Source organism: Talpa occidentalis, unplaced genomic scaffold (genome assembly GCF_014898055.3).
Source record: "Talpa occidentalis isolate TD23 unplaced genomic scaffold, MPIMG_talOcc4v2.1 talOcc4.17, whole genome shotgun sequence".
Taxonomy (NCBI): Eukaryota; Metazoa; Chordata; class Mammalia; order Eulipotyphla; family Talpidae; genus Talpa; species Talpa occidentalis.
Window position 1 is genome coordinate 32,317,225 of NW_023601754.1, and position 72,089 is coordinate 32,389,313.

Genomic DNA, 72,089 nt, shown 5'->3' on the forward strand with positions numbered 1-72,089 from the left:
TATTATATGTATGTATTTTGCTTATCTCTTCACCTATTGTTAGAGCCTGAATTGCTTCTTCTTTATTTTGGTATTGTGAATATTAGTCACATAAGCATGTATACAAATATCCCTTCTGGATCCCACTTTCAATTATTTTGGGTATACCCATTCTATAATGTGAATGTGTGCCCCCCCCCAAGTTGAATCTTAAGGCTGAAAAGTGGGCTCTTTGGAAAATATTAGATCGATGTCTTTATAAAAGAGTCCCAATAGAAATTATATACCTTTTCCACCTGTCCGTGTGTCTTTTTGTCCCTATTGGGCTTGTAATCTGAAGGGAACCACATTAATTTTCATTGCATTTTTCTGGCCTTTGACATATACTTATGACAAGTTATGACTGCCAACAAGAAATTATTTCTAGCAGCATTAGGAATGGTTGACATAAAACTGATTGTTTTTGGTAGATTTTCTGTATGTGTGTGTCTTATAATTTAACACCTTGTGCTCTGATTTCTTCTTTACTATTTCAACTAAATTGTGTTTACATTATTGCTTAATCACCTCCATCAGTAGAAAAAGACAGTGCAGAATGCTTGCAACTAATAGGAGAAGTTGACATATGATGACATATGAAGCAGAGCCACATATTTACAAACTTTGTTTTATGCCCTGTCCTAAAGGCATTTCAGAAAGATCATTGATATTAGCCTACAGAGAAATTCTGCGAGAGGTGTGATGTTAGTTTTACCTCATATATTGGGAAACAGTTAAAGAGCCATCACCCCATCCCCAAATTACCAAATCTGTTTCACTCAAAAGCCTGCACATCCTCCACAGCAACTTCCTAGAAAAAGTGAATTCATAGAAGACACTCTACCTTTCCACTGTCCAACACCTTCAGGCCAGAAATGAGCCTGAAGGCTTTATTTTTTTTTAAAGATTTATTTATTTATGCATACAAGAGCTGGGGTACAAGCCAGAGGTGCAGAGGGTGATTCACCAGAGACAGAGTGGGGAACAGAACAGGCAGACCGACTGAAGTACACTGCTGAGGGGAGCAAGCGGGCGAGTCAGTAGAGGTCTGTTGCGCCATATGGGTTGCTCCCTGGCTGGCCAGGGATTGAACTCGTGCTGCAGAGGCTGCAAACAGCCTCATAAGCTATGTCCTAACCCCCTGTGTCACCAGGGAGGCCTCAGAGATGAACTTTAAAGAAATAAAGCTTGCCCTCTTGTCCCATATAAAAAAAAAAAAAAGTAGGAATGCTGGGACATCATTTGGTATGCACATAGTCTCATGATTTATGTTTTTTGTAAAGCATCTCGATGCCTCTTTGCTCATTTTGCCCTTGAATACAATAGTTATATAATTTCACTTTATAAACAAGGCCAGAATTAAAATAATTTAACTACCACAATCTAGGTAAAAAACATTTTTAACTCATTGAGTCTTCTAATTTTATCAAAAAAAAAAACCCTATAAATAATGGTAATATTTATTGTCACCCTTTTTATTCCAGTTCTCCCTTAATTTTATGGGGTACACATATTAACAAATCCTTTTTATTTATTTATTTTTTAAAAGATTATTTATATAAGCACTGGGTACAGTCTGAAGCGCGGGAGGGTGAGAGAATTCACCAGAGCCAGAGCAGGGAACAGAACAGGCAGACTGACGAAATACACTACTGCGGGGAGCAGCGGGCACAGCAGGAGAGGTCTATGTGCCTTGTGGGACCCTCGCCAGTGACCAGGGAATGAACCAGTGCTGCTGAGGCTGTGGGCAGCTTCGCAGCCCAGTGTTCAACCACTGTGCCACCAGAGGAGGCCCAACAAATTCTTTTTAAACCTCGATTTAATGGTTATATAATATTCTCCACCATGCAAATATATTACTTTAATCCTTAGTTATACATTTAATGATTTATATTTTGTGTAAGTCTAAAGAGTGTTTAAATAATTATTATTTCATATAACTATATCTCCTGTTTTCCCAGTATTTTTATATTATGGATAGAATTTCCGGGCCAAAGGGAAGCATTATGTTTGTTATATTTGTTCAGGAAAATTGTATATCCTATAAAATTATGCACTTAATTGTTAATTTGGTAGGTAAAAAGTAAACTTTACCTGGTGGACATTAGGAGACAATAATCAATTATCATTAAAAAAAAGTTTTTTGAGGCAAGGTTAAATGAAGAGTGACAGTGACTTTCATCACCTTGAAATCCCTAAACATTCCATCAAGGCATCTCCCTGTCTTGTGAAAGTCCTGAGGCTGTCTAAGACTGGGCTAGGGGCAGACTAACAGTATAATCCATAAGCTATGATTTCCTTTCCTTCCTATCCCAAGAACTTGTATGAGAAGGCGCCACTGTCCTTGCCTTCTATTCTAAGAGCAGACCTCCTTTTCTCATTCCGAAGGTGCGTGCTGAACCTCATCATATCTGGGACATTCAACAACTGCCTTCTCTCCTCCAGGGGAATTGCTTTCCTTTGCTTTGAAGTTTCAGGAAAACCTTCATTTAATGTTTGCATTTAGTTGAAAAGCCTGAGAATTCTCAGCAAGGACAAGCAAATGAATATAAAATAGAGGAGGAGAAAAGGGACAGCATAAGAAGTAAGATTCACTGGTCTATATTTTTTCTTTTTTTTTTAATCAAAGAAACAGACACAAAACCCACATGTGCAGGTCGCAAATTCAGAAATTCAAAGATGATGATTCTGAATATCAAAGTAAAAACTATTCAGACAAACTCAGACAGAATGCAGATGTTTCTCATTTATATGGGCGACTTTTCTGACTTAGATAAATGTATGAAATGCTGTCTCCATGGCAGTTCTGTGTCTTCAGTTCTCTCTCCGTAAACACAATTTAGTAAAAGAAAGGAAGATAGGAGAACTATTTGTTGTCACAATTTATCATGACTTTTACAAGCGATAACCTACTTATCCTTTTTTGAATACTCTAAGAATGATCTTTTTTGGCAAGGAAATTGAACTGGATTAGATTATGTAAATGGCCCCAAATACTCACTATTATTCCAAATGCCTTTAAAGATATTATCCATGTATTAATATCTTGTAAAGATATTACTTCTAGGAATATACTTAGAAAAACATACCAGAGGATCAAATTGCAGCATTGTTTTTAATAACAAAATTAGAAATGTAAACTGACATTTGTAAGATAGGGATTTTTAAAAAGTGTGAGATATTCATATCCTAGAAGTGTAAAGAGAAAAAAGCTAATACTGTGTTTTAAATATTAACCTTGTCTCTAATCAAGTGTCCTGAATAGGTGTTTAGTCTCTATTCCTTCTTTTTCCTCTGCATAAACAGAGCAATGGGGTAACTCATTTCTATGGCATTTTCTTTTAATGGTATTTCCAACAAATCTGAATCATACAGATCTTCTAATATTGAGGAGTTCACTTGTTTTATCAAATATACATCAAATGCCTCATGATCACTAAAGTTCAATCTAATTCTTGCCCTAGACCTGACCTGGTACCACAGATGGGATTGCCTGGCGGTCAAATTCTTCAGTGGGTCTTTATCTCAGCCTTAAAGAATGATAGAGAATGTAAAAGACCTATATGTTATATGGGACACAATCTCAAAATATTATTGCCATAGTCCTGAAGAATAAATATATGTCTCTTATTTTTTTACATATGAAGGAACTGGGGAGGCAGTCATATTAGGTAGTTGTTCACAGCTATCAAGTCTTAATATGATAAAGCCAATATTTAAGTTACATCCTACGCGTTTGAAACCCAGGCCCTTTTCTTTGTCATTAGTGGCGATAGGATCCATAATAATGGCTCCTGATCTGGTATTGACATGTTCAATTGTAATTGTCTGTTCTCTGGCATTTCTTTTTTTTAAGATTATTTATTTATACATACAAGAACTGGGGTACAAACCTGAGGTGCAGGGAGGTGAGAAGATTCACCACAGACAGAGTGGGGAGCAGAACAGGCAGAGTGACTGAAATACACTGCTGAAAGGAGTAGCAGGCGAGACAGGAGAGGTCTGCCGTACCATGTGGGTATCTCCCTGGCCCCAGGGATTGAACTTGTGCTGCAGAGGCTGTGGATAGCTTCACAGTGCTGTGCTTAACCCCTTGAGCCACCAGGGAGGCCCCCTCTAGCACTTCTTGGGCCACTAGTTTATCACAACTGAATTGATTTAGCTCCTTGAGGATATTTCTGGTGCTTCCATTGTCCAATATTCTGAATTTCTGTAGATCATGCCTTCTACTATTCTTGATAGTAACATATTAGCCCCTGCCTTTGCTGTAGCATTGGCTAAGTAATTCCCTATCTTTATTCGATGAAAATATTGCCCCAGAACTTACCACTTTCACCAGGGTTTTCACTCATGTCCAGATACCAAAAAATCCTCATTATGACTCCAAGTTGTCTAAAACTCTGACCTTTGGAGAACTCAGTCTAAGTAGGAGAGAATAGCATATTGTTCCCAGCATAGATATGCATAGCCATGGGTCGAAGGCACAGGGTAGGAGTTTTCCTTCCTTTTGGTTATTCAGAAAGTTCATCAATGTAGATAACTTGATCCATCATTCTACAGAGCATGCCAAGACTGCCCTTTGTCCTCACTATACAACACTGTTTAAAAACTGTTGAAATAAAATTCACCAGAAGTCAAGGACTCTTGATGGATTTGGATAACCAAAATGATCATGATTTTAAGAAATGTAGGGGAAATGGCTCAATTTTCCACTTTTCCACCCTGGGTTATTTCTCAATTCTTGGTCAGTAACCAGCTCTCCTATATTTCATTTCAGCTGCCTGCAGATCTTAGATTGTCCTGATAGCTGCCTCCTCCCATTTTAAGTTTTGGTATCTGCCTAATTCCAAACCCTGATTTAGAGTCTCCATTATCTCCCAAAGCTCAAAAGTAAGTGAGAGAACACTTGCTTGTCCCATGTAGAATATCTGAAATATCCAACCCTTCTGGCAGACTGTATAGCTGCCCCAATCTTAGCCATGCTTTAATCCTTTTTCATGTCTTAATTGACTCTGAAGGCTTCATGATCACTCTGAATCATATATTGTACCTCTCTATAATAATGTTTTATTAAACAACAATCTGTTTCAATGCCTGCCTTTGCTTTGTACTACGAACAATTTGAAAACTTAATATAGGCCTTTATATATGTCTATAATCACAGACTAAGCTTTATGCAAAAAGAAGATGGTGACTTTATGTTTCTTGAGGATTTCAGAGCAACCACCAATTTTTTACCACTTATAAAATCCCCTTAATGGCAAATCCACATTAGCTCTGTAGATAATGTTCATAACCTCAAAGAGACAAATTTCAAGCAATAAAATGATCACATATTGGTGAATTATAATGGTTTTATAATCTAACAAAGGTTTTGCAAATGTTTTCCCTGACATTAAATACCTAATAAAACAAAAATGTTCTACTTCTGTCTTCTGCTTTTAGTTCTTGGCATGAGTCTTTTCATTCTCCAAGTTTCATTTTTGAGATGGATCCCATTATTTTTCCCTACTGATTCTAGGGCTTCTGTCATTTTTGCAAGTTTATTCTTTCGAATATCTTGGTTAGCTGTGGTAGTGAGGAATAATTGGTAACCACTTACTGTAAGTGGACAACAGTTTGGGGATATTTTTTAAATACCATTGATTTCACTGGATTTCTGTACCTCTAAGAAAAAAATTACTTTGTCTAATAATAGTGACTGTATGGATGTTTTAAATTTTTTCTAAAATATGAGAATCACAGGACACTTATTACTATCTTCATATAATCCTTTCATTGTGCCAAACACTATGCTAAATAGCACACAAATCCTTTCTGAATGACTGCCTGCAATGTGGGCAGATGAAAAATCTAAGACTCAGAGTCAGCTAAAGTGATATCCTAATGTGAATGGCAAGAAGTGGCAGAACCATGGAATGATTTTCGTGTAGGGAAAGGTTCGGTACTTGGTTATTTGTGGTTTTGGGTTTTGTTTTTGGTTTTTTTTTATCTTTTTATTTATTTGTTTGTTTGTTTGTTTGTTTATGGTCAAAGCTGAAAGAAGTTACTTTCCTGACTTCTGAACAATGGCCCTGGTGATGACCGCAGTCCAAGAATAGTTGTTGGTGAAACGTTAGATGCCCTGAGACAAAGAAGGAAGGAGTAATTGGGTTTATGATGGGAAGTTACTCTGGTATTTGCTTCAAACAGGTGCTGGTGCTTTCTAAATGACCTTTGTTAGCTGTGCCAAGGGGTTTCCTTTTTTAATGCTGCTGCTAAGTGCCATTAGTGAAAGTGGCTGTGAATTTCTTCTTGTCATTCTCAGTAACCTCAGGAGGGAAGTTTCCAAGGAACCTCTTCCAGGGAAGGTCACTGGCTCTTTCTGTCATCAAGCTACTGGCCTGTGATTACAAAATGCAGGTGGGAAGTCAATAAAATGGTAAACTGCAGGTTTGGGGGTGAACAGAAGAGAATTAGATTAGAATTACACTTAATGACCACTATATCAAAAACACTATTGCTCAGGAAGGACATAAAGGTGGGGCACTATGTGTATATTAAAATTTTTTGTGTGTTTTTGGTCTTATGTGGATTATCTCAAATGTTTTGGCAAATCTCTGTGAATGTTACAAGGTATCAGTCCCTCCTTGAGCCTGTGGGATGCCAGTTCATGAAAAGGGAACAATTTACGCCCCTGGGATTGCTGTCAGGGCTCCCTCTACTGCCCCTCCTTAATTCTAAAACCACAGAGGCCTGTTTTGGGAAAAGCTGGCAGATTTAAAGGCGAGGTTATTATGGGATTTTCCTGATGGAATGAGAGTAAAAAAATAAGTGGAAAGACATGCACTTTCACGGACCACATTTTATATTGATTGGGATAAAGGGTGGTAGAGGAAGTGCTGAGGTCTTATAAGGCTTAAAGAGCTTCATTGTTAAAATCATACTTCATTTTTAAAAAGAGGTCACTGTTAAATATATTTGCCTTTAAAAATCTTACCAATTCAATCTACTCTGTACCTGCCATTATAATCTCTTTGGGGGACTTCTAAACTTGATAGGTTTTCATGTATTTGTAGTATTTCAGAAAAGCATAAGCAAAAGTTCTAACCCAATTAAAAGAGAAACTTAAGTCATCGCTTTACATTAATTTAGGTATTATTTTAATGTGAGCCCTACTATGTGGCTAAGCCTCTTAAAATTGGATTTGAACATATTCCTGAAAGCATGATTCCCACCTTGCCTTTCTTCCTATCAAGACATGCTTTTCAATAATCTGTATTGTCCACTCTTTATAACCTTAAATAATAGGCAACTAAATCTCTCTCACTGACTGCAGCCTCTTAAAGATCATTCCGAAGGGAGACCAGTGTTCATAGAATCTGAACCAAGAAAACTTACTTTGGGAAGGTCTTCTATACGATCAAGAACTGCTCATTTTACCTGAAGCACCAAAGGCCTGGCAATGAGAAATAAGATACTTCTGGAAAAGTAGACAAAAGATGATTTGTGCTAATCCAAAAGATCTGTGTTCATCTTTCAGTAAAATACAGTGCAAGAGCCACAAATGGTTTTAAGTCTAAATGTACCCTAATACAAAATAGTGAAATTTGTGTTTTAAAAACTCTTTGCTTGTTGTCAAAAACACAGAAAAAATAGGGATCTCCCTGTGGTGTAGGTGTTAAAGATAGTGCTGTCAAGCTATTGCCAGTCACTGCAGCCAGAGTTCAATATAAAATATATTTTATATTTGGCCAGGGGGCAACCCACAAGGCACAGCAGACCTCTTCTGTCTTTCCCGCTGCTCCCCTCAGCAGTATATTTCAGTCAATCTGCCTGTTCTGTTCTCACTCTGTCTCTGGTGAATCATCTTAACCCCTGCACCTCAAGCCTGTACCCCAGCTCTTGTATGCCTGTACCCCAGCTCTTGTATGCATAAATAAATAAATAAATCTTTAAAAATAAACACAGAAAAAAGTAGTGTGAGCTCTAGATAATGCTTCCCGCTTTAATCAGCTTTCCATCTTATAACTCAGAGGTGATCTTTAATACTAAGTAAATAATTAGATAGTAGAAATTTAATTAAACATTCAATTTTGAAATAGTTGTAGATTGACATGCAATTGTAAGAAATAACATGGGAAGACAACATGAAATATCCCCAGTAGAGGTCTCTTACTAAACAACAGTATAATATCACAGCCAATGTTACTAATTATACCGACAAGATAGTGAATATTTCCATCACACATGATCACTCTTATATTGTACTTTTAAATCCACACTCACTTACCTTTTGCTCCTGTTACTTCTTTGAGTCCTGGTGACTACTTCTCCATCCCTATAATTTTATAATTTCAAGAATGTTGTAAAACTCAAACAATACATTATGAAATGCATTAGAATTAGCTTTCCTGATAGAGCATAAATCTCTGTGAAATCATTTAGATTATTGTATTTATTTATAATTTGATAACTTTTTTGTTGTTGCCTATTATTCCATAGTAATGCCATAGTATATCCATACTATACAACTGTACAACAATTAATTTCACCATCCCTCCATTGAAAGATACATATATATTTAAGTATATATATATGTATATATTGTTTATAGTTATAAAATGGGTATAAACATTCATACACAGGTTTTGGTGTGAATATAAGTTTCCCAAGAGTACAATTGTCATGTGTTAGTTACATTTTTAATTTTTTAAGAAACTGCTTTCCACAGTGGCTATGCCATTTTAAGTTCCCACAAGCAAACTATGAATCAATTTCTCTGTACCCTCACCAGCATTTGCTGTCATCATTATATTTTTTTTAATTTAGCCTTTTTAATAGATGTTTAAACATAACCCATGTGGTTTTAATCTGCATTTCCCTAGTGACGTATGATATTGGACTTCTTTCCATGTGATTATTCTTGTTGGGTAAAATGTTCTTTAAGCCTTTTGACCATTTTCTAATTGAATTTTTTTTTTAATGTTGCATGTGGGGAGTTCTTTACAGAATTTATGAACTAGTCTTTTGGTGAATGTGTGGTTTGTAAATATTTTCACACATCTGTAGCACATTTTTTCATCCACTTAATAGAATATTCCATAGAGTAAAATTTGTTAATTTTGATGAAATACAGGTTGTCAAATTTTCATTTTATGGTTTGTAACTTTGGTATCAGGTCTATAAACTCTAGCTTTAACCCTTGTCTAGACCTAAATCCCAGACTTTCACCTTTCATTTTCTTAAATATTTCTTGTTTTACTTTTTCATCAAGTCTGTGATCCATTTTGAATTACTTTCTCTATTGGATATAAAACTTAGCTCAAGCTTCATTTTTGCCTTTGGAGGTCCAGTTATACCAGTACCACTCATTGAAAGATTATCTTTGCTCCATTAAATTGCTTTTACATATTTGTCAAAATTCAGTTAACTATATTTATGTGAGTACAGATTCTCTGTCCTGTACCCTTGATCTCTGTGTCTACCACCCATCACTACTGCACAGTCTCGATTACTATAGCTGTATAATAAGTGTTAAAATAAGATACACTTATTCCCTTCTACTTTATCCTCATATTTCAATTTTTTGGTAATTATTTTGCGTCTACATATGTTTTAGAATTGTTTCTGTATATGTTTTAGAATTGTTTCCATATTTTCCAAAATTTTTGCTGAGCTTTTGATAGCAACTGAATAAAAGTTTTATATCAACTAGTAGGTAATTGATAAATTTTATATTGAGTCTTCTAATTCCTGAATACACATATCTCTTCATTTTTCTAGATCTTCCTTAATTTCTTTTATCAACATATTTTTGTTTTTAACATACGCCTGCACATATTTTTTTTCATCTAAGTATTTTGTTTTTCAGTAATCGTTTTTTATAATATTGTTTCATTCAATTTTAGTGCCCATGTGTTCATTGCTAAGTACATGGGAATTCATGAAATTTATGTCAGTTTATCTGTATTCCACTTTACTGGGTTCACTAAAATTTCTAAGATCACTTATTTGTGGATAGATTTTTGGGGGTTGATTATCATATCATATAAATGATGTCATTTGCATATCATGTCATATACATATAATCTTCATTTAGGACCATTTTATTTATGATGTCCATGCCTTTAATTTCCATTTCTTACTTTATTGTACTGGCTACAACTTGCACACTATATGTGGAATGAGAGTAATGAGAACTGATATCTCTGCCTTTTTCCTGATCTTAGTTGGAATGCATTCAATCTTTCACCATTAATTATAATGTTAACTATATTTTTTAGAGGTTTGTTTATTTATGCATATAAGAGCTGAAGTACAGGTCGGAGGTGAGGGGGGTAAGATGATTCATCAGAGACAGTGGGGAACAGAACAGGCAGGCTGACTGAAATATACTGCTGAGGGGAGCAGCGGGTGAGACAGGAGAGGTCTGCTGTGCCATGTGGGTAGCTCCCTGGAAGGTCAGGGATCAAACTTGTGCTGTAGAAGCTGCGGATAGCTTCATAGTACTATGCTTAATCTTTTGTGCCACCAGGGAGGCCCATATCTTATAAAGACTTTTTTTCAAGTTCAAATGAAGTAATTATTCTTTGTTAAATCATATTTATAATGTATCTAAAATTTTTCTCAGTTAACTCTAATATCTGTCATCTCAACATTGACATTTGATTGTACTTGTCATTCAATGTGTGGTATCACTAGCTCTTGGTGTTAAGAGTGACAGCATGAGGAGAGCATGTTGGCCTGTTGCGCTTGATGTCAGTGAAAGTCCTGCTGAACCTCCACTAGTCCTCCAACACCACTGCAGCCTGAGGGGGAGAGAATAGCCTTGTTACTGATGGAGAATGGGGGCTAAACATTTAGATTGTCCACATTGTCCCTGACACCATGATGGGAAGTGGGGTGAATGCCACTACCTGTTGATGAAGTCCAAGCTCCCTACTCATCCATCTTTGACGTACCCTGGTGAGGGAGTTAGAAGACTTTACTACAACCTGTGAGGGTCAACAGAAGACTGACCACTCAGGCTTTGCTAGTAAAGATGGTCATTGTGGGCCACTATTGTTGCTGTGATGTTTGAGTAAAGCAGTCTGGTTATTGTCTAAAGTTATCTCTCTTGGTAGACTGCCCCTATCCTGGTGTTTTGGCAGATCAAAAAGGTTTTCACTGGTGTTTTTCGACTGTGCCTATTGATGGAATGGCTTTTTCTGTTTATGTCTGTGATCATAAGGCAAAAAAGAAGCCCACAAAACATGGCATCTGAGTTTCCTAACTAGCTTTTCACCTCTCATAATCCCACCTCTTAGAATCTCTCCATCTTTCAAAATCTCTATATGCTAGATTTTTAATTGTACTTAACAGAAGAAGTAGGGAAATGTACCTCTACTTCATCTTTCCATAAGTAGAAGTCTTACAAATAAACATTTTCTTGAGGTATAAAATTTACAAGAGCTCCTTGAGCTGAATCTAGATTGTCAGTATGAGAATGCTGAAGAATGAAGAGAAAGAAGGTATTTTAAGGAATCTCAAGCACAGAAAACATTTTGAGGATCAAATAATAGCAGCTTATAAATATGTTATATTAATTCCAAATAATTCATAGATTTCGGTGACAAAATTTACCATAACTTCATAAACTTCATAATGTGAGCCTTGGCTTTGTTAGCTTGTTTGTTTATTATTGATCATTTCAGCCCCTATAATGCATATCCTCCTAATTATTACACACTATTTTGAAAACACCTACAATCAAAACAAAAAGGATTATCAGACAATGGTCTTTTCATAACTGATGTTAAAATAAAATAAGGAAAAAGTGCATAATCAATAATGAAATATCACTTTTTTTAGAAGTACCCCTTTAGAGAGAAATGTGTTGGTTGATATTTGTATGGTAATGCATTCTATAGGTGCATCACAATGCACAATTACAGGAATTTAATTGTAGTTGTAATTAAATATCAAATGTTTTACAACAATGAAAGCAAACTATATGGTAGAGCAATAAATGGCATGTGCTGGTTTTTCTTGGACATTGGGTGCAAATCCACTTATCTTGAAATATGAGTTGGAAAATCAGTGTGGTACTGTGCTGTGTTGACCCAAGGTCAGTGAGAATTTTTTTTTATATATTTTTATTTATTTATTTATTTACTTATTTATTTGTTTATTTGTTATACAAGCACTGGGTACAGTCAGAAGCATGGGAGGGTGAGCAAACTCATCAGAGCCAGAGTGGGGAACAGAACAGGCAGAGTGATGAAATACACTGCTGAGGGGATCAGTGAGCAAGACAGGAGAGGTCTGTCGTGCCATGTGGGACCCTTGCCAGCAGCTGGGGATCGAACTGGCGCTGCAGAGGCTGCAGGCAGCTTCGCAGCCAGCGCTCAACTGCTGTGCCACTAGGGGAGGCCCGGTTAGTGAGAATTATTAAGCAACTCCCAAAGACCTAATAATTGTCTTTAATGAAACTTAACTTACATAAGACTTTTATACTGTTTACTCTCCATGTCCATATCCACAAGTGAACAAGGAAACATTAAACACTTCAGAATAGTCAAGGAAAGTTTGCTTTTGCAGCACAATATCTTTACTAGGGGCCTCCCTGGTGGCGCAGGGGTTAAAGACAGTGCTATCAAGCTATCACCAGCCACTGCAGCACTAGTTTGATCCCTGGCAGGCCAGGGGGCAACCCACATGTTGCAGCAGACCTCTCCTGCCTCGCCCCTGCTCCCCTCAGCAGTGTATTTCAGTAGATCTGCCTGTTCTGCTCCCCACTCTCTCTGGTGAACCCTCTCACCCCCCATCCCTCTGCCTTACACCCAAGTTCTTGTATGCATAAAAATTAGGTTTTCTAAAATGTCCATAACAATATTTCAATGCCACATGCTCTTCTATTATCTACCAACCCAGAGGTTTATTTCTTGTCTCTTTTGTTATTCATTAATCAACATATTATTACAGAAATGTATACTGTATGATATTCATGGTAAGATCATGGAAGTCACTATTCATTCTCTCTCTCTTTCTCTGTCTCTTTCTCTCCCCCCATCATCCTTGGAACCAACCTACAATGTTGTAAGGAATCCCAACACACATCAGAAAACATGTTAGTGTTCCAGTTTATAGACCCATCTAAATTCCAAGAAGAGACTTAAGGGAATGGCCAGAAAAAAAAAAAAAATCAGACCCAGACATATGAGACAGTGAGCCTGCAGGTGATTTCGGTGTCTGGTCTATAAGTCACCAGAAATGATGCCAGGTGGTAAACTTGCGGAAAGATAGTATTATGGGAGTTAAAGAAGACCTTGATTTAGGCCAGTTATTTGATTTTTCTAATTACCTTCTACTAAAATAAGTATATCAAAACTCTTCTTCATGATTACTATACAAATTAAAAACTATAATTCATTTTAAATGCCTGCTAGAGGACTGGAATATCCTAACACTAAGTAAAGCTGATATTCAGTCTTCTTTAAATACTTAAATAGATGTATGATGTTATAAAAAATTTAAACATGTTGATGATCGAGAAAGTGAACTTTATTAGAAGTATGTAGAAAGTTTAGTAAAGAAGCTTTCGATCCAGGCTTCTTGGAAGGAAACAGTATGTGTCACAAGTTTTAATGTTACTTTCCAAGAAAATGAAATAAGAAAGAAAAGCCCAGAATACAAATGTTACAGCAAATCTGGAAAGAGACAAGAGAAAATTTGAAATTCTTAATGAAAGAAGGAGATAAGGAGTTGGAATAGATTCACCTATATCTGAATCTGCAGAACATGTGACTCCCCCCCACCGCCCCGCAGTACTGGTGCCTGGAGAGAAAAAAAAAAAATGCTTTCAAAAATTAAGAGTGAAAGATAAGTCAGTTCTAGGGTGTCAGTGCTGAAACCCTACCATTTGATTTATTTAAACAGCATCCTCAACCAGTTAGACATCTTTTCCACTCTGGTTGTTAGAAGCATTTGTTTTCTGTTGAATCATTACCTTCTTCTGTAGTGACAGAGCATCTCCCCCTTTGTGTGGAGTCACTAACAAAATGTATTATTTTTTTCCCATGAAAATCCTTGTGCTGGTCTAAGAGAGTTTCTTTAAAACCCATATGATTACTTAGCATTAAAACCAAGTTAAAAACCTAATTGCTCACTGATAGTCAATTATTATTTGAGAGATGATCATTTTATAAGCATCACTGCTACATCTTAGGATTGCACAAACCCTGAGAAGCTAATTGACATAAATGACAATTGCAGTTGACTAAAAAATAACTATAAGATCTGTAAGAAGATATTGTATATTTTATTAACCCATTTACCTGTCAATGTAGAGTTTGTTCACAAATAAATTTTCCCCATACAATTATGAAAAAAAGAAAGATAAACTAAGACTAAATTAATGCAAACTATACTGAAGGTATTTTCATGGTGTTGGGAAAAAAGGTAATTATTCAAGGTCTTTCTTTGCCTAAAAGAGTAAGAACACCGAGCTTTGTGAGATACATCTGGTATCAAGCCCATTTTATACTACACGCTATTTTTAAACATATTTGTTTCATTATTATAGCAGAACAAATAATAAAAATGCATTTGAACATTTTTGTTAAATTTCTAAAGGAAGAATATCATCTTTTTTTTTTGCCTTCCAAATGCCAGATTTCAGATAAATTAAAAATGTAAAATATATAACAAAACAAAAAGGATATGCAAAAAGCTGAGTGTTTTGCTTAATATGGTGTTTAAAACCCCAGGGCCTAAAATAAGGTTTAAAATTTCAGGGTAATTTAGTTTCATGGTTGAAAGAGCCCATAAATTGAAACAAGAAACAGAAGATAGGGACTGAAATATATATATAGAGAGAAAGATTCTATAGATTCATTTTATTGCTACCACTGATAGGATATTATAACTAAAGGAAAAAGAAAATACTTTAACCATTGATACACCTGACTTAACATTCAGACTTCTTAATTTATTAGCTGAATAGTTTATTAGCAGGGACCTCAGTTCTCAAGCTTTTCAAATATTAGACATGCTATATCACATACCTAACAGGAGAATAAGCCTTTTCTATTAAGGGAATACAAGATGACAGTGATCTTATATATGGGAAACTCTAATGACTCCACAAAACAAAAACAACAGCAAAGAACTATTAGAACAAATAATGGAATTCAGTAAAGTTTTAGGATGCTAAATTAATAGTTAAAAATCACTTGTGATTGTATATGCTACTAGCAGACTATATGAGAAATAATTTAAAAAACATTATTTACAATAGCATCCAAAACCACACTGTATACATATATGTATATATGTATACATACACACTATACATACACACATGAACATACAACACTCATTAAAAGCCATAAAACCTGGATGAAAAAAAAGGAAAAGATACAAAGAAATGGAAAGACACCTCATGCTCACTGATTAGAAGAATTAATACTGTTAAATTGTCTGCACTGCCCAAAGTTATCTACAGATTCTATGCTCCCTATCAAAATTCCAGTGTCATTTTTCGCAGAAACCTATTTTAAAAAATCCCGAAGCTAGTACAGCAATCTTCAAAGTTGCAGGTATCACACTACTTGATTTCAAAATATACTATAAATCGATAGTAAGACAACATGGTACTGGAATAAAAAACAGACATATATACTAGTGGAAAAGAATGGAAAACCCCAAAACAGTCCAGCAAAAGAGACAAAAAATACACAAACAGGATTACTTCAAACTAAAAAGCATCTGGAGAGCAAAGGAAACAATCAACAGAGTGAAGAGGGAATCTGCAGAACTAGAAACTTTATTTGCAAATCTTGTATTGAAGAAGCAATACCTCTTTAATCATGAGGGAATTGCAATTTAAATCCACAATAACATATCACTTCACCCCTGTTAGAATGGTTATTTAACAGAAAAGATGAGATAAGTGTTGGCAAGGATGTGAAGAAAGTGAAACTTTAAACACTCTTGGTGGGACAAGACATTATGGAAAACAGTAGGAAACTTCCTCATGAAATTAAAATATGACCCAAACACCCACTTCTGGGTGTATATCTGAAGGAAATGATGTTAATATTTTTAATGATTGATTTTTTTATGCATACAAGAACTGGGGTACAGGCCAGAGGTGCAGGGGGTGAAAGGATTCACCAGAGAGTAGGGAGCAGAACAGGCAGATCCACCTAAATACACTGCTGAGAGGAGCAGTGGGCGAGTCAGGAGAGGTCTGTTGAGCCATGTGGGTGTCTTCCCTGACCAGGGATTGAACTTGTGCTTCAATGGCAGCAGATAGCTTCATAGGCTGCATCTTAACCCCTTGCGCCACCAGGGAGGCACAACGATGTTAATATTTTGAAGAGAGATCTGCATTCCAAGTTCAGGGTAGTATTGTTCACAATACACAAGCTATAGAAAGAATCTAAGTGTTGGCAGGCAATGATGTATTGCTCAGTCATGAGAAAGAAGACAATCCTGCCATTTTCTGCAACGTGGTTGATACTGACGGACATTACACTAAGTGAAATAGGTCAGATACAGAAATGATTTGAAATACTGTATGATTTCACTCATATGTGATAGGCTTAAAAAAAGTTCAGCTCCCAGAAGCAGAGACTAGGAGTGGGGAGACATTGGTCAAAGTGTGCAAAATGGCACTTATGTAGAACTATCTAGCTACCTAATGTATAATCATCACTTAGGCATATATATATATATATATATATATATATATATATATATATATGTAGAGAGAAAATGAGAGAGAAAGAGTTAACAATACTGTATTAAATGTGGAAATATGAGACCGGGTGCGCAGGGAGTGCGTCCTACATCGTCATTTTAGAACAGGGACAATTCTTCAGTAAAGACTGCTTGAAACCGGCAGAAGGATCCCGGAGGAGCCAGAGGTGAGCTGGGAAGTTTGCCCATGTCAGGCCCCTTCTGGCCTGCAGTCTGAGCCCAGAGGGGGAGCGGGCACCCAAGACCAGGGCAGACCGGGCACACAGAGGAGTGCGAACCCGCATAACCTTTTTAGAACAGGGACCTTTCTTCAGTAAAGCCTGCTTGAAACCAGCAGATGGCTCCTGGAGGAGCCAGAGGTGAGCTGGGAAGTTCGCCCAAGATGCCGGCCAGTACCAGCAACACAGTGTCCCAATGCATAAGGCAAATTAGAAAACAGGCAGTAGGGAGTAGAAAAACCACACGCAACCCAGCAACTCCTCAGGAAAAAAAGCACACCACAAAAAGAAAACCACCTCCCAGATTGCAACAACAGTAACTTGAAAGAACTTCTGAGCCTTCCAGAAAGAGAATTTAAAATTGCTGTGATTAAAAAACTGACAGAAGTCATAAAGGAAAACAATGATAAGGGAAAAATAATCAACGATCAGAAGAATGAAATTGAGTCCCTAAAGAGGGAAGTAAAAGAAATGCAGGAGATCAAAGAATTAATGGAGGCGTTAAAGAACTCTGGGAAAAGCAATGAAAGAAGAATAGATGAAATGGAAGAACGAATAAGTACTCTAGAAGACACAGAAATAAAAAGAACCAAAACAAAAGGAAAGAGAAGTACGAAGGAAAAAGACCGAAGAAAGACTTCGGGAACTATCTGACTCCATGAGGAAAGGAAATATAAGAGTTAGAGGAATCCCAGAAGGAGAGGAGAGAGATGTAGGAACAGAGAAAATATTCAAGGAGATAATTGAAGAGAAATTCCCAAACATGAAGAAGGAGCTGAAAATTGATATACAAGAAGCAAGAAGAACACCAAACTTCCACGACGAAAGGAAAAATACAGCAAGACACATAATAGTAAAGCTCCCAAGAATCCAGGACAAGTAAAAAACAATGAAGCTGAAAAGAGGAAAGAAACAGATAACATTCAAAGGAAAACCAATCAGACTGATATCAGACTTCTCCCAAGAAACACTACGGGCAAGGAGAGTGTGGAGGGACATAGTCAACAGACTCCAAGAAAACAGATGCCAACCAAGAATACTCTATCCCGCAAAGCTCTCCTTCCTCTATGAAGAAAGAATAAGGACCTTCCCAGACAAACAGAAACTCTGGAATTTCATTACGACTAAACCCCCACTCCAAAAAATACTACAAGGAGTCTGAAAGCCAGAATCTCAGAGGGACGAATAACAACAAAAGAAGGCAAAAAAAAAAAGTTATTAAAAGAATAAATAAATAAAATCAAAGGAAAGACAAACACAATGGCAAATACAGATGCTAACATAGTAATATTAACTCTAAATGTAAATGGACTAAACTCTTCAATAAAAAAACACAGAGTCACAGGCTGGATTAAGAAACAAAACACAACCTTTTGCTGTCTCCAGGAAACACATCTAGCTACAAAAGCTAGAAATAGACTCAAAGTTAAAGGATGAAAAACAATGCTACAAGCAACTGGACCAAAAAAGAAAGCAGGAACAGCTATACTTATATCAGATAAAACAGATTTCAAACTCAAAAAGATAAAAAGAGACCCCAACTGACACTACATTATGATCAAGGGGACAATATTTTAAGAAGAAATAACACTCATTAACATATATTCACCAAACAAAGGAGCACCAAAATATATCAGACAACTGTTGTCATCCCTGAAAACAGACATCAGAGAAAACACATACATAGTGGGAGACTTCAACACACAACTATCAACAATGAATAGATCAACGAGACAAAAAATAAGTAAAGACACTAAAGCTCTAAAAAAGGATCTAGAGCGCTTGGGCTTAACAGACATCTATAGAACAATAACCCCCCAGAAATCTGAGTACACATTTATCTCAAGCGCACACGGATCATTCTCCAGGATCGATCACATACTGGGACACAAGACAAACATCAACAGATACACCAAGATGAAATCATACCAACCATCTTTTCTGACCATGAAGGCATCAAACTAGAAATAAACCATAAAAAAGAAGGCAAGGAATCCTCCTACCTCATGGAGATTGAAACCCACACTACTGGAAGACCACTTGACTAATGAGGAGATCAAAGAAGAAAATAAAAAATTATTTGAATTGAATGACAAGGAGGTCACCAATTTCCTAAATGTATGGGATGCAGAAAAAGCATTAAGAAGAGGAAAATATATAGCAATAGAGGCTCACATCAAGAAACATGATAGAACTCAAAGAAACAACCTAATATCAAAGCTCAAAGATCTAGAAAAAGAACAACCAAAAAAACCCAAAACCAATAGAAGAAAAGAAATAATAAAAACGAAAGCAGAAACAAATGAAATTGAAACTAAAAAAAAAAAAAAAATCCAAAAGATCAATGAAACCAAGGGTGGTTCTTCAAAAAAATAGACAAACCCCTAGCCAGGCTCACAAAGGAAAAAAGGGAGAAAGCACAAATAAACAGGATCATAAATGAAAGAGGAGAAATCACAACGGACACAGCAGAAATCAAAAGAATAATCAGTAACTACTATGAACATTTATATGGAAACAAGTTGAACAATCTAGAGGAGATGGACAAATTCCTACAACTCTACAATCACCCAAAGCTAGATAAAGAAGAAATAGTACACCTAAACAGACCAATTACAAGCAGCGAAATTGAAGTGGTAATCAAAAACCTCCCCAAAAACAAAAGCCCAGGACCTGATGGATTTACAAATGAATTCTACCAAACATTCAGAGATGAATTAGTGCCTATCCTTCACAATCTCTTCCAAAAAATTGAGAAGGAAGGGATAATACCAAACACGTTCTATGAAGCCAACATTACACTAATACCAAAAACAAACAAGGACAACACAAAAAATAAAACTACAGGCCAATCTCCCTAATGAACACGGATGCAAAAATCCTCAATAAAATTTTAGCTATTAGAATCCAACAATGTATCCATAAAATAATTCACCATGACCAAGTAGGATTCATTCCAGGGATACAAGGATGGTTCAACATCCGAAAATCAATCAACGTTATCCAACACATCAACAAAAGACATATAAAAACCATATGATAATATCAGTAGATGCTGAGAAAGCTTTTGACAAAGTGCAACACCCATTCATGATAAAAGCCCTTGAAATTCTTGGGATACAAGGAACACACCTCAACATCATAAAGGCCATATATGACAAGCCAACAGCCAGTATCATTCTCAATGGTGAAGAGCTGAAGGCATTTCCATTAAGATCTGGAACAAGGGACTCCCTGGTGGCCCAGCGGTTGAGCACTGGGTTGCGAGGCTGCCTGCAGCCTCTGCAGTGCCGGTTCGATCCCTGGCTGCTCCCCGGCCACCAGAGGAGGGTCCCGCATGGTGCGCAGATCTCTCCTGCCGCCTGCTGCTCCCCTCAGCAGTGTACTTTGGTTCTTTGGCCTGCTCGCTCCCCGCTCTGGCTCTGGTGAATTCTCTCACCCTCCCGTGCTTCTGACTGTACCCAGTGGTTGTATAAACAAATAAATAAAATCTTTAAAAAAAAAAAAAAGGATCTGGAACAAGACAAGGATGTCCACTCTCACCACTGCTTTTCTTTTTTTTTTTTTTTTTTTTTTTTAATTTTTTTTTTAAATAGAGGCATGTTTTTATTTATTTATTTGTTTGTTTGTTTGTTTTGTTTATACATGCACTGGGTACAGTCAGAAGCGCGGGAGGGTGAGAGAATTCACCAGAGCCAGAGCGGGGAACAGAGCAGGCAGAAGGACCGAAGTGCACTGCTGAGGGGAGCAGCGGGCGGCAGGAGAGGTCTGCGCGCCATGTGGGACCCTCCTCTGGTGGCCGGGGAGCAGCCGGGGATCGAACCGGCACCGCAGAGGCCGCGGGCAGCTTCGCAACCCAGCGCTCAACCGCTGCGCCACCGGGGAGGCCCTCACCACTGCTTTTCAATATAATACTGGAAGTCCTAGCCAGAGCAATAAGACAAGAGAAAGACATCCAAGGAATCCAAATAGGAAAAGAAGAAGTCAAACTATCACTATTTGCAGATGATATGATAATATGTATAGAGAACCCCAAAAACTCCAAGAAAAGCTAATTCAACTCATCAATCAGTTCAGTAAAGTGGCAGGATACAAAATCAACACACAAAAGTCAGTAGCCTTTCTATACACAAACAATAAATCTGAAGAAGAAATAAAAAAAATCCCTTTTATTATCGAAACAAAAAAAATCAAATACTTGGAAATAAATCTAACAAAAGAGGTAAAGGACCTATACAAAGAAAACTATAAAGCACTGTTAAAAGAAATAGAAGAAGACACAAAGAAATGGAAAGACATCCCCTGCTCATGGATTGGAAGAATAAACATTATTAAAATGGCCATCCTACCAAAAGCAATATACAGATTCAATGCTATTCCAATCAAAATTTCAATGTCATTATTCAAAGAAATAGAACAATTATTGAAGAAATTCATATGGTATCACCAAAAACCCTGATTAGCCAAAGCTCTCCTGAAAAAAAAAAAGAAGGAAATGGAGGCATCACACTCCCAGACTTCAAACTATACTACAAAGCCATAATCATCAAAACTGCATGGTATTGGAACAAAAACAGACACACAGACCAATGGAATTGAATAGAAAATCCAGAAATAAACCCACAGATTTATGGTCAACTAATCTTTGACAATGGAGCAAAGAATATGCATTGGAGCAAAGAAACTTTGTTCAATAAATGGTACTGGGAAAACTGGGTCGCTACATGCAAAAGAATGAAGCTTGACTACTACCTCACACCATACACAAAAATCAACTCAAAATGGATTAAAGAACTAGACATAAGACCTGAAACCATAAAATACATAGAAGGAAATACAGGCTAAACACTGTGTGATATGTGCATCAAAGACATATTACAGACACATCACTCAAAGCAGTGATAGTGAAGGCAAAGATAAACAGCTGGGACTACATCAAGTTAAAGAGCTTCTGCACAGCAAAAGAGACAATAACCAAAATAAAGAGAAACCCCACCGACTAGGAGAACATTTTTGCACACAACACTAATGATAAAGGACTGATCACGAAAATCTACAAAGAACTGATGAGACTTAACAAAAACAAAGAAAATAATCCAGTCAAAAAATGGGCAGAAGAGCTAAAAAGAAACTTCTCTGAAGAGGAAATGCAAATGGCCAACAGGCATATGAAAAAATGTTCAACATCACTTGTCATCAGGGAAATGCAAATCAAAACTACCATGAGATACCATCTTCCACCAGTGAGAATGGCACATATTAAGAAAACTAGCAACAACAAATGTTGGCGAGGTTGTGGAAAAAAGGAGCTCTCCTGCACTGTTGGTGGGAGTGCAAACTGGTCCAACCACTATGGAGAGCTGTGTGGAGATTTCTAGACCTACTAAACATAGAGCTTCCATATGATCTAGCAAATCCACTCCTAGGGATTTACCCAAAGGACACAGAAACATCAATTCCAAAGAGCACCTGCACCCCTATGTTTATAGCAGCACTATTTTCAATAGCTAAGCTTTGGAAACAACCCAAATGCCCAAAAATAGATGACTGGATCAAGAAGATGTGGTACATATACACCATGGAATATTACTCAGCATTCAAAAAAGATAAACACATGCAATTTGCAGCAACATGGATGGCACTAGAAGGGATCATGCTCAGTGAAATAAGCCAAAAAGAAAAAGAAAAATACCGGATGGTCTCACTCATAGCAGGAATCTAGAAAACTTAAATAAGGGACCAGGAAAAAGAATAAGTGTAAGAAAGTAAAAATAAAAATCAACAAACAACTATGAACCAGACACAGTCTATGGGGTGTGGGGGGTGGAGAGGGGAGGGTTTGGGGTCAAAATAAGGGGATCACAATTGTATGGGGAATATAAAAATAAAATTTATGATAAAATAAATAAATAAATGTGGAAATATGCAAAAAGGGTATTTTTCAGGTGTTTTGACCACATACACCAAACGATGATATATTAATTATCTTTGTATATCAATAGCAATTATTTCATTTTTCATTCCCTTAAATATTAGCCATTTTTATTTTCAAAATATGTTTATAAGTAAAAAGACTGCTAGTATATCTGGACATCCTGCATGTACAAACTTACTCCCACTTGACAGCCTCCCAAATTCTAAATGTTCTGAAAATTAGAGTATTAGATTTTCACTATAGTGCTTAGCATTACCTGAATTATGTACATATTATGTTATGTAAACTCTGTGATGCAAAGATGATCATGATAATGAACATCATATCTGTTGGCTAGTGGCTAGTATTGTGCTCCAGATAGTACGTACACACAAATGGATGCACACACAGAGTTCTTGAAATGATGCTGTAAAAGGAATGAATAATGCACCCAAGCAGAACCTTCCTTTGAACTTTCAAGAGAAGAAATATATCATAAAAACCCTTCTAAATTATCTGTTAGAGTAACATCAAAATTGCTAGTAAATGGAATTTTTGCAAAGACACTTTAGGAGCTGCTATAATTTTAAGACTGTTTCCACATAACTATACCACACAAACTAAAACATTGATTGTTTTTTAAACTGAAATCATGACTCATTTTAGAAAAACATGACCACTACCTCACACCATATACAAAAATCAACTCAAAATGGATTAAAGAACTAGACATAAGACCTGAAACCATAAAATACATAGAAGGAAATATAGGCGAAACACTACGTGATTTGCTTATCAAAGACATCTTTGCAGACGCATCACCCAAAGCAGTGATAGTGAAGGCAAAGATAAACAGCTGGGACTACATCAAATTAAAGAGCTTCTGCACAGCAAAAGAGACAATAACAAAAACAAAGAGAAACCCCACCAACTGGGAGAAAATTTTTGCACCCAACACTAATGATAAAGGACTGATCACAAAAATCTGCAAAGAGCTGATGAGACTCAACAATAACAAAGACAATAATCCTGTCAAAAAATGGACAGAGGAACTAAAAAGAAACTTCTCTGAAGAGGAAATGCGAATGGCCAACAGGCATATGAAAAAATGTTCAACATCACTTGCAATCAGGGAAATGCAAATCAAAACTACCATGAGATACCATCTTACACCAGTGAGAATGGCACATATTAAAAAAACTAGCAACAACAAATGTTGGCGAGGTTGTGGAGAAAAAGGAACTCTTCTGCACTGTTGGTGGGAGTGCAAACTGGTCCAACCACTATGGAGAGCTGTGTGGAGATTTCTGGACCTATTAAACATAGAACTTCCACAGGATCCAGCAATTCCACTCCTAGGTATTTACCCAAAGAACACAGAAACATCAATTCCAAAGAACACCTGCACCCCTATGTTTATAGCAGCACTGTTTACAATAGCTAAGCTTTGGAAACAGCCCAAATGCCCAAAAATAGATGACTGGATCAAGAAGATGTGGTACATATATACCATGGAATATTACTCAGCATTCAAAAAAGATAAACACATGCAATTTGCAGCAACATGGATGACGCTGGAAGGGATCATGCTCAGTGAAATAAGCCAAAAAGAAAAAGAAAAATACCGGATGGTCTCACTCATAGCAGGGATCTAGAAAACTTAAATAAGGGACCAGGAAAATGAATAACTATAAGAAAGTGAAAATCAAAATCAACAAAAACTATGAACCAGAGACACTTTTTGGGGGTGGGGGGCGGGAGGGGAGGGATTGGGGTCAGAATGGGGGGATTGCAATTGTATGGGGAATATAAAAATAAAATTTATTAATTAAAAAAAAATGGGAAGAAAATAGAAACTAATAGATCATGGTATTATCATTCACTCAGTCCTTTTCACTTATTAATACTCCCTGTCTGGCCTCAGGTTAGAACCAAATAATTTCTTCAAATAAAAATAATTCAAAATTTAAAAAAAAAATAAAAAATAAAACTATAAAGTATTGCACCTTGGGATTATGGTCACACAATTTCCAAACTTTCCTTCCTTCTTTCCCTCCTAACTTTGGAATACTATTTTTTTTCCTCAAGAGTTTAAGACTTAACTTTTTTATATATTGCTGCTTTTTCCTTTCCCTAAAAATTATATTCTCATATTGTATAAATAATTCACTTCATTGTTTTTGAAAAATTATAGGAAAAAATCTTCTATCTCTTTTAGAAGTGAGTTTGTTGTTCTTGGGGTTCTACTTTTATTTCTCTCAGGCAATGAAGTTAGAAAATACTCCATAAGAAAAAAAAAAAAAAAAAAAGAAAAACATATTTTATGAAATAAATAGCAGTAATATTAATATTGACCAAAAAAGTGAAATTTCTTTAAGAAATAAAGTGTAGTGACATTATTTTTAAAGAGAGAGTCAGAAACAAGATAAATTATTATGGTGTAAAGGAAATCAATGTTTGTACAGTCAGTTTTTAAAACAAAGACCCAAAGTAAGATTTATTGCATAGTATGTCCCAATTTAATAAATTCAATAGAAAATTTCAGCAAATCGTTTTAACATATGTCTTTTTGAAGAAACCATATTGCTGATGAATCAGTGTCATTTCAAAAGTCTTATAAAAGGCCCTTCGATGTGAATCTGTATGTTATAGTTATTATAACACCTTGGGGTAATGTTTGGATCTACAATGCTGTTTGCTTCTCTCAACAAACATCAGACTATTCAATACACAGAGAAAAAACGAATTTTACTTCTTATTCATTAGCATGCCAGAACTTAAGGATATTTGATTTTATTCTAGCAATTAAAATATGAATCAGACACTGAGTTTCTCCATGGGAGACATATTCCTTACTCCCTGCTCTGTAAAGAACCATTTGCTATACCATCTCCTTCAGCTAAAATTTCATTTTGCACTTAGTCAGGCATGAAATGCATCACACTACCTGACACATGGCAGTAAAGCATTTTGTATACTGTCAGTTCCAACTTGTTGAACAGCTATTTCAGATGGAAGGTAGGGGCTCAGAATAGAGGGTTAGCTCCTAGAGTAGAAAAATTGGCACCCAAAGTCACCTTGTCTACTCATTTTCCCACTCTCCCAAAAGCTCCTGGGGCCTTAGTTTAATTTGCTTCTTATGAATATACTTTGTTAAACTTTCTTGGGATTGCCAAATGTGTATTCTATTTTCATGGTTCAACATTGTTTTTTTTTAAAGATTTATTTATTTATGCATACAAGAATTGGGGTACAGGCCAGAGGTACAGGGTGGAGGGGTGAGAGGATTCACCAGAGACAGAGTGGGGAGCAGAAAAAGCAAATCTGCTAAAACACACTGCTGAGGGGAGCAACGGGTGAGACAGGAGAGGTCTGCTGCGCCATGTGGGTAGCTCCCTGGCTGGGAATCAAACCCATGCTGCTGTGGTTGCTAATAGCCCCACAGTGCTGGGGCCTAACCCCTTTTGCCACCAGGGAGGCCCAACATTGTTTACTTTAGTTCATTTTAGAGAGAGAGAGCACTCAGCTTCTTGAAAAAAGTTCTGTGGTGAGACAGGCTTTAAATCCTGAGGATACAAACAAGGGGAGTGATAATTGTATGGGGACTATAACCAAGATGAAAATGCATACTTTGTGCAAAAATGAAAAATGATGTAAAAAAATGTATAAAATGAAAAATAAATAAATATAATTACAATTTGGTAGGAAAAATAATAAATATATTCTGAGGATACCAAAATTACCATCTGTTATTGATAACTAAGTTATCACTGTCTTGGTTAGAGTAATACTCAGTATAGCATAGAAAAATTCCAGATTTACATCTCCATATTTTTTAATTCACCCATTCTTATCATTTATTCAGTCACTTAATCTCTTACTGATTGTAATGAGATTAAAATTAGAATTCTGAATATAATTTTGTTCTTGTATTTAAAGAACTTTCATTCTTACAGTTATAGACCAGTGAATCAATTATAAAAATACTTTAATAGGTACAGCATTATTATGTGTAGTAAAGGGATATGGAGGGGAGAATCACATGTTAGGGTTTTCCGGTAGGAGACAGAGTTAAGGCCTTGAATGCAGAAACTTAAGTTGCGGAAGGGGGTGAAGAGGAGGATGATGGGAAATTACACAGGAGGGTGTGAATAAAATGTGAAAGAATGGAAAAAGGTAATAAAAATGATGATGATATTGCTGTGAAGCCCAAAGACACTGAGACCTGTTGAGAAATGGAGTGGAGGATGCTCAGATTATAGGACCAGAGGACTGGGTTCATTTACATTCAGACTTCTTCTCCCTAATGGTGGTGGGCTGATGGTCAGGAGGTAACTTCCTGAAGTTCAAAATAGAGCCTTGCTTTCAATTTAGTTTCAACCCCAAGATATGGGGAAAACTCTTGGACAGAGAAGCCAAGAGATGCAAAAAAGAGTTCGGGAGATGTGAGCATGTTGAAGACACCATATTGTTATAGCTATAGGTGAATTCAACATGGACCAGGGAGTGAGAAACAGTATCAATAGCATTTACACTGCACCTTCTCTATCCTTGTATTAAAAAAACAATCATAGTCACTGTACCTACCCTATCCTCACATTAAAAAAAAAAATCATAGTAATTAAAAGATGTCAATATTAATGTCCCATTTCACAAAAAAGAAAATTTATTTTATTTCATTTTTTTGGTAACTATACATATACCTACACATGGTTTCTGAATTATGTCCTTCCTAATTTACCAGTTTAGATACTGAGAATTTTGAATGGCAACCTCTTTTAGAATTTCTTACTGGTCTGTGAGTACCACTGAACATAACTCCTTAGAAGCATATGTCTTTTTTTGTTTGCTTGTTTGGTATATAACTCTGTTCTTTTGTTTCTACTAGCTTCCTTTAATAGGAGGGGTGAATTTTAGAGGAATATTTTGAGTGTTGTCATTAAATATTAAGGATTGTCACTAAATTCTTCAACTCTGTTGTGCTTAGAGCATTCAATGTCCACATGAAGGTATCAGAGTATGAACCCTCACTGAGTATGATCCAGGCCTTTCCCTGCTTGGCCACTGAGTCACATAAGATACCTGGTACTGGATTGTAAGGTATGTTGAGTTAGTTTTGACTTTGGGGTGAATAGGAAGAGATACCAGATTCTAAAGTAATCTCAGCTAGGTAGCTATCCTTGTTTTATAACCTACTTCTGTAGTGACTCCTCCTCTCTTCCTGAGGCCAAATTCCTCAGAGCATGAGTCTGTGCCTGCCCTGCCTGCTTTTTTCATCACTGCTCTCTAAATAACCAGATACCTGAGCAGAGAGAGCTGGGATTCCCTGCATACTGGGATTTTCCCCTGTGACCTCATGCTAGGTGAACTTGATACAGCTCCTAATGTGCAGTTTGGTAAATGGATGCATGAAGGATGAGTATGTAGAGCTCTGTTATCCAAGCTGCTACCTAGTCCCTGACTTTGCAAGAAGATAAAAGCAGAGGTGTGTTTTCTTTGCTTTACCCCTCTCCCATGATATAAAGTAGGGCTGAACCAAGCAGATATAGCCAGATCTTTTTTTTTTTTTTTTTAAGATTTATTTATTTATTTTATACAAGAACCCGGGTACAGGCCAGATGTGCAGGAGGGTGAGAGGATTCACCAGAGACAGAGAGGGGAACAGAACAGGCGGAATGATGAAATACACCACTGAGGGGAACAGCAGGCGAGACAGGAGAGGTCTGCCAAGCCATGTGGGACCCTCGCCGGCCGGCCGGCCGGGATCGAACCAGTGCTGCAGAGGCTGCAGACAGCTTCACAGTGCAGCAGTTAACCGCCTGCACCACCAGGTGAGGCCCAAGCCAGATCTTATTTGTTTGTGTAAGATCAATTTCAAATAGATAGTACCCCTGCTGGCATATTCATGGGTAAGCAAGTCATTCAACTGATCTGGAATATAATATATGTGAAAGGAAATAGATTTGTTAGGAAAGGCAGAATGTGAAGTGTTTGTCAGCTTAGAAGTAATGAGGAACTATTGATTTTTTTTTTTTTTTTTTTTTTTATAAATTTTATTGTTATATTCCCCATACAATTGCAGCCCCCCCATTCTGACCCCAATCCCTCCCCTCCCACCCCGCCCCCCTAAAAGTGTCTCTGGTTCATAGTTTTTTGTTGATTTTGATTTTCACTTTCTTATAGTTATTCATTTTCCTGGTCCCTTATTTAAGTTTTCTAGGTTCCTGCTATGAGTGAGACCATCCGGTATTTTTCTTTTTCTTTTTGGCTTATTTCGCTGAGCATGATCCCTTCCAGCGCCATCCATGTTGCTGCAAATTGCATGTGTTTATCTTTTTTGAATGCTGAGTAATATTCCATGGTATATATGTACCACATCTTCTTGATCCAGTCATCTATTTTTGGGCATTTGGGTTGTTTCCAAAGCTTAGCTATTGTAAACAGTGCTGCTATAAACATAGGGGTGCAGGTGTTCTTTGGAATTGATGTTTCTGTGTCCTTTGGGTAAATACCTAGGAGTGGAATTGCTGGATCATATGGAAGCTCTATGTTTAGTAGGTCCAGAAATCTCCATACAGTTTTCCACAGTGGTTGGACCAGTTTGCACTCCCACCAACAGTGCAGAAGAGTTCCTTTTTCTCCACACCCTCGCCAACATTTGTTGTTGCTAGCTTTTTTAATATGTGCCATTCTCACTGGTGTAAGATGGTATCTCATGGTAGTTTTGATTTGCATTTCCCTGATGACAAGTGATGTTGAACATTTTTTCATATGCCTGTTGGCCATTTGCATTTCCTCTTCAGAGAAGTTTCTTTTAAGCTCTTCTGCCCATTTTTTGACTGGATTATTTTCTTTGTTGTTGTTGAGTCTCATCAGCTCTTTGCAGATTTTTGTGATCAGTCCTTTTTAACCAATAAGATGTGATTTCAAATCCAGAGCTCAATAGGCCTTCCACTGCTTTTGGATGAAATGCATGCCATGGATTTTAGCCTGACCCTTTGTTAAATCCTTTTTGAGATACTGCTGAGATTAGGCAACCTGGCTTTACAAGTGAATCCAGGATTCTAAATATTTTCCTTTAGCCTAAATGATTCCCACTGGAAGCAAGAGATATCCGTGAAATGCTTAGACAAATGTGGTTAATATAGCCTATCATTAATTTGTCAGGTCTAATTAATGGTATCAGTTACTAGATGCAGAGGGAGACCATTACACTTCCTAGGAGTTTAAAAAAGGCAGTCAAGGATGCTGCTGAAACCTATACTCTCCCCGGATCACTGGAAGTAATGGGGTGAAAAATAGAACGCTAAATAGAAAGAACACTTAACAAAATCAAGAATATGTATAGTGTTGACTCTCTTTTCAACTGTTCTTTGGGGCCCAAACATTTAGAGATGTCATAAGAAAAATATAATCTGAGCCACGGATTTCTCGATTATGCCAGGTGGATGATAATGTCCATATAGATACTGTCTTTGACTCTTCCATATCCTCTAATTCCCATATCATGTTGATTAGTTAATTGAACTAATAGGGCACTAAGAGACACACACACAAATATTGATATATGTGTGTATACATTTAAACACATGTCTAAACAAACATATACATGTGTATATAATGCTTTATGTTTCTTGCACTTGTGATCTCAAGTTAATCTTGGTGTTCCTGTGTCAATGTCTTCCTCTCAAGACTATGATATAAGTGTTCTTTTTCAAATTTCTCTATTTAACTTTTCCTAAGATGGAAATAAGTAGACAAGATATGGTCCTACCTTTAATTAGTCTCTTAGATAGTTGCTTTAGTTTTTGGTTTTTTTTTTTAGAGATGGGGTACAGGCCAGAGTCGCAGGGGGTGAGAAGATTCACCAGAGAGAGTGGGGAGCACAACAAGCAGATGTACCGAAATGCACTGCTGAGGGGAGCAGCGGGCGAGATAGGAGAGGTCTGCCGCGCCAAGTGGGTAGCTCCCTGACAGGGAATCGAAGTCTTGTTGCAGTGGCTGCAGAAAGCTTCGTGTCAACCCTTTGTGCCACCAGGGAGGCCCCCTGATCAGATTTTTACTACTTTCTTAGTCATACTAACTCTTCAATATAATGAACTATAAGTCATAATCAGCTCTGCTTTCTTCCACTTTTTTTTTCTTTGCTCCTTCACTATTTGTCTTGCTATAGTCTCACTAATTGGTCATTTTTTTCTATAAATTGATAACTCTATCTTGCTATTTCTCCTACTTGATTTTGACACTTTTCTCTGCCTTTATTCCACGGATTTTTTATGCAGACCTTAGTGATTGATATTTTCATTGAACACATACTGCTTTAGTTGTGTGTGTGTGTGTTCCACCTCTTGAATTTCTGCCCTTTTCCTTCAACTCACTACTACCTTAATTCAACACCATCATTTTGTCCAAATTATTGGAGGTTTCTCTGGACCGTGTTGCCCTTTTTAATCCTTGCCCTTTACAATCATTTCAGGGGCTGTGACACTCAGTCACCTACCAGAAATACCCAAACTCCTTGCCCAACTGTCAAAATATTTTACTCTTTACAATGAACTTCACCTTGTTGGCTCCACCTGCCCTAAACCCTGTCATCATTTACATGGAATTTATAACACAGTCTCTGGGGTGATTTTTTCCTAACTAAAATGCCCTCCCCTTTCTTCTTCTTTGATGGAAAGTCTATTCTTTTAAGAATCATTTCAAGCAGCAGTCCTGCCCACCTGTGCCTATGCAGGAGCTCCTCGCCACCAACTCTCTCCCTCTGCAGGGCAGCAGCCTTCCTGCCCACTTACAATCTGTGACCATGCAGATGCTTCTTCTCACTGACCTTCCTCATCAAAGGCAGCTCTCTGCCAAGGCTGCCCACCTGTGGCCACGCAGGCCTCTGTTAGCAAACCTGTCCCTCTCGGGGGCAGCTCTTTCTGCCCACTTGTGTTCTATCTAGGTGTCCTTGGCCTTTTTTTCCTTTTTCATATATAAAAAAAGGAAAGAATATTTCATATTTAACGTATTCTAAGAACTCATATTAGTTCTTCCACACACCGATAGATAGATAGATAAAATCGATCAATCCTATAGTCCCAAAATAAATTTACTTGTAAATTTTGGCTCTTATTTTTATTTATTTATTTTTTTTTTTATAAGCAAACTGGGCAGAAGACCATATATAAGCCAAATGTCTGAAACTTCTAGCATTCCTTTATTTATTATTTTTTTTATAGAGGCATGTTTTATTTATTTGTTTGTTTGTTTGTTTGTTTTGTTTATACATGCACTGGGTAGAGTCAGAAGCGCGGGAGGGTGAGAGAATTCACCGGAGCCAGAGCGGGGAGCAGAGCAGGCAGAAGGACCGAAGCACACTGCTGAGGGGAGCAGCGGGCGGCAGGAGAGGTCTGCACGCCATGTGGGACCCTCCTCCGGTGGCCAGGGAGCAGCCGGGGATCGAACTGGCGCCGCAGATGCCGCGGGCAGCTTCGCAACCCAGCGCTCAACCGCTGCGCCACCGGGGAGGCCCCTTGGCTCTTATTTTTATATTGTAATTTTCTGATGTCTCTAATTATAGTTTACAAGCCTTAAGTTCTCGTTTTATTTCTCTTTTGTACATATAATTGAGCATGGCATAGTATTTACCATATACGTCCCTTTTGTACAATGACATTTACACAAATTCAGCCTGAATGCCTTCTGTCAACCAACCATACTAAAGGATTTTACACATATTTTCAGGTTTTATACTCCCAATAGCCAGACAAGCAGTCTATGTGATATACTGACCAAACATGGATGTATTTGTGTTTTTTTTTATTCTATATTAAATTATTTACTTATTTATTATAATATTTTATATTTATTTATTTTCTTATATCACTGTTAATTTTTGGATGACCCTTTGACTAAAAGAAAGCAATGTTAATATCGCCAGGAAAATCAAAGTGAACTGGGACTTTGCTGTCAAAGCAAGACATACGATATCTTACCCACAAAGAAAGTGACAATTAACTTTTAAAGAAATGAAACTGTCTTTCTCAAGAGCTTAAAGGTTAACCCATAATAGTCTGAGTCCAATCTCATGTTTTCATTATCCAAAGCCACCCTGTTTCCCAATAAATGGCTATTATGAGAGTTCTTTGTTACCTAAGAAACCTCCATTCATAATTTTTAAATTAGGCACAATTCCAAACTCTCCCCGTAGATCCAGGCCCCTAGGGTCTATGAATGTTATCTCAATGATTCAATCAAACATCAATCTATGTATTGCTGTGAAGGGATTTTGCAGATGTAATTAAGGCCTCAAACTTGTTGGCCTTAAGATAAGGAGAGTGTGCTGGGTGAGAGGAACTTAATTAGGTGAGTCCTTTGAAAGCAAAGTGTTTCCTTTAGCTAGTTCTAGGGAAATACCTAACAGGTAAGCAGTTATACTGGTTTGGATGGAGAGCAAAGCAAACGGTATTGTAAACTGCTTTTAGAGGCTGCTTGGCAAGGAACTGTGGGCAGCCTTAGAAACTAAGATTGGTACCTAGTTAACAACTGGCAAGGAAGTGGTATCTCAGTACGGCAACCATAAGGAACTTAATTTCTAACTTGAAAGAGCTTGGAGTAGCAAACTGAGCCTCAGATTAGTGGTGTTGTGGCAGATACTTTAGTGTAGACTTCTGGAATCCTGAACAGAGAATCCCAAGTACACCTTGCCTAGACTTCCCGAAATGATGCCGTAATGATGCCACCTACAGAAATGATGCCATAATAAATGTATAGTGTTTTAAGCTTCTAAGTTTTTAGTAATATTTACATAGTATAGTGAGCTAAAGCAATCTTTAAAAGAATGACAATGCCTGGAAATAATAAAACCACATATTTTATTTAAAGGTAAATATTAATATGTTAATTGGCATAATCACTCCCCAAACTCATTCCGTAGGTCGTCTCTAATATAGGATATTCTGTTCCATAGGCATTTACAATATGCCTACAAAGAGGTGCATAATGGAGGAAATAGCAAAAGTCATTTATTGACTGTTTCAAGGGCATAGCGCTTTATTATCAATTGGTGATAGAGGTTAAATATTATTATTTTTGAGGGGCTTGGGTCAAATAACATATACATGAAATTGGCTTTATTCTTCCATTCCACTTTGTAAGCAGCAAGAATTAATGAGAGAAATCTCAGATAATGTCTATATACTGACCTTTCTTATTTTGAACAGTTTAATTCATGTTCCATCTAATTTCTTACACATAAAATGTCACTGCTCCCAAAATAATAGGGTAAGAATCATTTCATTCTACATAGAATATATAAGCCTCTATTATACTTAATAGTTTTTTTTATTTCTAAAATCACTGTCAGCATACTATTTTCCAACTTTTCTCTCCTTCTATGACCCTATTTTTATATATATATATATATTTTTTTTTTTTTTTCCCTGAACTCCAGGGCTTTCTTTTTTGTCATTTTAATTTTCAATTTCTATTCTAATTTTAATTATAATCTGCACCATTATATCAAGGCAGCAAATGTCAAAATTGTATTTGAATCTCTGGATAGCTTAAGAAAATGCGGTTATTTTCTATATAATCACCTAAAGCAAGGAGAAATGAGATCTCTTGTATATGTAGATTCTAAGTACTTTGAAACATGATCTTGAATAATAAATGTAAAACACACTGAGTCAATTGAAAGATGTGCCTGCTTGAGAAAGAATGAAATGCTCGGCTGTATTCACTTGGTGTTCATTGTGGTCTAGCTATACACAACTAAAGATTCTAGTCCATCAACATAACTAATATTTTAAATAACACATTCTGTTTTCAATATACATGCAGTACATAAGGAGGAAACGTTGATATCACTGCAACAGATGCTTGTTTATATGTATTTAGTACCACTATAAAAAAGAACCTGGAGTATACACAACTGAAGGTTTTCATATATGTGCCCAGTGCTGAGGGAAATGGATTTTATTTCTGGTAATTTAAGGCATCTAATCACTATCATTAAACAAATAAGGATTCATTATATGAACAAGAGGAAAATGCTGTGAACACAGTGCAACTTGGAAATAAATGTGTTCTAAAACTTGAATTTCTATGCACATCTTATTTGAACACCATTTATTTGGGAGGTTTATGACCTGTGACTATTTCTCAATTTAACACAAGTAACCATTGCAATGGTAGGTCTCAGTCACTTGCATAATTGGAATGGAGAGGGGGTTAGTGGCAGAGGAAAGAGGCCCTGAATATTAAAATTATCCAGACACATTTAGGCTTGGCAGTACCAACTGCTCTAATGGAAGAGGAGGCCAGGAACAGACATAATGGCACAGTGGATTGGGAGATAGAAAAGTCTTCTGAAACAATATAATCACGATACATATCAAGCATAAGAAGCAGAAATCAGCTCGAGCTTTGTTCTTGGGATAGCTTCCAATGGTTCCTTCAGTTGTGAATGGCCCTCCTGCTTCAGTCTGGTAGACATAGGAAAGGCTTTGGATTTGGACAAATCCAAATGAGGTAAATGAGGTAAATCTCAGTTCCTCCATGAATGAACTTCCTACTAATGGGTACAGATCAACTCTCCAAGCTTCAGTTTTTACCTTTTGTGAAAATAGTTTAAGAATTCTTTTCCCTGAGACGTGTTGTGGAGGTTAGTGTCTGAAAGTTGAGGTAAAGTTAATGATAGTTTGTCTCTCTGTCATTTTCCATCATTTGAATAAAGAATATCACATTCTTAACAAAGAAACCCTTAGTACATTTCATAAGAGAAGGATATGTATTTTACCTCAAACCAGAATTTGACCTAAGAACACTCAGAAAAGTGAAAATTATTTTTGCAGCTTGCTTGATTGACCATTCTAGAATTTTAGGAAATAAAGTATCCAAATAGAAAGTAAATAAGGAAAAAATTATAAGAAATGGATTTATTAAATATGCCCTAATAAGCAAATTGACAGTTTTGATGTTTCTTTTGGTGTATTTGTAGTGCTAGCCTCTGTGGTCACATTATGACTTAAAGACCCAATCTTCTGAGGGAGAGGTATGGGTACATTGATATTATCTACTATTAGTTGCAATCTATGAGTGTTCATGAATATTGAATGAATAAATGAATGAATGGATTGTTGGATTGACAAATGGATGAGTAAGAGCTTTGGCCCAAATCCCACTTTCAGAATTCTGATGTAATAAAGTTGTATTGACTTATAGAGAGAATTACATTTCCCTATGTCGTGTATGCCTCTGTTGTCCCAGGTCAAAGAAAAACATAAAGCTCATTTCTCCATATGCTACCTGTACACATACCTGATTCTTTAATCCTCATATTCCTCTTTCCTTATGTAAACATTTGCTTTAGTTATATATACATGCACATATATGCATACATTACATACACAGATATACATTAGATATACATTATGGTGAGCTATACTGTCTATAGCCTTTTGGTATTTTTCTAAAACATATGCCCAGGGCTTCTTCCTTGATAGTGGTTCCAAAATTGAAGTCCCTAGACTTCAGCATCATTATCACCTGGACACCTATTAGAAATGCACATTAACTCCTGCGCCCTCTCCATAACTACTAATCAGGAATTCTAGGGTGAAATCTAGCAATCTGAATCCTAACATGCCAGCCAGGTGAATCTAACATACCCTAACATTTGAGAACTATTTTCTGTTCCCAGATTGACTCTAGCTCCACCTTATTTTCAATATTTCTAAAAGAAAGAAAAAAAAATCCTAAGAGTCAGAGGAAAAGAAGCAGCCAAACACTCATGAAATTTCTGTCTACCCACCTCCCTAAAGCCAGAGTAAAGGCTGTAGCTTGTAAGTTCTTAGACTAATGGGTGGTGTATTCATGCAAAAGGAAGCTGGTGGCAATTATCTTCTACTTAAGGAAGCTCATCCAAATGTTCCATTAAATGAAGTCAGGAAAACTGAATGTTGAGGGTTGTTTTCTGGGGGCTTCTGTCCACATGCTGATCTCCACTGACTTGTCCTCTCAGCTAAATACCCATTCCAGCCACACTATTCTTGGACTCTATGGAGTTATATTTGATGATATGAGCTGTCTCAATTTCATGGCAGACATTTGTTGCTAGTTCATGAGAACACACTGATTTACTTCTCATCTGTCTGTCCAATGGGACCAATGTTCTTATTGGTAAATCCACCCCTGCTCCATAAATGACTCTGTTTGCAAAGAAGAGAGAAAGATTGCTCTGTCAGCACTTCCAAATGCATTATGCCCCTTGTTTCAGTTTCTCATGGAACTCTGATCACTGTGATTTTGCTGATTCCTGTCCCATTTAAAAAGACCTAATTTACTCTCCAGTTGAGCTCTTGTATCTTGTGGAAGAACAAAGATTATCTTAGACTGTTATTGGGAATATGAATATTAAAGGTTATTCTGAGATCTTAAACAGAAACAAGAACCATGCTATTGGAAATTGGAGGGGGGGACAACTCTTGTTATGAAGTGAAGGACTTGGCTAAAGTGTATTGTAATGTTTTGTGGAACCTACAACTTAAAAGTGATGAACTTAGCTATTTATCTGAAGAGGTTTCTAATCAGAGATGTGTCCTGGTTTACCCATAAGATTTAAACAATATTGAAAAGGAGAGAGATGTATAGGAGAAATTGTTAAGGAGAAAACAAACAAAAACCAACCCAGAATTTAAATGTTTGGAAAATTCTCAGCCAATCATACTGGGGGTGGGGGAGGGGAGGGATGTGAGAGTATGTTCTAGAGAGAATATCAAGAGTGTGGCTGGACAATTGTACCATAAGAGATTTTCCGTGATTTTAATCAGTTATTTCAACAGATACCAGGAATAAAGATGTGATTATATCATCAGAACCTCTGCCAGTTTAGAATAAAAGGGATTCAGTCAGTCTATGTAGCAATCCTTTTGCTCTTCTATTGTTCTAGTTTATTATAATCCAATTTCAGTATTGTTTCTAGTGTTATATTCCTTTGTGGTGCTATTTTGAGATAATCCATTTCCTCCTATTTGTCTCGGGTAACCAGAGTTTGTCTTCACTAAAAGCCTCATATTTCCTGTTCCACGGGTTGGCTCTGTTGTTCCATATTCATCATTTTGAATATATGAATATTCTTTGATGATAATTCAGATTGTGTTTCTTTTTCCAAATGAAAAACAGAAATCTCAACATGGTGAATATGATAGATACGACCCTATGCAAACTGAAGAAGCGTTCTTGTTCAGATGATAAATCAAACAAATGTATTCCAATCATCTCTTCATTCACCACTTTATTCATGGCTACAGAGGATGCTATAGTACATTGCTAAAATACATATGTAGGACTTAGGCACTAAATTGCGCAGTACTGGAATTGTCGGCTGCTGAGAGCTAATAGCTGTATACTTCCTCTCTAATGGCTCTCAACAAAAGGAAGAGTCTCCCCCAAGGTTTAACCCCTTTTCTGGGGGCAATTCAATTTCACTGGGTGCAACTCATTTGCACTGATTGAAAGAACATCAAGGCCATCTTCCTTCCTTAATGTGGGGCATTTCTGAAAAGCCATCCAGGCAGGGAAAGCAAGTTACCCCTAGTAGAATTTTATGCACCTTATTTTCATATTTTTTTTAAATAAGATACTATTAGTACCTACCTCTTAAAATTATTAGAACAACTATATAAATTAGAACATCTGGAGTGCTGAAAATAGTGTCTGGGTTCTAGAAAGTACTCAGGAAATATATACTAAAAAACAGGTTTTTTTAAATTACCCAATGGTAAGCTAAAGAGGCCACTTTATAAAGCTTACTGTGTTTATAACTCAACTTCCACTAAAATAATCTGGGTTATCATTACTTTCCCTGTTATTTAGTAGAAAAGAAATAGCAGAGTTGGAGGAGGCTTTTCCTCATCAGAAACCTCTCTTCGTGGATAAGAAATACCTTGTAAACACTGGTTTTACCTCATTTGAAATCATCTTATGACTTGATGTGTGTTCTCTTATATTCTTTAAAAATTTCTCGAAGCTGTTCCCATTAAGAAGATGATATTTGTAAATGTAATGAGAACTGGCAATAGACTCTTCAGAATTACCTAGGAGACCCACTGATCACTGGCTTAGAGAAGTATATGACAGTATATCGAGGCACGTGCTGAGTTGTCTGTGCTTTGACCAAATCCAAAGTGAACTCTGGCTTCATGGGTAGGTCCGTGAACCTGAGTGAAAGTGAGATGATTCATCCTTAAATGTGCTGCCTCTGAACCTTCCTAAGAATTTCACTGCTATTGTATCTCTTTTGTTTAAACACAAACAAAATTTTTTTACTTGTTCTAAATGTGTTGGAGTTGTCAATTTTTTGACTAGGTCTATGTAATCCCTATAGGACTCTCCCGTCATATATTCACTTCCCGCAATCCTGCCTTATAGAGTGAGTGGCAATAGAGTAATAGACATTAGAAACAAAATGTTATCCAAACAAATAGTCAGAGATATATAGTTAGATGCATCATTAGTAGGAGACATGTTACAATGACTGGCAACATCAGGCTATGCAGATAGAATGAGAAATGCCAAGGAATGTATGGCACATGAGCAGGGGCTACTGGCCTTGACTTTGGAATTCCCATCTACAAAACATCATTGCCCATTTATGTGAGTATTCATGGATCATTACTGACCAATAAGGCCTATTGCACATTTATAAACTGAAATAATCACCTGTAAAATGGATTATTTTGAACCTCACAAAGATATACTATTAATTGGGATTCTAGAAATAGAGGAACTTCCTATGCAATTTCTGAAACTGAATGTAACATGTAAAGTGAGACATGGTCAGGAGAGGGATTAGAGGAAAGGAGGGAGGAGCACAGGGGACTGAGGTGATAGTGCACGGGCACATTGGTGAAGGAAATTCTATGGGGACTCCATCTGAGGGCAGGGGGAAGCAAACATTGTTTAAAAATGAACAAAGATGTAAAAAAAAAAAGAGAGAGAGAGGCATGGTCAATTATGTATGTGTGTGTAAGTGTGTAGATGTGTGGATAGATAGATAGATGTTAGGGGTAAATAATTTGCCCTTTACTATTGAAATACTCAAAAAAATTCAATATTTTTTATTAATAAATAATTCATCATTAAGTGTAAGAGATATTTTGATGAATAAACTATTATAGTTTATCATCATCACCATCCCTGATACATATTAACATAATATACCAAGTCTGTTTTGAGAACTATATTAGGTACACTTAGAGAAAAAAAAATAGCACTTTGAGTTTCTGAAATAAAAATAATTAAGTGCAATAAGTTTCTATAGACTGTGATCTAATTTTGAAAATTGTGCACTGTGACAGCAAAATGGTCAATTCCATTGGCTATTGAACAAGTAGAAAGATGTAACATACAGAATTCAAGTTTGATAGGAAAAGAATACATAACATATAATTTATCTGTGAGGAAGCTAGATTTCCTAATGTGCACAGAACTATCAGTTTCCCCCTCAATAATGAGACTAGAGACAAAAAGGAGGGCAAAACAAAAATTTTAGAGAAGTAATAGTTAGGGTTGGGGGATGACTCTCCAGGTATTATGGTTCTGCACCATAACCTTCTAAAATTTGGGGGTGAAGGAAGAACCAGGTGACCTCCTGAGAGCAGGGCGAAGATATTGATTTGAGTGATTTGTTTCAGTCTCGTCTAGTCTGCATGGACACATCCCATCTAGTCCTTGTATACTTGATGTTCTTTTTTTTTTAAAGATTTTATTTATTTTTATACAAGAACCGGGGTACAGGCCAGATGTGTGGGAGGGTGAGAGGATTCACGAGAGACAGAGCAGGGAACAGAACAGGCACACTGACGAAATACACTGCTGAGGGGAGCAGCGGGCGAGACAGGAGAGGTCTGCTTCGCCCTGTGGGACCTTTGCTGGTCGGCCGGGATTGAACCTGCACTGCTGAGGCTGTGGACAGCTTCACAGTGTGGCACTCAACTGCCAGTGCCACCAGGGAGGCCCTGTTCTTTTTTTTTTTTTTTTTTTAAGATTTATTTTATGCATACAAGAGCTGGGGTACAGGCCAGACATGTGGGCAGTGAGAGGGATCACCAGAGACAGAGTGGGGAACAGAATAGGTGTATTGACTGAAATACGCTGCTGAGGGGAGCAGCGGGTGATATAGGAGAGGTCTGCTGCACCTTGTGCGTAGCTCCCTGGCCGGCGGGGATCGAACTTGTGCTGCAGAGGCTGCAGACAGCTAAAAAGAAACAAAAGCCAATGAAAATGGACATGGACAAATTTGAGTTCAGTTTTTCTCTTTCACTATGTTCTCTTCAATCATTTGTGTTCCCTCCTTTGGTAGGTTTCAGCTTCTTTTGATAGTGACTCTAGTAAATTCTCACTAAGGCTTTATATCTATTATAGTTGAAGAAAGGTAAAGACAGGGAGATGTTCTACCATGCACAGCTTCAAAATCTGCAACAAAACAACTGCAGCAACCACAGAAAGAGAGTAAAAAATCCCTCATTAAGAAAGAACTTACACAGAATTTGGGTCAAGATGTTTGACTATTCAGTCTTGATTGTCAACCAGTTCATTTTCATGTCCCATCTGACCCAGAAGTCTGTCCATCGAGGACTAACCAATAATTTTATTTAAACTTCTAGTTCTTTGCAAAGTGTGTCATTCCAAAGAATAGAAAGCAAAACTATCCCTGCCAATATTTCTGAGCTGCAGAACCAAGTGTCACAGCCCTGCCACTAACATTTTAAGATACAGATTACTCGTTTTCCTTTGTGACCTGACCTTCACATCTATGCTGAACTAGAACCCAGTAATTTTGAAGGTTACATCAAGTTTCAAAATAGTGACATTTTAATAGACTTTAGCCCTTCATTAAAAATAAAGAAAACTCAGGCATATGAATTTTGGCTCCCTAAATATACTAATAAATGTGTTTGATGATAGACATATTATGTACTCCAATTCAAATGTACCTGGAGAGTAGGTTTTTCTGTCTTGGAAACTAATAGACTGTGTTGTACAACAATGGATTTAGTATTGAATTCAGTCTAATTAGAACTAGCAGCTGACTAAATAAGTATCAATTGTATCTTCCATGGGCTAAAGTGCCCACTAAAACATTGTATCTCCAAATAAATAAATATGTTAGTTCTTTGCTAACTAGGATATACTCAATGCTGTCCTGGGTTTTGGGGAGGATAAACAGATTTATGTAATAGATTGTAAACCTTTCAGAGCATTCAATAAGGCTTACTGGTTAAGAATGTGATCTCTGAATCTCAGCTCCACATATGACTTGCTCTATGACTTGCAGGCAAATATTTAACTTCTAAAACTTGGTTTTATTTATTTGTGAAATAGGGGTGGATATGTAGAATTTAACAAAATATTGTATGCTCTTTTGAAATAGCACATTGAATCACACAATCATCAGAATTCATGCTAGTTATTTTCATTGTTCATTTTATGGTTTGAAATGAGAATTGCATTTACTTCAAACTTGAGCTAGTCTCATTCACACCATTGATTTTACTTTAATTTCAAAGCAGTTCTCAGAGGGAGACTGTGCTGTTCCATCGTAAACATGATAAATCCACAAAAAAATAAAGACCACTGTGATCTCTGATGTAGGAAGTGACAAGAAAAGCTCTGGAATCCAGGTCAGAGACTCTGATTCTATTATATGCCTTGTCAATTTTCAACCATAATGGGGAGCATATTCTTCTCTACCTTATACTTTTTTGAGATTGTCAAAATTACTTATAATATTGTTTATAACTATCCTGCAAAACTCTCTCATGACCTTCCTACCCCAACAGTGTGTTCAGTGTTCAGTGTGCTTATGAAACATCAAATAAGGGAAAATCTGATGAAATTTGAGGCTGCAGAGGTCACAGTGCACTGAGATGCTGATGGGTGGTTTGGGGGGCTGTGCGGGAGCAAAGGCTGAGCTGTGGTATATCCAGTCTTGGGAAGTTATAACAAAGAAATCCACTCTCCCAGATTTTAATATCTCAGCGGAAATATAGTTATGAAATAAGAATTAGTATAGACTCTTCCAATTCTTGAATGTCATGCTAACAGATTTACAAATTATTGTGTTTTCTAGGTCAGTGTTTCTAAAAATGGATCTCTTTGCGATCACATATTGTGTGTACATAAATATAGTATAGTCAGGAAGAGTCTGCTGTCACATCAAACTAAATGTCATTACTGGGAATCTAATTTTGTGAATTTCTAAGAAAGGTTTTTTTTTTTTTTTAAAGAAATGTTTCTAAAGTATATTTCTTTCAGGATCACAATTTGTGGGGTCAGAACATATCTTAATTTGTGTTTCAGAAAATAATATGGGAAATTTTGCTCTGATGAACAGAAAACGATTATAGGATTTCAAATGAAATGCTTGAATGTATTAGTTAAGTATAAATATAAAGGTGGTGAATTGGAATGAAGGATGATAAAAGCCATCTTTCTTCTGTCATTGCTGGCTTGTGTTGTTGGAACAGTGATTCCTGTTACACCTATAACAAACTCAAAGACTTCAGAGTTAAACTAAACATGTAAAAGTGTCACTGTTAAGGTCCTTTCCTTGCAAGATTTTGATCTGTTGAGGAACTTGTCACATTATTTGTGTGCAAACTGGCTACTCCAGGAAAGTAGTTCTTGCCTGCTCATTGAAAAAAAAAGAAAACATTATTAACGTCAAACATTGAAATTCTTGGTCAGCAATGAAGGCTTGAGCTACTGTGTGTGTACGTGTTTATACAAGTTTGTATTTCACAGAAAGGTTTTCATATTTGTGAGTGTGTGTGTGCAAGTACGTGTAAGGGAGAAAGCACCATTTTTAGAAAATCTTTTTTTTTTAAAGATTTATTTATACACACAAGATCTGGGGTACAGGCCAGAGATGGGGGTGGTGAGAGGATTCACCAGAGACAGAGTGAGGAACACAACAGGCAGATTGAAATGCACTGCTGAGGGGAGCAGTGGGCAAGTCAGGAGGGGTCTACTGCGCCATGTGGATTGTTCCCTGGCCAGCCAGGAATTGAATTTGTGCTGCAGAGGCTGCGGATTGCTTCATAGTGCAGTGCTTAACCCCTTGCACCACCGGGGAGGCCCCCAAGAAATCTTCTAATTCTTGATTAATTGCTTATGTTTTTAAACAATTAAATTGTTATCAATTAATAATATATATTTAAACTATCTTGTCCTCTTAGAATTTATTAAGGGTATTACACATATCACATATACATGCATAACACATACAGTTTCTGGTACTCTTGGGAACATATTAACATATTTCTCAGAGGAAATGTGGTTTATTTTGTTTTTAAAGATTTATTTATTTATTTACTTGTGTATTTATTTATTTATTTATACATACATACATACATACATACATACATACAAGTACTGGGTACAGTCAGAAGTGCAGGAGGGTGAGAGAATTCACCTAGAGTAATAGCAGAGAGCAGAGCAGGCAGACGGACGAAGTACACTGCTGAGGGGAGCAGCGGGCGGAAGGAGAGTTCTGCGCCCCATGTGGGACCCTCACCCGGTGGCCAGGGATCGAACCGGTGCTGTAGAGGCTGTGGGCAGCTTCGCAATGCAACGCTCAACCACTGTGCCACCAGGGTGGCCCGAGGAAATGTGGTTTAAACATTTAAACACATTCTCCAGTAGGGGAAGGTTTTTTTTTTTTTTTTGAAGATTTATTTTTATTTATTTATGCATACAAGAACTGGGGTATAGGCTAAAGGTGTTGGGGAGAGGGGATTCACCAGAGACAGAGTGGGGAGCAGAACAGGCGGATCTACTGAAATACACTGCTTGGGGGAGCAGCAGGCAAGACAGGGGAGGTCTGCTGTGCCATGTGGGTCAGCGCCTGGCCCTTCGGGGATCAAACTCGTGCTGCAGTGGCTGGTGATAGCTTGATGATGCTGAGATTTTAACCCCTGTGCCACCAGGGAGGCCCAGTAAGGGACATTTTAAGGACAACATTGCACTCTTTTCACTTAATACTTATATCTACCATATTTAATCTTAAGGAGACACATTCTGTTTCTATTCTATATGGACAAAAATGCCAAAATGGAGCCACATTTTGGAACCACCTGCCCCATTCCTGCCTGCAGTCATAGAATTATTGATGGGATAAAGAAGAGAGACAAAGTTAGTTTCTTTTTCAAAATACAGTCTCTTTTCTATTCTTAAAATGTCAAGGTAAATTTGACTTTATGGAAGTTGTAAGAAGGAAGGCCATGAAAGAAGAAAATGTTTGTTTTTCTGTCACTTCAGTTTTTAGCTTTAAGCAAAGCAAGGGAATGTGAGAGGATAAAAGAGATTGAAGAACTCTTTGGTCTCAACAATAAAAACTAAACATACCCAAATAGATTACAGACCTGTGAGAATGTGCAAAATGTTAAACATACCACATTCCTCTTTCAGTTATTCAGGATCAATTTCCAAACTCCTAGTCATGGTACATGAGACCGTTCCTGAACTTTCTTATATCTTTTTGTAAAGTCTTCATTTGGCATTCCCAAACTGACCTGATGGGACGGTTTAAAGTTGATATTCATTATACTTTCATCTGCTTCCTATTCAGTTTGATCAGTTTGTAGATGTTCTACCCAATGAACTATATGTAACTATACTTCTTGGTATTTTATCTAATGCTGTCCTTTTATTTTTGCTAGACAAAAGCCAGCATTATAAGATAGCAGTGATTCCAGTGACCATACCAGATGTTCTTCCCTACATTTCCATAATGTACTCAACTGGAATGCAATTGACTCGTACTATAACCAGAAGTATGTTTTGAGCATGTTTAAAAAGTATACTTATTTGTTTTAGAATCTCTTGAATATCCCCTATGCCCACAAGTACAGGCCCTTAGGAAATAATTATAGAACTAATAAATAAATCATTATCTGTTTATATGGCAGAGAGATTTTGCCCAATAGTACTCTTATAATATAGCCAGACTATTTTATATTTTCCCATGTACATCAGTGTGTTATTTTCCTGAGAAAATTGGGATATCTGATTTTATTATGAAGAACATTTCCTATTATAAATATGAGTTAGAAAAAGCAATTCCATAGACTTTTATTTAACCTAGTCATGTTAAAATACCCACCAGGGAAGTATTTCTGAAATCTAACTAATGAATAAATATTTTTACTGCAGACCAGTCATTTCTAATTTCCTGATTTTAACTCAGGCCAAGTTGATTTTTATAATAGAGCTGTTAATATCATTTTAAGATAGACTATGAACTAAATAAATGAAGACATGAATCAGAAATATATGAAGTTTGGGGTAGGAAAAAGGAATCAGGTTGAATGTGTAGAAATTCCATATAGATTACATGCTCTCCTTTGTATCATATTCAGCAAGTCAATAATTCTCTCTAAATGTTGACAATAATGCTGTTCCTAGCCAGTGGAAATGGAAGTCACTAAATAACTGTGTCATTCAGAAATGTGTTCTAACATGTATTTTTTATTATAATTATGAATAGGTCCCGAACTACCAAATTAAGCAGTCAGTAAATCGCTAAGAATGCTAGATGGAGAGTTAGATTTACAATTATGGCCTCAATGGTGAACAATATTTTTCAAAGTTAAGTAAAAATTGCTTGATGTTGAGAAATGCTTTCTCTGCAGGTGAAATTAGAGTTTGTTGATAAAAATAAAATCTATCTTTAGCATGTATGTGTGTGTATGTGTGTATAATTTTAAATGATATATATTTATATATTTGTATGCCTGTATGCATTTGTATATATTATATGTACATATATGTGTAATTATATAGAAAGAATATATACATACAATTACTGAAAGGGAGACAGATTTTTCTTTGAAAATAGATAATACAAATAATTTAAATTGGTTAATAAGTTTGGAGTTAACTTATTAGTAATGTTATTAATATGTCCTATAAATGGGAACCTAACATTCATATTTAAAAATGAGGAATTTGTAATTCACATGGACCAGGAGATTTGTCAAACTGAAATAAAAAAATATAATTCTAGGTTGTCCTGGATTGGTTGTCTCAACCATGTTGTCCACCCAAGATCTTTTTCCACCGTCTCTTTAATCAGCATGTTTTAATTATGGTAAAAGTGAAGGTTTTGGAGAGCATTAGTGAAGAGTATTAGCATACCCAACTTAATTTATTTTTTCTAAATTGTAATGGCTTTCCAATAGCAAAATAAAAATAGATATTCTATGTGAAATTACTTTTTTGACTTTAAAATGTGCTATCTAAACATTCAAAACTTAACACATAATTGCTAATTGTTGGTCCCCCAATAGTTTCTAGACACCTTTCCAGGTTCTAAGGTTAGAGCAATGAACACAATATACTAGACACTGCCTGTCATAAGGCTACTGTTCTAGATGTAAGTATCAGAAAATAAATAGGTAACAATTAGAAATACCAATAATTCACAGCCTCTTGAGTGCTGTGAAAAAACTAAATTATGGCTATACAATGTAATGTGAACTGCATGGACAAGTTCAGCAGGAAACATGGCGTCTCTAGATAAAATGGTTTCTAATGACCAAGTGCAGGCCAGTCACGGGTCTCGGGGAGAGCTCCATACCCAGAAACATACCTACAGCTGCCCACCCTCACACACACACAGGCACATATGCACACTCTCACACCTCCAGCTGCACAAAGGACACAGATGACAATAAATTGGGAAGGTCCCAGCACACAAAGGGAGACAGTGTGACAAGAGGAAAAGTGGGGTGAGAAGGAAGCTAGAGACAGACCAAGTAGGTCCTTTTGTTTTTATTTATATGTGTGTGTGTTATATCATTGTTCATTTTTGTGCAATGTATGCTTGTATGCTTTCTCCTTTCAGGTAAAGATGGTTCTTTTACAGTAAAAGATTTCTGTAGCACTCAGCTCTGAGATTCACAAACTATCTGGAGAGGCACAAGTTGTTTTTCTGTTTTGTTTTGTAATTCCAGTTCATTGTTAGGCTGATAATCTTATAGAATCCAATAAAAATTAAAATGAGACTAGTGTATTGATGAAAAAGGATTGTAAAATTCACTAAATACTTACATTTATCTTATTGTGGGCTGGTAATAAAATGTTCACCAACCAGAGCTAATTTAGCAACAGCAATTTATTTAACTTTGATTTGGGGATTTAAAGCAGAATGGTAAAATTATCAGATATAAATAGGATATAACTTTGTGTATGTATGTACATGTGCATGTATTGTGTATAAATTCACTGCTGAAGCTTGCAAACTAGAGAGATGAGAAATCTCATCACTACCATTGGTCCATGAACAGAATTTATTAGTTTTTTCCTCAGGGATAGCAGAAGGAAGTGACTCATATTGCAATTTGATTGAGTTTTGTATTTAAGTAATAATAAAAAGAAACAAAACAAAACAAAATGCTAAGGTTAGAGAAAATAACCCACTACAATAGTCTAGGGTTGCTTTTTAATATTCAACAATAAATCTGAACTCAAACTCCTAGTATAAATTTGTCTGTTTGAAGTCTGCTCACAGGAAATCTCTGAATCTATGAATGTTAGGGTCAAAAGTCTCCATTGCTTTTGTCCCCCAAATTGTAGGAAAGATTCAATGTAAGGGTTTGTAAGTAATAAACCCAGACATTGTGAATTTATTTTGCAGTTTACAGGTAAATTATAATCCCAGCAACCCAGTTAGATTCTTTGATATTATTCTTTTTACATTTACAGAAAGGAATCTAAAGTTCAGAAATGTTTAGTAATATGTCAAAAAGCTTCCATAATTTTTCCAGAACTGAAACTTCAGGAGTTTTATATCAGAATGTATACATCTTATCTCCATATAAAGCAGTAAATGCCTCAAAAGCATTGATAACTCCAACAAATCTAAAAATCTAACATAGAAAATGTTCTTCAGAACAAATGGTATAAAAGGACTTTTCCATACTAGCATTCTCACTTAGGTATCTGCTATTTTTCTACTGCTTTGGATCTGCTAGTCCTATAGTCCCTCCTCCTATCCCCAGTTTTATTGAAGTATAATTGCCATAATGTATTGTGAAAGTCTAGGGTGATGATTACACACACACACACACACACACACGCATACACGCACACACAGATATGTATATATATGGTGAAATGATTAGCACAATGATGTTAGCTAACGCATTGTCACCTCACATTATTACCTTTTGTTTCTATTATTGTGTTGTTTGTTTTGTGGTCAGAACATTTAAGGTTTACTCTCTTAGCAACTCACATAACGTTTTATAGTATTGTTAGGTATAGACACCATGATGTGCATTAGTGCCCCCGAACTTACTTATTCTGTAACTGAAAGCTTGTACCTTCTCATCAATGACTTCCCTTTTCCCTCACCGCCAGTCCCTGGAAATTACCATTCTAATTTGTGCTTCTATGAGTGCAATTTTTTTTTAGATGTCATGTTATCAGTGAGATCATACAATATTTGTCTTTCTATGTCTGATATACTTAACTTAGCCTAATGCCCTCACAGTCTGTTCCTGTTGTAGTATATGGTAATATTTTTTTAATGACTAATAGTCCATTTCTAACCCATAAGAGACACTTCCCTGAAAATGTTCTGATGGTACAAATAATAGAGCCATAATTAATTGAATATTTAAAATTACAGACCTTTTTTTGCAGTTGGAGGACTATGTATTTTACTCAGGTTTGCAAGGAATAGGATTAAAAAGTTTTTTGCATTAAGGATAATTTTACTTATTTTATTAGAAATTTCACTCAACACTGAACTAAGAGTAATAGTTTTGCTGCCCACCCCCCAACATACAACTCTGTGTTACTCAGAAAATGGAGAAAATGAGGGGTTTTAAACTCATGCCAAATTTTCATACATTATCTATAATTTTCAAATGTATTTTATGTATAATCATAACCATTTAGAGGACCAGTTTAGGAAGAAAAAAAAGTTAAGAAGGAAAATAATTCAGAACTGGAAGAATGAGAACACATAACTTTCATTTTATGTAAAATAAGAAATGAAATGATCAATGCTAGTGGAATGAGATTTTTTCCAATAATTATAGTGTAATTTTACAACACAAAACAAATGTGTTGTGTTCATATTATTCCAATTATGGGTTGTTTCCATATTTTTTGTTTTTTTCATTGATCTTTTTTCTTGATATCATGCTTTGCTTTATATAAAAATCTCTTGGTTTAAGTTTCATAACTCAATAGAACATATTATTTTTTAATATTTATTTATGCAGACAAGAACTGGGGTGTAGGTCAAAGGTGCGGGGAGTGAGAGGATTTACCAGAGACAGAGGGGGGAAGCAGAACAGGCAGATCTCCTGAAATACACTGCTAAGGGGAGCAGCAGGCGAGACAAGAGAGGTCTGCTGCGCTATGTGGGTTGGTCCTTCGCCAGCCAGGGATTGAACTCATGCTGCAGTGGCTGATGAGAGCTTCACAGCGCTGCCTTTAACCCCAGAACCACCAGGGAGGCCCACAATAAATCATGTTCTTAAGAATTCTGTTCACTGAGATAGGAGTAGTGTTGAAAGCAGTGATATGATCGTACCCATGTGTTTTACATTTCATGCTGTGTTCCTTCCTGATGGACATGAGGGGAAATAAAAATACTGCATAAAATCCCCAATGTTCTTAGTGTATATAAATGGTCTGAGGACCTAATTCCAATGTTTGGAATAAGCAAAAACAATTTGGAATAAACAAAAACAATTCAACACCATTCTAATACTCTCTGCTGGGAGAGAATGTCAGACCCCATATTTTAAGGTATCATTCCCACCAGAGGACCTCGCCCCGCAGCCCCAGCAACACTTCAGATATCAGTTAGACCCCAGGTTGTAACTTGTACTTCTGACAGACTGACTGTAAACCACAGGTTCTCATAAATCCCTTCTTGAGTTCAATAATTTTCTAGAGTAGCTCACAGAACCCAGAGAAACACTGAACATATTATATCACACCAGTTTATTTTAAAGAGATATTGTAACAGGGTGGTACTCAAGGGACAGGGAGTTTCCAAGTTCCCTGCCCCACTCAAGAAAGGGTGGAGCTAAGCTGGGAGCAGCAGCTGGAGAGGAGACTGGAGAAGGATGAAGAGCCAGTAAGAGACCTAGAGGAGGCATATGCAGCAGAGAAAAACATGTAAAGCTGCTCTTGATTCTTGTCTTGGACCAGTTGAAACAGATGTGGGTAAAAGACTTGTGGAGAAGTGAACAATAGCTGCTTTTAGCTTGATTTTGCTCATTCCTTCCCAGGAGTGCTGGGTCCCTTCTGTCCCATTCCTCAGGGTCCCCACCAGAGGTGCTTTAGACTTATGGCAGGCTTATGCGCCTCAGTGGCCCTGCTTTGGGCCAACCCTGTTTGGCTAAGCATTAACCCATGAGAGGATGGGTAACTTCAAGTGCTTGATTTGGAAACTTTATTCTTTCTTTGTCTTTTCTGTGTTGAACACTAGTTGTATTAAAGTTCCTTTCCATTAAAAGTCTTAGAGTATGTGTTGTCTTGAGGTTCAGGTGGCAGAACCTATTTAGAATGGTCAGGTTTGGGGGTTCTGAATTGCATGGTAGGAGGCACTAAAAATGATAGATCACGCTTGAGATCCTCAGATTTGATGGACCCAATTTTGCATCTTACATCAATTGTGAAAACTACCAACATCTTAACAAAAGCTGATTTTGTAAATTTTATTTTATAGTTATATAACAATATAACTCAGGAACAGCTAGATACTACTCTAATCTGGTCATTTTTGGGTTTTCAGGCAAGTTTATTACATAGGCACAACTGATGAAATCATGGACCACTAACAATTGATGTTCCAGTTCCATCCCCTCCCCAGAGGTAAAGTGTTGGGACTGTTCCGACCCTCCATTCACAAGGTTGGTATATTCCACTTTAAAAAGCCACCTTGTTAGGGCCTCCCTGGTGGCACAGAGGGTTGAGCACAGCACTATGAGTCTGTCTGCAGCCTTTGCAGTTCGAGTTGGATCCCAGGTGGCTGGGGAGCTATCCACATGGTGCAGCAGACCTCTCCTGTCCCACCTGCTGCTCCCCTTAGCAGTGTGTTTTGGTGTATCTGACTGTTCTGCTCCTGGCTCTCTCTGGTGAATCTTCTCACCCTCCCCCAACTCTGGCCTGTACCACACTTCTTTTTTTATTTTTTAAATTTTTTTAAAGATTCATTTATTTATTTATACAAGCACTTAGTACAGTCAGAGGCGCGGGAGGGTGAGAGAAATAATCAGAGCCAGAGCAGAGATTAGAACAGGCAGAGAGATGAAGTACACTGCTGAGTGGAGCAGCCGGCGGCAGGAGAGGTCTGCGCGCCATGTGGGACCCTCGCCCTGCCGCCAGGGATCAAAACAGCGCTGTAGAGGCTGTGGGCAGCTCCGCAAGCCAGCGCTCAATTGGTGAGCCACCTGGGAGGCCCTGTACCCCACTTCTTAAAAAAAGCCACCTTGTTAACATAACAAAGACACCTTTATGTTTCTTAGCACTTGGGGAATTCCAAGGATTATAGGAGCTCTATGCTAAAAATGAATTAAGATCATAATATTTATTATGAATCACAATATCACAGTAACTAAAAATTATTTTTCACACATTTTTGATGCTTAAAATCAAACTTAAGACAGATATAATAACCTCTGCTCACTCAAACCGCACTTACTTTTTTTTTTAAAGATTTATTTTATTTTATTTTATTTTATTTATTTATTTGTTTATTTATACAAGCACTGGGTATAGTCAGAAGCACGGGAGGGTGAGAGAATTCACCAGAGCCAGAGCGGGGTGCAGAGCAGGCAGAAGGACCGAAGTACACTGCTGAGGGGAGCAGCGGGTGGCAGGAGAGGTCTGCGCGCCATGTGGGACCCTCCTCCGGTGGCCGGGGAGCAGCCGGGGATCGAACCAGCGCTGCAGAGGCTGTGGGCAGCTTCACAACCCAGCGCTCAACCTCTGCGACACCGGGGAGGCCCCCGCACTTATTTTCTTTACCCACGTTTTTTATATTTTTACATAACGCTTTTTGAACATGCTAGATAGAAATTCATCATATAATCTTCATAACATCTTGATGCTATCATTCCTATATTTATAGGATATTTATATCAATATTGAATCTTGAAAGCCTATAAATGTTTTCTTTTTAAAGGTGTAAAAATTTTATAATCAAGAAAGCACATAAAATATCTGCAATTTGTAGATATAACAAATCCCAAAAACCTGAAGGTGTTAAGAATGTCCAGTTTCTTCCACCAAGGAAAAGGCAGAATAGAAAATAGAGAAGTTATTTGTTTTGGTGTTGCAATTTATTTCTAATCAAAATCTCCCATGATATTAACTTGATATTAGTTTAAAACATGAAAATAATGAAAGTTAATGTCCTCCCTTTATATTGTACTTCCCATTGCCTACGTTAATAGTTGTTTTCAATGCTGCCAACATGCTGTACGTAATAGACAAGTGCACTTCAGTCAGCTATCAAAGACTCCCATCATTTTCCTAAGTGACATCGAAAGCTACTTAATGCCTTACACCTCTGGCCTGCACCCCAGATCGTCTATGAAAAAAATAAAAAAAAAAATTCTGTTTAACATTAATAATGAATTGGGTGGTAAGAGACACTTAATAGATCACGCTTGAGATCCTCAGATTTGATGGACCCAATTTTGCATTTTACATCAATTGTGAGAACTACCAACATCTTAATAAAAGCTGATTTTATAAACAAAACACTTTAAAGGCATCAGGAAAGATACAGTAATGAAAAAAATGTGTGCTGTATGTTGCTTGCATTGTGCTTGCCCCTTGGAACAATGACATAAAGTTTGCTTTATAAATACCCCTTTGCTTTATAAATGCCCTTGGAACAAAGGCATGGACTTCAAGAAATCGCACACAAATTCTAAGGACATTCTCTATGTGGCTAACAGAATCCTGAAAATGCATAGCAGGGAATACGAATGGCACACAGCATATATCCATCATGTGCCTGTTCTCTCAGCCTGAGGCTTAGTCAATTAATACCTCTTTTTATTAAATAATGCTAAATCATACTTCATAATAAAACTAAATAATACAGGATGATTTTTAAAACTATAAAGTTATAAATGAATTGTTCTTTTCAATAAAGTTAAATATATATATATTTTCCTAACATTTTCTTTATTTTTTCTTTATTTTTAGTTATTATTTTATATATGTTTTTACATCATTCATCATTTTTATACAATGCATGCTTTATTATCTCAGGTATAGACCCCATGTAATTCACACCACCAATTCACCCATGCACCATCACCATAGTCTCTTGTGCTCTTCCCACCCCTCTTTTTGATCATGCTCAGTGAAATAAGCCAGAAAGAAAAAGAAAAATACCAAATGGTTTCATTTATGGAAGGAATGTAGGGGCTCCAAATAAGGGATCAGGGGAAAAAAGTAATAATAATAAAGTAAAAATCAAATTCAACAGGCAACTATAAACCAGAGACATTCCACAGTGGAGAGAAGAAATTTGGAGCAAAATATTTTCTTTATTTGTATTGGGTACATAGAACTTTTCCCAAATTTCTATCTGGCATTCTCCATTTCCCATGGAAGCCCAATGTCTGTCAGTGACCATTGCTACTTCTGCCCTAGAGATGATTTGACTCTGCTGTATTTTTCAGTTGTTTGTTGTATATTGTTATTGTTCTTTTGTTTTGTTTGTACATCTTTTCATTATATTAAAGGACACGGTGACCATCCCTTTTTATTTTGTGCTTGGAATTTTGCTATGCCCTAGAATATGCTCTTTATCCTAGTTTAACAGCTCAGGTGGATTTCTTAAATATATACTTTAGAAAGCAGATGTTGTAAATCTAAGCCTATTCTAAAATAAAATGTTTAAAATACCAATACTTCACTGTAACAGTGAAGTCTTTGTTTAAATTTCAGCTCAGCCATTTAATAGCATTAAATGAAGATATCACTTTGGAAAATTTACAAAACTTCTATTTCTTTGTTTTCACAATAAAAATTATAATAGCGATAAGAAAGAGGTTTCTTAGAAAGCTTACACTTTGACTTCATTAAAATTGGAGTATCGGGGTCTACCTAGTGCTGCAAGAGGTTCAGCACAGCACTGTGAAGCTATTCGCAGCCTCTGTAGCCTGAGTTCAATCCCCAACTGGCCAGGGAGATACCCACATGGCACAGCAGACCTCTCCAGTCTCACCTACCACTCACCTCAGCAGTGTATTTCAGTCAGTCTGTCTGTTCTGTTCCCCACTCTATCTCTGATGAATCTTCTCATCTTCCTCCCACACCACACCTTTGGTCTGTATCCTAGTTCCTGTATGCATATATAAATAAATCTTTAAAAAAATTGGAGTATCAGACATTGACTAAGGGGTTAATACCTTCTATTTTTTTATTATTTTATTTTTACATCATTTTTCATTTTTGTAGAATGTATGCATTTTCATCTCAGTTATAGTCTATTCCTTCTAATGTGATAATACATATAGAACATTTTTAGCTCACTACTTAACACATGGTACCTACTCAACAATTGTTGGTATTATTGGCACTATTAGTAGTTGTAGAAGTAGTAGTAGTACTATTAATGCTGAAATTACTATCATATCTATGCTGGCAACATAATGAATGCTGAGTGAATGAATAACTGAATCAATAAAAAAGTTAGAGTTTGGGTCTTTTTTTCAGGAGAGAACAATATATATGATAACAGAAAAGCAACATTTTTATATAAATTCTCATTTCAAATGATTTAGATCATACAACCTAAAGCAACTTACTCATACAACCTAAAGCAACTGCTTCATTTCTGTCATCTATGGGGGAAAATACTTAGTCCAAGAGAAACTTAATATTCTGTCAAAAGACATATAGCTCATGGCAGCATAAAGCGCCTTTAGATTTAGTTGTTTGACAGACCAAGCCAAACATCCACATGCATACTAAGATGTAAGATGTGTAACGCGTTTTTCTCACAATTGAGGAAGTAATTATAATTGATTTTATATATATGTGGCTTATTTATAAGATGATTTATAAATATGTACCTATAATTTACACATATAATGGGGTTTTGTATGAATTCTGTAAAATTATATCAAAGTGGCATAACACTCATGGGAAGAAAGATTAATTTATATCTGTTTTGGGTAGTGTGTTGACAATTACAAATTTTGCTTTATAGACAATCAAATAATTAGTAATAATTAATAATTGAAAATGTTCAGGGCCTCCCCAGTGGCGCAGCGGTTGAGCGCTGGGTTGCGAAGCTGCCCGCAGCCTCTGCGGCTCCGGTTCGATCCCAGCTGCTCCCCGGCCACCAGAGGAGGGTTCCGCATGGCGTGCAGACCTCTCCTGCCGCCCGCTGCTCCCCTCAGCAGTGTCCTTCGGTCCTTCTGCCTGCTCTGCACCCCGCTCTGGCTCTGGTGAATTCTCTCACCCTCCTGCGCTTCTGATTGTACCCACTGCTTGTATGTATGTATGTATGTATAAATAAATAAATAAATAAAATCTTAAAAAAAAAAAAAAGAAAACGTTCATCACACAGGGATCATAAAAGCCCAGAACTTTAAAAGACTGGATGCTAAAAGACTGAGTGCTAAAGATCCTTTCTCGTTGTAACGCTATTTCATGCAGTTCCAAGTGTAGAAGATTTTCTGCTGTGAGAGAATAACTTCTCATATTTTGTTTTCTTTTTTTTTTTTTTTAAAGATTCATTTATTTATTTATACCAGCACTGGGTACAGTCAGAAGCACAGGAGGGTGAGAGAATTCACCAGAGCCAGAGCAGGGAGCAGAGCAGGCAAAAGGACCGAAGTACACTGCTGAGGGGAGCAGCGGGTGGCAGGGGAGGTCTGCGTGATGTGCGGGGCCCTCCTCCAGTGGCCTGGGAGTAGCAGGGGATAGAACTGGTGCTGCAGAGGCTGTGGACAGCTTCACAACCCAGTGCTCTGCTGCTGCTCCACCGGGGAGGCCCTTTTGTTTTCTTTTTTCGTGGAATCTTCATGTATTTTAACTGTTTATCTCTAAAATCCATCGCATAACAATCTCTTTAAACTTAGCATTTCATCAGGAAAAAAAGTGTTGATTTTTTTTTGTTTGTTTGTTTGTTTCTGTCATGTGGTTTTAACACAATAGTATTCATGGATTCAACGAACTGTAGAATTGTCAATTTGAATAGGCCTTATATGAATCCAAAAACTACTGTACAAATATCCAGATACCTAAAAGATATAACTATATCGTATATAGTTCACCAGTTAAAGTATCACATTAATTTACCTCTGATAGGAATCCAGCCATGATCTTTCTCTTGCCATGGTTTACATAATGAGAAAATGTTCACATGCATTCTTTGTTATTTAAAATAGGAAATTATGATTTCATATTTGGCTGAGATTATCATTCAAAACACGATGTCTCTTTAATGGAGTAAATACAGAAAGCATCCTGAGTGATGAAAAGATTAGAAATGACTGTTTCAATTCTTTTTCCTTTTTGCCACAATAAAAACCCTCTGTCTTTGAAAAAGAAATGTTAGCTTATAGGTCTCATATGTATTCATATTCTTAAATAAAGATATGTGAAAAAGGAAAATAGAAATTGTAGTCTTGCCAGTAAAATATACTAATTTTCAGGGTGAAAATTAAAAAAAAATGGTATGCATATTTTAGTCTACTTAAGACAACCTTAAGGTTTTCCTACAGCATAAAATATTTTCTGAATATCTTCTCTTGGAATGAAAGTTTTTGGAAGTTTATGCTCCGCCTGCCACTCTAGCTTCAGTTACTTCTCTCATGCCCTGTGCTACAGCCGTGATGAAATAAAAACAATACCCTGGAGTCCATCTTCCTTTTCTTGTCGCCCTGCCTTTGTATACTTATTTGAATTTTGACTCTCCACCCACCCTCTTTCATCAGCTAACTTCCTATGTTTCTGTTAATTTAATTTGTATATCTTCTATGGGAAATATTCCCTGAAACTTCATGGGTTTCCATAATGTATGGTACTTCCTGACAGTGCTACATGCTGTAGTTTACTTTAATATCTTATTGAGCTGTCCTTTCAACCAAATCCACTTTGAAAGTTCATAGAGTAGCGATTAAGAATTTTATCACAATTGTCAACAGCTAATATAGTACTTAGCACAGAATAGATGTTCATTAGGTAATTGCCATGAGAATAGTTTAGGTCATAGCCCGAGTTATGGATTTTACCATCACCCTTCAGAATAGTTGCCACCATTTCAGATAAAGGTCAAATGCAGGCTTTTCCCTAAGTGGCAGTAAAAATGAAATTTAGTACATGTATCTCCTTCCAACCATATTTGAATATAAAATTGATGTTTAACTTAATCCTAAATAGCATATCATGCCTAGTCATTTTCTGCCAAGTATGTTAACAGTGAAAGTATGTAAACAGTAAGGTTACTAGAATTGCCTGACCCTCCCACTATTTGGATGTAATATTAATAATTAATTTTAGAATACAGATTTCCACTGTCTCAAATCATAATGAAAAGATGGAGAAAGAAAGAACCATTATTTTAGTTGGAACAAAATTATAGCAAAGAGAAAGAAAAAATGCCAAACTGCAGACTAGTCTAAGGAAATACTAATTTCAGCCTAATAGAGAAAAACTTAGTTCAAAATTTTATAAATAATAACTAAGTAAAGCATATTCCTGTGTTAACCTGTCTTTCTATAATTTAGGCATTTATTAAAACATCCTCTATTGTTAGATTATTATTAGATTAGCAAAGAGAGAACATAGTTAAATATTCTGTTCTTTCAAGATGATAGAAACAAATGTGGGGTAGGAGTTCAAATGAGAGGTGCTCACCACTTACCACAACCCCACTAATGCGTACATTTTTATAAAGTAAAAATGGAGGACATTTCGTTTACCTTCAAAAATATGTCCAGAGGTTAGAAAGCTCAGAGAAAATCCCCATAAATTTGCTTAGGCTTTATTCAACCTGAGGATTCATCAGCTCATATGATTTGGAATTTAAAGACTTTTAAGGAAACAGACTAGTGGCTTTAAACATTGATTGGTTTGATAGTGAATTTAGAGCAATGGAACCCATTTTTTTGAATGAAACTTCATGCTAGAATTTGGCTAGCATGTCCGCTCAGGTTAGTGCATCTGTGAGTGTGGGTATAGTATAGTACCACGATGGCAGCCATTCCTTACTTACCCGTGTATTGATAGGCTCAGTCTATTTGACTGTAGGATAGAGGTCAGATCTCTACCTTTGGGAACATAATGAAATGTAGTAGACTTGGGAGTTAGACTGATCTATATTTACTTGACCGTTCCTTCCATTTGTGAAATAATGAAAATAATGTTTAACTTAGAGGAAGAAATGCAGATACCAATGAAGACGATATGTGAAAATGCCTTGTTTACACAATCACCATAGTGTTAATTTTCTCCTTCTTGTCTACCATTGCAAGAGATTATTAGTGCAGAGTAAACCTTCAATACATTTTTATTGATATATCAAAAACTTACCAATATGGTTGTGTATCTGCAATATATTTTGAAGATGCCTGTAGTTGCCTTCAACTGGGTTTGTCCCAGGCAAAGTAAAAATGTATTTTTTTAACTTATAGATGATCCTATTTAAATAATTATACTAGCAGATTTTGAAAGGCTAAAATTCCAGTAAGCAGTACTTAGTAGAATAAAATGATACCTAATAGTTGGAAGATTTAAACAACTAAACAATGTATGTGGCCATTACATTTACATATTTGTATATCATGAATTTATATATATTTATATAATACATATAAGTGTGACAGTGTACAAAGATTCTCTGAGAGAAACTGTGTGTATACATAGCACCTGCCAACTAATTAGCAGTTAGACATACAGAAGCTAAATAATGGATTTCTTGTAACAGATTTTACAATCACTTGCAATCATTGCCACCTCTTCATGTAGTAAATCTTCGGTTGAGTCTGAAAACAATTTTAAAGAATCTGTCTTCCATGATGCTTTCTGGATAGCACATTTAATATATTTCAGATGCATTTTTCACATTTGATCTTGAGAGAAACTGGCAAAATGGGGAATCAAGTGAAGACTACAATTATTGCTCATGAACTTTTGATAATATTGTCTGCAAATGTCTGTTCTCATTCATATGTGAGCACAAGCCTGCCAGAATATAGAGACGTATTTTTTCTTCCATTTCAAAATTCCATTATTCAACGTCTATTTCTAAGGTCTGATTAACAATGACAGCATTTTGGAGGGCATGCTTGTCTAACGTGATTGCAGTTCCATGAGTTGGAAAGCCTTTTGTTTCAACAATTATTTATGGAGAAATGCTTTCTTAGAATCAGACAGCAAAAAGGGTGTGTTTGCTGGGAGGCCATAAAAAGATGTTTCACTCTAATGAATTCAGTTTTTATTTCTCTGTGCAGCACAAATGGACAAAAATATCCCCCAGTCTAGAAGATGGTAAAATGCAAATAGTACAAAACATTTTATGTTTATATAGTGCTTTAGCTTCATTGGGCATCATACCTGAGCCTTACAAAGGCCTATGCAGTTGTTAAGGAAAAACATTTCATCCCCATTCAAAATATAAAGAAACTGTCATTTCACATAGTCAAGTGTTTTGTCACAGACCAGTAGAAAGTAAATTGTGTAGCCAGACATCTGATACCCATCCAAACCTCTTTGTAATGATGTGTCTCCATCTGGAGAACACTGTTTATTCCCCCACACCACCAATAAAGAATTGTGTGGCATTAAATTTCCCAAAGGCATCTGTCCAAAATATGTTGGTTAAGAAGGAAAATAATGGGTTTATCTTATAAAATATTATATCTGACTATTCAAACTTAGGACAGCTCACTTTATCACATCCTATGTCAATATCAACTTTATTTCCAAGCACATGGTCATTGCCAAAGTAGTGCAGTAGGGGAAGAGTCATACTGGTCACATGCTGCATTACCAAGTCATAATCTATCAATGTTTTGCAATGACTCACTGCTCCTTCCACTGCCCTAATACAGCTCCTGGACTCTCAGTTGCCATTAATATGACACTTGCTAAAAAAGTGAAATTAATGCATAAACTATCTAGTCTATGTCAGGACTTGATTTATTCTGTGAAACTATGAAATTAGTAATAAATTCAAAATTCATAGAACATATGGGTGGACCATATTTTGGTCTACTCTTCACTAAATACCTACCATGTAAGGAAAGATTTTCACATCTATGACATTGTATTACTAATTTGTTGTGTTATTCCTTTGTTTTTTATTTTTTATATTTATATATATAAATATATATATATAGTTATTTAACTGCAATTTTCTACATATTATTTTTAACTGATTTCCCATTTTCCCATAGAATGTGTAAATCTCATTTATACCAAAAAAGCCTCTATAATAGCCAAATATTCTTCCATAGTGATAGTAAAAAATATATAATTGCATTGTCTTACACCTAAGAAAGTAGCAATGTCCAAATGTCATCCAGTGTAATACTAACATACAATTCTGATTTTAGATATATACACCTCTCTTTACTAAGCCATGTCATTATTTTTTAAGGATTTATTTATTTATGCATACAAGAACTGGGGTATGGGCAAGAGGTGTGGGGGGTGAGAGGATCCACCAGAGACAGAGTGGGGAGCAGAATAGGCAGATAGACTGAAATAACCTTCTGAGGGGAGCAGTGGGTGAGACAGGAGAGGTCTGCTGCACCATGTGGACCACCTCCCTGGTGGGGGATCAAACTTGTACTACAATGGCTGCTGATAGCTTCAGAGTGCTGAGACTTCTTGTGCCACCAGGGAGGGCCAGCCATGTCATTATTGAGCCAGTCATAGGTGGTTAAATATTTAGAATACTAAGCAGTAATTGCTAATGATAACTAGTTGCCACTAATGGAATTGAATTATGTCACATTGTTACCTCTGGAATTGAGGTCAGTGATAACTTTACTAACAATATGTGAGTATGCAGAAAGTCTCAAAGATATATTGAAATTCCCTGAGAATTTCTGGGATTACTAGTATATCCATCTAGTGTAGATAGAAAATATGGATTATAGCAGAGTCTACTAAGTGAACTGTTTGGAGATATGAGGATGAGATTAATGGAAACCAGCAAGGGATTATGCAAGAACCTGAAGCTTGACAAGATACTCAAACATAAATGAGCAATTGTGGGAGCAAAACATACCTGCAAGGTTCTGGGTTCTGGCACAGCCAGGCAATGGCAATATCAACCCCAACCCTGTCCTCACTTTCCTCCAAAACTCCTAATTCCTGATATTAATCTCATCATAAAACCTCAACCAGAGACATAGCAGGTTGCAGGTTGTAAAGTGTAGGGTAAGTAAAGTATCAAGCTATTTTGCCCTCTGCCATCAGCGCTGATGATGGATCCCTGCTGTCCTGAATGCATTCCTGATGGCGGGCACCTGGAGTAGGATGTGGGCATACATAGGTGGGATACACCTGAGGGCGGCCTCACGGGAATGCCAGCAGAGAGAGGAACAACAGAGCAAAAGGAGCAGAGAAGCAAGGGCCAGGAGGGGACGTGGGGGAGCCCAGAGAGAGTGAAGATTTGCCAGGGCCTGGGAGACCTGCCTGCTCCCTGGCCCCTGGGGCTCCTGCCTGCCGTGTACCTGGTCAATCCCAAAAAAAAAGCCTGCAAAAGCCACCCAAGGCTCCAGGACTTCTCTCCTCTTACCCTGTCTGCTTGGATCATTGAAATCCAGCTCTGTGCTCTTCCTGCCGCTACAGAAAGGAAGCAATGTTCAGGTATAGAGAGAAAATATCAAAGACAGTACGTGGGAATATTGTTCATGACACTGGCCTGAGCTGGGGCTGTGGATGTGTACAATCAGTGGTGAGGAGAGTGTAGGGGAAATGGAGTTAATCAGCCACTGTTGGTGCAAAAACGTGGTTGGGAGTGTGAGCACCAGGCACGTGCGCCTGTAGATGGGAACGCGAGGGGCTGAGAGGCGCAAGCACGGAGTGTGCAGACCTGTACGTGCAGGCAACCGAGGATGAGATCACAAGGAGATCATTAGAGGAGAGAAGCCAGAGAGGGTGCGGTGATGAAGGGAGCTGGGAGGCTTAGTTGCTGCCTGCCTTCCAGCCCCCCTGACCTCCTCATGCCTGCCTGCTTCCCCCCACAGTGAGGTATGGGAAAATCAGAAACACTTAAAATGAATCATTAGGAGCTGTGAGTTGAGGGGTATTTTGGTCCTGCTGGTTCTCAGTGTATGGATCAAACCAAATTAAGCAAACCGAGTGAATCAACATATCCATTGTGACCCGCTTTATGTAAACTGTTTATTGTATCTAAATATTTTTTGCCAGTTCTCTAGCCTCACAGTACTTGCTCTAGCTCCTACATTATTTCTTGTCTGTGCTATCTGTTAACATCTCTATATTCCTCTATCGTATTGTTGAGGCAAGCAGGTAGGTAGGGCAGCTGGGGGGCTGGGAGGCCCTGGAGGCAGCTGAACCTCCCAGCCCCCTGCAAATCTTTGTGCTTTTTTTCTGCATTATCTGCATCTCTCTAGGTCATCTCTCAGTCTCACCTCTTCTGTAGTCACCCCGCTTGTCCTCTCACATTGCTGCTGCCACTGCTTTTAGCCCAGCTTTTAGGCACAGATGTGCACACTAATGCACGCACACCTATACTCCAGGTGTCCACACTGATATCAGGTATGTGGGCCAGTGCCCACACTCCCAAGCACTTTCTGCATAAAAACGGTCAAGGCCGCAGGTAATAGCCACAGAGGCTACTGGCGTGAATAGCCTGATTAATTCATTTACCCTGCCTGTACCTGTTTCTACTTGATGGTTAAATTTGATGTGTCACCTTGCCTGGGCCACAGAATGCTAAATATTCAGTCAAATATTATTCTGGGCCTGTCTGTGAGGGTGTTTCTGAATGCAGATGACCTTTGAATTGGTAGATTGATAAAGTAAGATGTCCTCCCTAAAATGAATGGTCCTATCTAATTAGCTGAACACCTGAATGGAAACAAAGGCTGACTTTGTGTGTGTCAAAGGCAACTCCGTAAGTGTTTCAGCTGAGACATCAGTCTTCTGCTTTCTGACTTGAACTGAACCATCAGTTCTTAAGTCTTGAGCCTGGTGTCTTGTGGACTGGAACTTATATCAGTTCTCCAGGTACCGAGTTCCTTGCCTTAGCTTAATGAGCAGCAGCGAGCTGAATCAACTGAAGCTGTATAACATGGAAGGCAGGTGGGCCAAAAATAAAGAGAGAAAGAGAGTGATAGGGGGAAAGGATGTCCTGAGCAAACTCCATACAGGCTTTGTGGACTCCACCCCCATGACACTGGGAACTACAAATCCCATGATCCCCAAAGGGAAGGTTTCGAGGACCTGAGGGTGGAGTAAAGCAACTAGGCTCTTGGTTTGGGTATTTAACTGGCCAAATGGTGGGGTCGCTGGCTTGGCTATGAGGCATGCTAAGTTTTTGCCAGCTCGGCGGAACTGGTAGGACGCATTTACTAACTTATCTCCCTCTTTTTCTCCCTGAGTTATTCATTTTCCCACTTCCCCTTCCTTTGTAAATGAACCTTTTATCAACCTTTTGTGTATGCCTGCAGTTTAGCATTAATAAGTCCCCTTTAAGCGAGGGTGAGGAAGGACCCACAGTCAGGCAGCCCCATTTTATATTGGGGTTTTGACCTGTAACAAGAGATGTTCTTGTCTCTGAGGCCCTACTTGTACCCTGGTACTGTTGGGAAGGAGACATGGGGAGACACAGGTTGAGACACTTGCAAGAGACATGTGAGTGAAAGACATGTGGGGAGGCTGACAATGGCAGTGGTTATCTTGATGCTGTATCTCCTTTTGTCCCAGCTTTCTAGGACCAAATCAGAATCCCTCTCCTGAGGCTTGCTGTGAGAGGTGGCTTATACTTGTGGCATGTTTTTGGGTCTCACTGACCCTGCTTCAGGGTGCACCTGTTTGGTTGGGCATTTGCCCACAAGGAGATGGGTAATTTGGGGGATTTTATTGCGAAATTCTTGTTAGGAACTTTTTTCTCTCTCTGTACACCTCAATTCTTTTTTAAAAAAGATTTAATTATGCATATGAGAACTGGGATGTAGGTTAGAGGTGTGTGGGGGAGGATTCACCCCCCTTTCTCCTGGGGACCACCCTGTTACAATGCCTTTCTTAAAACTGTTTGTTTCTTTTAGCATTATTACCATGATACAGTATATAATCTTATGTGACCTCCTTTGTTATTGAATAATACAAAACTCAAGGACAACCGTGTTGTTTAATATTATCTAATTTTTGTGGTTGCATAATACTCCATTGAGTAAGTATATTAGAATTGAACTAATTATGGATTTTTCCGCAGCTCCTAACTATTGTGAGCAAGGAAGTTATGACTGTTCTTCTATGGGTTTACTGGTGAACACATCAGCATTACTCAAGGGTATATACCTAGGCAGATGCTAAAATTTTGTGAAATAATATAAAGCTATTTCCAAAATAGTTCTAATAGCACCTTTCCTCTCTACCTATATCTTTTTCAGACTGCCAGTTTTTACTCATAAAATGAGTAGGAAATTGACAGTGAGATGGACTTTTGTAATATACCTGCTTAGGTCTTCCATGTTCCTCTGCATTTCATTAATGAGATGTCTGTTCATGGTTTTTGTCATTTCTTAAATATAAAGGGCTATTTCATTATTGATTTATATTTTTTCATATGTTTTCAGATAGTACTTATCACTTACATTTGCTACAATTATTTCTCTCACTTGTTGGCTTCCTGTTTCACCTTATGGTGTCTTTTGATGAACATAATTTCTTAATTTGAATGTAATCAGCTGTTTGAAACATCTGTTCTAGTTACTATTTAATGTGAATCAATTTGATAACCCTTTCTAGAAGCAATACTGTTTTTCTTCTGTATTTTAAATGTTTAAAGTTTTGGGACTTTACATTTAAATTCTTGTTCCATTTGGAGTATTTGGTGGGTATCTGTGTGATATAAAATCCATTTTATTTAAAAAAAAAACATATAGTCTGTTGTCCCCAAATTTTTGTGATGTCCCCTTTCTGCAGCCATCAGCATGTTACGCATGTAAACCTGCTGAGATTAATCATCCCCAGTCAGTTTTGTGATACGTGTTTTCTGGTACCATTACATTTATTGCCCATGTATAATAATGCAATAATCTCTGCTTCCTCCATGATTGTGCTTTTTCATATATTTTGAATCACCTTTTCAAACTTCTTTAACATTCCCTTAGGATTTGAATTTAATTGCTTTATGACCTATGGTGTAGTTTGTCTGTGAATGTGTCATTTTATTTAAAGTATATGCTGACTTTCTTTATCCTGATAGTAACAATATCTTCTACTATGACGAGCATATAGTATTTGCATATAAATATTACCAAATGTTTAATTGGAAAATATTACAGGATCTTAGTTCTGATATTGACTTAAGGGAGAAATAAGATAAATCATTAGCTGATTTTAAAATCCTTTTCACAACATCCCATCAGATAGGTGTTTTCTGCCCCGTTTAGTAATATCATTGATAGGATGCTTACTGCCTGCTAAGGAGGTTTCTGAAAAACAAATGTTTAAAAAAACAGTTCCTTATTTTGTTCTGAAATTATTACTTCATTTTTGCATATTTATAAAATTTCATCCAGTTTCTTTTAGATTTCCATTATCTCAGTTTTTCTTTTAGCTGCTATTTCTTATACCTTAATTGATCACAGATTTGTTGTTCTTTATTCTTTGTAATTCATAAAACCCGTATTTGAAGCAGAAAGCACCTCTTAAAGTCTTGGGTTAAGTCCATGTGTCCGGCTTCTTCCTTTATCTTTTTTTTTTCCTCATAACACATTAATAACATTCTGAAACCCTGCTAAACTTTTATGTTTGATAGTCCATGTTTTATGATACACAGAGCCATGTTGCAGACGCATTCAAGTCTTCCCTATTCCACATTTATCTAAATCTATATTAAAAGTGTTGTCATGTATTAATATTTAAATAAGCCTTTCTTTCCAGTATTCCTTTTATTTTTTTTTAACTCTGTCACATAGTCTACTTTTTCTTTCCTTTTTCTCTGTTAACAGGATTACATCAGATTTCTCAATCTATACAAGTCATAAACGGTGGCTATGTTCTCTATTTAATCTATGCCACAGTGGACATTCCCAAGGTTATTGGCAGATTTAATTAATCATATGAGTGAGGCTCAAGGCTTTTTTTTTTTTTCCAATTCCAGGCTTCATTTACTGAAGACAAAAAATGTAGAATCAGAATTTCATATCTTTTAAATAAATTGGGGTGAACTTAAGATCATAGGAAGCCAGTTCACATAGTCTTATTTCATTTGTTTAAAAAAATTTCAGTTTATTCAAAGAGTGTCATGAGTAAAGAAGGGCATTAGGAGGTCTTAAAACTTTGTATTATTTCCCATTTTTATCACAGTGCTGAGCACAGTACAGATTTTAATATATGTATTTATCAAAGAAATTTGCCCATCTGTGTTATTTTAGAAAAGAACGAAAATTCAGGTCTTTGGTATTTCTTTTACGACAAGAATTCTAAATGTAAAACAAAGCAAATGGCAAATAAAGAGACTCCATGAATTTTATTGCAGTCAGATGATTTTTAATAAAAAGGAAAATTACTGCATGAGAGGATCCAGCTCTATTAGCATACATTTAAACGTTTTCTGATATTAGCACTGCATTCCATTGTGACCTGCACGCTGATTCTTATCCCAGCCAGCGAGCAGAGACTTCTACCTTTGCTCAGCTAAGTCTTAGGAACACATATTCTATTTTCATACCTCTCTCTTTCTGTCTCTCTCTCTGTGTCTCTCTGTCTCTCTCTCTCTCTCTGTTTTTTTTTTTTTTCCATCCTGGATCCTGTGCTGTAATTTACTCAATGCAGCAGCCATTCTCATTCCCTTCCTGATGATTAGACTAAGGACAGAAAATGCCCCTAAATTAATCCATCACACTGGCACAGATTCTAATGAGTGGGAAATGCCAAAAATGATCCATTATCACTGCAATTGGAAACTCATAATATCATAGTTCAGCCTGAGCAACCAGTAAAAGAAATCTCTGAAGCATACAGTGAAGGCGGGCTGTGGAAAGCAATCTCTGGTCCTGGAGCTGCCTCGGTGGGGCACTAACTGATTTATATGTCCACACAGCTATGCCCATCCGCATGTACAGACATTACCCCAGAGTACCTGTGTGTGCTCACTCTGGGATTTGAGGAGGGGGTGGGGGGACCTAGATTATTCTGAGTTGTGTTTTGAAAGGTCAGTTGAACAAAATGCAATGCCACAGTGCCCTCAAGTGGTCTGATATATTTAGAATAATTATTTTCTGTGTAATTGAGTTTTTTTTTTTTTTTAAGATTTGTTTATTTATGCATACAAGAACCAGGGTAAAGGCCAGAGGTGAGATGATTCACCAGAGACAGAGTGGGGAACAGAACAGGCTGACTGACTGAAATACACTGCTGAGGGGAGCAGTGGGCAAGACAGGAGAGGTCTGCTGTGCTATGTAGGTAGCTCCCTGGCTGGGGGGTCAGAGGGCGAAGTTGAAGGGGTTTGAACTTGTGCTTGTGAGGCTGTGAATAGCTTCACAGTGCTGTGCTTAACCCCTTGTGCCACCAGGGAGGCCCATATAGAGTTCTTGGAAAATCAGATGTTTCTGTTGAATATTAAGACCTGGTAAAAGAAATGAACTTCAGCAACAATAGCAAAAACCTTTCTCAACCTCCCAACTCTCATTTTTGAAAGTTCTCTCTTGTATTCTTGTCTCATTTTTCTGCCCACCACCCCTATTCTTTCTGATAATCCTGAATTCCTTTACACTCACCTTGCAAATGTGAAGACCCAGACATTTCACCCAAATTCTGTTGTCGTAGTAGTTGATGAGCCAGGGACACAAACTTTCTCCATCCCCCCTTCTAGTTATATGGAAGAAATGCAAGAAATAAACAGCGTGCTAGCCCCTCAAATATGTAAAACAAATGTGAAAACCATTGAAATCTCCAACAGCTACACATAACCACACCTGGCACCTCACGTGGTAAAGAATGTGGTAGCCCTTTCATGCCTGGTATTTTTTTGAGAAATAGTTATTATGCCCATTACTTTTTATTTGAATATTGAACCATCCCATTTAAGTGGAATGGTTATACACTTAAATGTATTTCAAGTGTGGAAGAATCACTTAGCAGGGAATTTTTTTCCATCACATTTTATTAATTTACAATTTGTTCCTAAAACTATAATTTTGAGAATTTATACTGTGATATGTATATTTACTTCACTCACAATCAAGAAATTATTATAAAAGGAAAAGGTCTACAGTTGCTGTTGGGTGCAAATAGTGAAATAAACTAAGTTAGGTTAGTAATTTTTGTGGATATATATGTATCAATTACATTTAATATATAAATAAAATAATATATTTCATGTAACCTCTGTGTGAAACAAAAGAAAATAATTGAAAAACTGCAATACAATATTTGTATTGTTATGATCACAGAAAGTAAAATTTGTGAGTGCTGAGTTTCATTTATAGAAGAGAGGGTTTCAGGGAAGGTGAGTGCTTGCAATATCCCCACACTCTGGATCATGAAGCCCTTAGCTTATGGGAATAACAGTGTGAAAAAAATAATAGCATGCAAATATTTACTACTCTGAGCCCTTATTTTCTTTCTTTTTTTTAAAGATTTATTTATTTGTTTGTTTGTTTGTTTATTTATTTATACAAGCACTGGATACAGTCAGAAGCGCAGGAGGGTGAGAGAATTCACCAGAGCCAGAGCGGGGAGCAGAGCAGGCAGAAGGACCGAAGTACACTGCTGAGGGGAGCAGCGGGCGGCAGGAGAGGTCTGCGCGCCTTGTGGGACCCTCCTCCGGTGGCCGGGGAGCTGCCAGGGATCGAACCTGTGCTGCAGAGACTGTGGGCAGCTTCACAACCCAGTGCTCAACCACTGCGCCATCGGGGAGGCCCGAGCCCTTATTTTCTTGACCATTCTTCCAATACAAAGAAGGAATTATATTTAGTCATGAAGTATAGAAGAGGATGAAGTAATTCAACATGTTTACTTTTCTAGCTGGGCTATGAAGACAATTATATTGGGTTTTAGTTCGGAGCTGAAGCTTTAGCCTTCTACAAACCAGTGCAGTATTCAGACTCTTGAGAAGTAGTGTCCATGAGATCACACAAATGTTTGCTTTTTTTTTTTTTTAAGATTTATTTATTTGGGCCTCCCTGGTGGCACAGGTGGTTGAGCACCACATTGTGAAGCTGTCTGCAGCCTCTGCAGCATGGGTTCGATCCCTGCTGCTGGCAAGAATCCCACATGGCTCAGCAGACCTCTCCTATTTTGCCCGCTGCTCCCCTCAGCAGTGTTTTTCATCAGTCTGCCTGTTCTGTTTCTCACTCTGTCTCTGGTGAATCCTCTCACCCTCCCTGTGCATCTGGCCTGTACCCCGGTTCTTGTATAAATAAATAAATCTTTAAAAAAAGATTTATTTATTTATGCATAGAAGAGCTGGGGTGTAGGCTGGAGGTGAGGGGAGGAGTGAGAAGACTCAACAGAAACAAAGTGGGGAGCAGAACAGGCAGATCTACTGAAATACACTGCTGAGGGGAGCAGAGGGAAAGACAGGAGAGGTTTGCTGTGGCATGTGAGTCAGCTCTCTGGGGGGATCTAACTCATGCTGCAGTGGCTGCATGTGGATTGTTTCATAATGTTGAGACTTAACCCCTCATGCCACCAGGGAGGCCCCACACAGATGTTTTTTTTAATCTTTCTGAGACACTTCCATCATAAAGTGAAAATATTTAAGGATACCTGCATAATATGTTCATTGAAGAATTCTAGAACACAGTATCTGTAATTTCTAAAAACACTTTAAACAGTCTGGTATGTGGAAGGCACAGTGCCCAGCATAGTAAATATCCAACTAATTTAATATTAATTTACTTTTGTTATTTATAGATCATTTCTCACTAAATGAAGTCCTTGATCTTGCTTATATATTACACAGCCAATTAAGTAGTTTCCATGATGTTCCAATCACCATAAATAGGTTTAGGTTCTGTTTGACTAGACTGAAGTCAGAAATTACAAATAGTGGAAGAATTACTATTTTTAAGAGGCCTTGATTTCCTCAACTTATTAATGAATATTGTGAATATTATTATTTGCAATTATTGGATCTCAGTGCTATCACCTCAAAAATGGGAAAAATAAAATAGGAAACTTCTGAGGTTGTTTTAGCTACTAAAATGTTGAATATGTTAATGTGTTTAATGTATAGTAAAATGATATAGCAGAAGTCTGTCACATTACCAAAAAAAGTTAAAGTGCAGTATTATGCTATATAAGCAGATGTAAGAACTTGGTAATCTTTTTTCCTCTAGATGAAAATAGGAATTGTAGTTATAGTAAGTTATGATCAGAAAACTTTAAAGATATATATTCTGTACAGACTTAATTTTTACCAATAAAGTTAATGCCTGATGGTTGGGAACTCTTTGGGCTTTTAAGAATCATTTGGTCACAGATTTTATTTGATCATGTTCTCTAAGTATAACAATATGTCACCAATATAGTGCCTTAACTTCCAACTTCCCGTAGTGGACCACAGCAGATATGAGTCAAGGATGTTAGCAGATCATGCCAGGTCCTGCAACCCTGGCTTCTTTCAGATCTCTTTAAATGTTTCTCCCACTACCTCTGTGTATGTCCCTGCAGCCCAGCCAGATCTCACTCTATCTGTCTGAACTTGACAGGCCACTTAATGTCTCACGTTGTTGCTCTCACTGTATTGTCCTCAATAGTGTCATTCTCCTCTTTTCATACCTAGCAACATCTTGTTATTCATAGCACTTATTCTAACTCTTTTATGTTGGTTTTTCAAATCTCGTCAGAATTGATTGCCATTTTTCTTTGTCTTCTTAGACCACTTCGTGCTTTTTGCTAATAGTTTTTTCTTTTTTATGACTTAGACAAACTAATTATTCACCTATTCTATTCATCCTTACACCTATCCACTGCTTCCCAACCAATGTTAGAGCAAAAAAAAAAAA

At 37.1% G+C, this 72,089-nt stretch overlaps 1 long non-coding RNA gene across 1 annotated transcript; it reads left to right on the forward strand.

The window, feature by feature from the left end:
• Positions 1-42,404: 42,404 nt before the first annotated feature.
• LOC119249238 (uncharacterized) lies at positions 42,405-51,797 on the forward strand. Its single transcript, XR_008552479.1, has 3 exons — positions 42,405-42,545; positions 45,585-45,698; positions 51,686-51,797. It is a non-coding gene; the product is annotated as an uncharacterized LOC119249238 (long non-coding RNA).
• The last annotated feature ends 20,292 nt before the right edge of the window (positions 51,798-72,089 follow it).